Here is a 72,089-nt window from a genome sequence, read left to right as displayed (position 1 = left end):
GTCCTGGAGTCTGGGGAAGGCCCAGACGAGGGCTCTGCATCGGAGGCAGAGATGGGGCCAGGGCCATCTGGGAGTGATGCGTGGACTCCAGAGCCCCCAGAGTCGGACAGCAGAGAGGCAGAGGAACAGGAGGATCCTGTTCCTAGTGCACGCATGCACAGAGCTGCTATAAGGCAAGAGCAGCTAAAGCAAAAGGGACAACTCGGGAGTAAGGCCAGGAGATGGTTGGCCTCTCCCATAAGGCTTAAAAGAGAAACAAAGGCACTTGGGCCTTTTTGCAGGAAAGCAGCGTTGCTAACTCTGTTTCCAGTCAGCGTCTCTTGTTTTTTTCTGAACTTTGTGGGGCTTTGCCAAGTAAGGCCTTTGGCAGGGTGTCAAAGAAGATAAAGGTTGGTGATTATCCCAAAGGACTTCTTCCGAAGGACTTGTTTTGCAACTAATTGGGACTCAGTTGGGAACGAGCGTAATTCTCAACTGTTACAATAAAATAGGTTTATTTGGGACTAATTGTGTCTTGTAATGACTCAGTAAGCCTAGGTTACAACAATAATAAGGCTTTATGGGTGTCCTGTTAGGTTTGGAATTGAAGATTTGGGGGAGATTGTTATTTGAGATTCTTTACTACTCAGAATTCCATTCATGGATTACTGCCTTGTTGTGGCAAAGGGTCTTGCATAGCTCAATGAAGCTATGAGCTATGCCGTGCAGGGCCACCCAAGACGGACAGGTCATAGCAGAGAGCTCTGACAAAACATGATCCACTGGAGAAGAAAATGGCAACCCACTCCAGTATCTTTGCCATGAAAACCCCATGGACAGTACCAAAAGGCAAAAAGATATGATGCCGGAAGATGAGCCCCTCAGGTCAGAAGGTGTCCAATATGCTACTGGGGAAGAGCAGAGGGCTAGTACTAGTAGTGCCAGAAAGAGTGAAGCGACTGGGCCAAAGCTGAAAGGACACTCAGCTGTGGATGTATCTGGTGGTGAAAGGAAAGTCCGATGCTGTAAAGATCCATAGGAACCTGGAATGTAAGATCCATGAATCAAGGCAAGCTGGGCGTGGTCAAAGAAGAGATGACAAGACTGAACATCGTCATCTTAGGAATCAGCGAACTAAAATGGACAGGAATGGGTGAATTTAATTCAGATGATCATCAGGTATACTACTGCGGGCAAGAATCCCTCAGAAGAAATAGAGTAGCCTTCATAATCAATAAAAGAGTAGGAAAAGCAATACTGGGATACAATCCCCAAAATGACAGAATGATCTCAGTTCGAATCAAATTGACCGGTTCTATGAAGCCCTACAGCAACTTATAGAATTAACACCAAAAAATAATGTCCTTATCATCATGGGGGATTGGAATGCTAAAGTAGGAAGCAAAAAGATAACCGGAATAACAGGCAAGTTTGGCCTTGGAGTACAAAATAAGCAGGGCACAGGCTGATAGAATTCTGTCAAGAGAATATGATGGTCATAGAAAACACTCTGTTCCAACAACCCAAGAGACGACTCTACACATGGACATCAGCAGACAGTCAACACAGAAATCAGATTGACTATGTGCTCTGCAGCCAAAGATGGAGAAGCTCTATACAGTCAGTAAAAACAAGACCAGGAGCTGACTGTGGCTCAGATCATGAGCTTCTCGTTGCAAAATTTAGGCTTAAATTGAAGAAAGTAGGGAAAAGCACTAGACCACTCAGGTATGAACTAAATCATATCCCTGATGAATATCTCTCCCTGGATGGGGAGAAACAGGCTCCGACTCAACCCCTCCAAGACCGAGAGGCTGTGGCTTCCGGCATCCCGATATAGCCAGCTGATGCCATCGCTGGCTATTGGGGGCGAATCACTCGCCCCCACAGAGAGGGCTTGTAACTTGGGCGTCCTCCTGGACGCACGGCTGTCTTTAGAAGATCATTTGACGGCCGTGGCCAGGGGGACTTTTTATCAGGTTCGCCTGATACGCCAGTTATGCCCCTTTCTAGATCGGGACTCCCTACGCACAGTCACTCAGCCACTCGTCACTTCCTGCCTGGACTACTGCAACGCTCTCTACATGGGGCTCCCCCTGGGGTGCACCCGGAGGCTCCAGCTGGTCCAGAACGCGGCCGCACGGGGGATTATGGGGGCGACGGGGCGGTCCCATGTGACACCTCTCCTGCGCGAGCTGCACTGGCTCCCAGTGGTCTTCCGGGTGCGCTTCAAGGTGTTGGTGACCACCTTTAAAGCGCTCCATGGCTTAGGGCCGGGGTATTTACGAGACCGCCTTCTGCCACCAATAGCCTCCCACCGGCCAGTACGCTCGCACAGAGTGGGCCTCCTCAGGGTGCCGTCCACCAGACAATGTCGGCTGGCGAACCCCCAGGGGGAGAGCCTTCTCTGTGGCGGCGCCCACCCTCTGGAACAACCTCCCCCCAGAGATACGTACAATAACAGACCTCCGGATTTTTCGTCGGGCCCTGAAAACTTATTTATTTCAACTAGCTGGGCTGGCTTGAGTTAAATTTTAAACTGATTTTAAATTGGGTTGTTTTTAAATTACGGCCAAAAATATTTAATCATTTTAAACTGTTTTTTAAATTTTGTATGTTCTGTTTTTTTTTTTTCTTTTTTTTTTTTTTTAAATAAACTTTATTGAGGTTTTTTACAGAACAAAAAACAAAAAAAAAATATAAAAAATAGAAAAAAGAAAAGAGGAAAAACAAACATTCAAACAGAAACATAAAACATGAAGTACATAAATATGATAACATTTTCAATTAGTATCGGATGTGCAGTGTTTTAACTATTTACATAAATAGTATTTGGTGACATTTCAACTCACTTTTAACCAATATTTAATACACCTTTAGATCTTTCTTTCATTTTGTCATGCAACCACTTGTACCACCTTTCCCATACCATATAGTAAACTGACTTCTCATCATTTAATTCATAAGTTAATTTAGTCATCTCTGCGCACTCGAGTATTTTCTTAATTGTAAGCTCTTCTGGTGGTTGAGTTTTCTCTTTCCAGTACTGTGCATATGCCAATCTAGCGGCTGTAATTATGTGGATCATTAAATGTATCATTTCCTTTCTATATGGTTTCTTTATTATTCCCAGGAGGAAAATCTCTGGTGTTAGTTCAATATCTTCGTCAATTATTTCTTGTAACCACCTCCTAATTTTATTCCAATATCCTTTCGCTTCCGGGCATGTCCACCACATGTTCTGTTTTTTTTTACTCTGGCTGTTCACCGCCCTGAGTCCTATTGGAGAAGGGCGGTATAGAAATGGAAACAAATAAATAAATAAAATAAATAAATAGAGGTGACAAATAGATTTAAAGAATTAGATCTGATAGACAGAGTGCCTGAAGAACTATGGATGGAGGTTCGCAACATTGTACAAGAGGTAGCAACTAAAACCATCCCAAAGAAAAAGAAATGCAAGAAAGCAAAATGGCTGACAGAGGAAGCTTTGCAAATAGCTGAGGAAAGAAGGGAAGCGAAAGGCAAGGGAGAAAGAAAGACACACCCAATTGAATGCAGAATTCCAGAGAATAGCTAGAAGAGATAAGAATGCCTTAAATGAACAGTGCAAAGAAATAGAAGAAAACAATAGAATAGGGAGAACCAGAGATCTCTTCAAGAAAATTGGAGATATGAAGGGAACGTTTCATGCAAAGATGGGCATGATAAAGGACCAAAATGGCAGGGACCTAACAGAGGCAGAAGAGATTAAGAAGAGGTGGCAAAAATACACAAAAGAACTATACAAGAACGAGCTTAACGTCCCTGATAACCATGATGGGGTGGTCACTGACCTCGAGCCAGACATCCTAGAATGTGAAGTCAAATGGGCCTTAGGAAATCTGAGCAACAACAAAGCTAGTGGAGGTGACAGTATTCCAGCTGAGCTATTCAAAATTTTAAAAGACGATGCAGTAAAAGTGCTACACTCAGTTTGCCAGCAAATTTGGAAAACTCAACAGTGGCCACAGGATTGGAAAAGGTTAGTTTACATTCCAATTCCAAAGAAAGGCAATGCCAAAGAATGTTCAAACTATCACACCATTGCACTCATTTCACATGCTAGTAAAGTTATGCTTAAAATCCTACAAGCTAGGCTCCAGCAGCACGTGGATCGAGAACTGCCAGAAGTACAGGCAGGATTTTGAAGAAGCAGAGGAACTAGAGATCAAATTGTCAACATACGCTGGATCCTGGAGAAAGCTAGGGAGTTCCAGAAAAACATCTACTTCTGCTTCATTGACTATGCTAAAGCCTTTGGTTGTGTGGATCACAACAAATTGTGGCAAGTACTCAAAGAGGTGGGAGTACCAGACCATCTTTCTTGAGAAACCTATATGCGGGTCAAGAAGCAACAGTGAGAACTGGACATGGTACCACTGATTGGTTCAAAATTGGGAAAGGAGTCTGGCAAGGCTGTATACTGTCACCCTGCCTATTTAACTTATATGCAGAGCACATCATGAGAAGGGCGGGGCTATATGAATCACAAGTTGGAGTTAAGATTGCCAGGAGAAATATCAACAACCTCAGATATGCAGATGATACCACTTTAATGGCAGAAAGTGAAGAGGAACTAAAGAGCCTCTTGATGCGGGTGAAGAAGGAGAGTGCAAAAGTTGGCTTGAAACTCAACATTAAGAAAACTAAGATCATGGCATCCGGCCCTCTCAATTCATGGCAAATAGATGGGCAAGAAATGGAGGTAGTGACAGATTTTATTTTCCTGGGCTCCAAGATCACTGCAGATGGGGACTGCAGCCAAGAAATTAAAAGACGCTTGCTCCTAGGGAGGAAAGCTATGGCAAATCTAGACAGCATACTAAAAAGCAGAGACATAACCCTGCCAACAAAAGTGCATATAGTCAAGACTATGGTGTTCCCAGTTGCAATATATGTGTAATGTCCACATGCATGCTTCTAGGTTTTACTCTGTCACCTGTTGCCATTTTAATGCAAGCAGCATTATCTTCAAATACTGTTACAGCTTCATTAACTTCTATGTTTAAATACTTATCAAGTTTCTCCTGATAGTCCCCTGGACCCATTAGAGTCAACGCCTCTTTCGTTGTTCGCACCATTCGCTCTGCCTGCCCGTTACTTGCGGGGTGAAATGGCGTGACAAGGGCGTGACGTATTCCTCGGTTTACTAGGAATACCTTGAATGCCGTTGCCATAAATTGCAGCCCATTGTCCAATACCAACACGTCCGGCAACCCATGTGTCGCAAACAGTTTGTTTAATACTCTAACAACAGCATCCATCGTGGTTGACCTCATTATGGCCACCTCCAGCCATTTGGAATACACATCAACAACAATTAGGAAGGACAACCTCTTTATCGGCCCTGCAAAATCAAGGTGTATTCTAGACCAGGGGACTTTTGGTGTTTCCCAGTCCCGTGGTGGTGCTGCAGGAGGTGCTGGTCTTGATTCCTGGCATGCTTGACACAACGCCACCCACTCCGCAATATCTCTATCTATATTTGGCCACCACAGATAACTACGGCCCAACGCCTTCATCCTTACAATTCTGGGGTGGCCTTTCCTTAGCCTTGAGAGTATCACTACCCGATTCCCCCACAATAGGCAACCCTTCTGCACCGAAAGTTTGTATTGCCTTGCCCGGAATGGCTTAAACTCTACACTCCCTGTCTCTTTAGGCCATCCCCTCCACACCCAATTTAACACTTGCATGATCGTTCGGTCTTTTCTCGACTGGATTGCCACTTCCACGGCCGTGACAAGAACAGACGGCATGGTCTCAATCAGCAGTACTGATGGTGCTGGAGCAGGATCCTCTACTAGATTAGGTAGCGGACATCGGTTTAGGCCGTCAGCATGGCCCAGTTCTATGCGGGGTCGATGTATAAATCGATAACTATATGATGCTACAAACTCTGTCCAACGCATCATTCTTGGGGACAGGACCTGCTGTGTTTGCTGGTCCCCCGCGATTAGTCCCAACAGCAGCTTATGATCTGTCACTAAATCAAATCTCATTCCATAAACATATTCGTGAAATCTCTTAATTCCAGCCAACGCAGCCAACGCCTCTTTATCAAGTTGGCTGTAGTTCCTCTCAGCAGATGATAATGTCCTGGAAAAGAATGCTATTGGAGCCTCACGATTGTCTGGAAGGCGATGACTCAAAACTCCCCTGACTCCAAACAGGGATGCACCACATGTCAGGACTAATGGCAGACGTTCATTAAACTGAACTAAGACGCTATCCGAGGAAATTAATTTTTTCACCCCCACAAATGCGTCCCCATACCCACAGCACCTTTTCCCCCAACAGTTGATGTAGTGGTTCAAATGCCTTTTGTCACAAAAACACACTACAGAAATTGAGGAGCCCTAAAAAGGCCTGGAGTTCCATCTTATTCTTTGGTGTTGGTACAGCCTATATTGCTTGTACTTTCTCCTTGGTGGGATGCAATCCGGACACATTGACCAGGTATCCCAGGAACTCGACTTGATTTACTGCTACTTTACACTTTTCTTTCTTTACCTTTAGTCCAGCCTCTTGAAATCTTTGTAGCACTAGTCGTAGTCGTTCAAATAATTCAGTTTTACTGGTAGCGGAGATGAGCATGTCATCGAAATAGGGCACAACCCCAGGGATGGCATTTAACAAACGTTCCATCAGGCTTTGAAACAACCCTGGGGCCACACTCACCCCAAATTGTAGGTGGCGGCAACGGAACACCCCCCAATGCATTATGATAGTTTGGGCTTCGGCAATGGTGTCATCTACAGGGAGCTGCTGTTACACTTGGGCAAGATCTAACTTTGTGAAGATCTTACACACACACACACACACACACACACACACACACACCCAGCGAATGTAACAAGTGCTGCACCACTGGTAACAGATAAGCATTATGTTGAAGAGCCCTATTCAACGTACATTTATAATCTGCACAAATTCGGACTGACCCATCTGGTTTCACTGTCGTCACAATAGGGGTCTCCCATTTGGCGTGGTCCACCGGTTCCAGTATGCCTTGCTGAATCAATTTATCTAGTTGTTCGTCAACCTTGGGCTTTAGTGCAAACGGCACCCTCCTCGGTTTCATTCTTATTGGTGCCACCGTGGGGTCCAAACTGAAGGATATCGGGGTACCCCTATATGCTCCCAACTTTCCGTCAAACATGTCGGTGAACTCTTTACTCAACTCTCCAATGGTTTCTCCCTGGATTTTATGAACCCCAGTAATCTCTAACCCCAAAGCTGCAAACCAATCCAGTCCCAGGAGGTTAGGCAGTGCACCTTCAACAACAACCAATTTAAGTGGCCTGGAGAAGTCTTTATATTCTACGTGGAACGTTCTGCTACCCTTGATGGGGATGTCATTTCCTTGATAATCTCTCAAACGAATATGACTACACATAAGCTTCCGCTCGGCTCCGTGTGGCACCAATTTCTGTAGAGTCTGCCAGGATACAATTGTTGTTGCTGACCCTGTATCCACTTCCATCTGGCAGAGAGATCCCGCAATAAGGACAGCAATGTAAATTTTACTACTTCCCGGAATCCCAATTTGATTGCTCACCCTCTCTGAACGACAAGCGTCCGTGTTAATAGTAAAACACTCGTCCTCTGGGGTTCTTAGCCTCCAAAAACCATATATTCAAACCTAAAGTCACTTCTCAAAAAGTTCAATATTCATGAAACTTTATATCCCAAAACTGATCAACCTGTTCCTCTGGATAGTCCCAAGAATTTTTCCAGAACCTTCATAAGTCCCTCTATAAATTCAGTTGTCAACTTGCAAAGCTTTCAAGTTGCCATGAGCAGGAGGGAGGGAGAACTGATAGAGCTGATTGATTTCCCTAACTGAAGCTATATTCCATAGATGCTTTCGTACCACAATCAGTAGGAGAGTGTTGGGTTTCACAGCCAGCCAAAGTGGTTAATTGGAGAATGTGATTTATGACATGGCCAGGGAGGAGGGGAGAGACAGGGTCATAGGGGAATGTAAATCTACGTAGGATTAGTTCTAACTGCATCCGAATCTTGCCGAAATGGTGCTCCTAATAAATGACTATTTCTTTTGAAGTTTGGCTCATGGCTCATGAATTAATTAGGGCATCTTTCGGAAACTTCATATCAGTCTTGTGTTGTAGCCTTCAGGGGTCACTTTAATAATAGTGTCTTTCTGATTCGGCCAGAAGCGTTGCGGCGAGACAGATGGGGAATAGCAGGCTCTGATGAACCTTGTGAAATCCCGGCCTGACAAACCACTGTTGAGGGGTTTTTGGACCAGCTCTGTCCTGTAGGGACAGAGAAGAAGGAGAGGCATCTTGGATGACCAAGAGGAACAGGCAAGTTGCTCGGAGGTCGAAGGAAACTCTTTGACTCAGCGGCAGGGGCGGCGGCCATTGTGGCCGCCATAAAGCTGAGGCAACCAGACCAAGTTCTGAGCAGGAACGGTGATTTGAATGGAGTATTGATGCCGGCTGAGTGATTGCCAGCTCATAGGCAAAAAAGAAACATTTTTAAATTGTTAAAAGGTGCCCCAGTGAAATAACAGCAGCTAAGGGGCATGGGGGAATGTAAATGAAGGAAGAAGATTAAAGCGGAAGTTTAAAGTGGTAAAGCCCGAAACGAAACTTGATTTTTGGATTAAAATGAGTGGAGATAATTAAAAAATTAGAAGAAAAAACCCATAATAGGTGTGAAGAGGATTGGAAAGAATTTAAAAAGTTTTTTTCTGACGGTTGAAGAAAGAACAAAGGAAAATTTAAAATTAAAGCCCTGTAATAGAAGATTTGTTTTAAAAAATTGGATTTGGAATTTGGATTTGGATCTAGATCCTAAATTGGACTTGAGGAAATAAAAAACCAAGAAGAAAAAGATAAAATTGGTAAATATTGGCAATGTGGATTTTAAACAAAATGGATACTTTCTTAGGCTGTTGATTGGAATTGTGGATTGGAGAGAGACATCTACAGGCAAAAAAAGAACATTACAACATTGAACTTTTATTTTGGGAAAAAAACCCTTTTAAAGTGATAAGAGCAGTGGGAACTTTTAAGGAGGATCTGTTTGCTTGCAAGCTGTTCAACCTTGACAATTAAAGAAGGTGGATTATAACAAAACTTAAAATTGGAATAATAACAACCCAGAAATGCCCTTATATCTACACCAGAGCATATTTGTTCCAAGTTGGTCCAACCTCAATTTTGTAAAGAATCTTCTCAGGACGGGAAACAAGGGCACAGCTAAATATTTTTCTATTTTGAAAATTTGTTTATTGGCTGATAACCAGGGGCAAGCTTTTACTGCTGTCACCTGTGCAATATCTGCTTGGGCACTTATGTCCTTAAATCTCTGTGCAATCCAATTTCGGATCTGCCTATAGTCGTACTGCTGCCAATTTAAAGGGATACCAGAGCTAGATACCTGCTTCAGAACTCTTGATAACCAGTTATTTTTGTTACTCGAGATAATCTGCTCCATTAGCGCTAATTTTGGTAACCTCCCTTCCTCCATCTCGATTATTCTCAACCAATAATAAACAGTCTTCAACAAGGCCCTAGTGCCAGTCACATGGACTCCTGTTTCTGCCCTTACTACACATGCTGGGGTTCCGGGGGACACTGCCAGAATTCTCCTCAGGAACTTATTTTGAGGGGTTTCCAGCCCAGGCAGCTTAACTGACCCCCATATTTCTGCCCCATAAGTAAGTACTGGTTCGATTTTCACCTGGAAGACCTTTAGCACTGGAATTAATGAAGATGGAGTTTTCTCTAAAATAAGTTTGTTTAATTGAGCCATCCGAGCCATGGCCTTCCGAGCTCCGGCTTTTACCTGCTTATTCCATTTGCCATTTGTCTGAAATTCTAGCCCTAAATAGGTAAATGACTGAACTTGTTCTATTCTTCTATCATTTAAAACCCATCTCCTTATATTTTGCTGCCTGCTAAATATCATTACCTTGCTTGAAAAAATAGAGGGCCATCCTCCAAGCATATCTCATTTCCCTTCCATCCTAGTTCGGCTTTTACCAAGATGCCCAATCCTCCAGAGGCTCTTCCTTTTTTAGCTACTCTCTTTGCTGGCAGCTGCCAAATATTAAACCCAGGGAGCTCAATTGGGGTCTCATCGCTGCTAACCCATGTCTCCTGCAAGGCAATTACATGATACCTATTTAAAAATTTAATACAGTCATCTGTGCACCAACTTCCTCTCCATCCTGCCACATTCCAAGAGAGGAAGTGCACTCTTGAAGGACGTGATTGCTTGCTATTTCCTAGTCAGGCTTCTTGGATAATCTCTCCTACCCCTCCTCCCTTGAAAAGAGTTGAAGAGTAGGTCTTTGACTGTCGTTTGGAAGCAACAGTTGGCTGGTGGAAGGGCCGGGGGACAGTTAGACCGAAGAAGTCTGTTATCTTGCCTTGTTTATCTTGTTTAGTTTTGGAAACATTGTTAGGTCTTAGAAAAATCTGGTGGGAAGCCAGATTTGGACTAAGATTCTCATCCTGGTCTCGGTAATGGCTTAAATGTCGTACAGATGGAACTGTCGGGGGAGACAACTGTATGGAATTGTTGTCATCAAAAGAAATACAGCCGTTATATGATTTGGTGATAATGATAGACGGCGAAAGAGGGGGAGCCCGAGGAGTCTGAGAAGTCAAACCGGCCAGTTGTGGGGACTGAGAGAGTGGCAATTCAGGAGGTGGGGTTCTCAGAACAGAAGGAAAACAAGAAAACAGGGATAAGGGAACGAGTCCTGATAAGCCTTCAGCATCAGAGGTAGATAGGGGTTGATCTGGGAGTGCAACATTTCTAGTCCGGAGGTCGTCCTCCCGTTGTTGCTGGGTCGCCAGCGAGTTTGTGGGACTGGTAATTGAAGCCCTCAGAGGGCTACCAGGTTCTGTGTGAAGGTCCTTGCACTCTGGCCCCGTCCGATGGCAAGTGTCCACGTTGATCGGCTTCCTCCCAAAAGAGGATAGGTGAGTATTTTTAAAGCATCTCTGAGGAAAAACTCCAAAGTGGGTCAGATGGTTGCGAAGACCACATAAAAGCGAGGGGGTCTTAGATGAGCTGAACTTGAGAATCAAACATTTGTGGTGGGATGTGCTAGGAAGCCATTCCACGGAGAGCAGCTCCTTGTTCGGAATGTGAGAATTAGATAGAAGCCTTAATGTGTCTAAAATGGTTTTACGGTTGGTCCAGTCGTACTTGTTAAAGTGGGAATGGGCCAGGTTCAGACATAAGTTGGCTGTGAGCAATTGGAGATTCACTAACTGCTTTGGTCGTGGAGGAAGATGGCTATCCGTTCGAGATGGACCCAGTGCATGTCTGGTGATTCTACAAGAATGTGCTGCTGAGACCGACTTACTGAGGGATTCCACTTTGCCCTCCAGCACTCCAACAGAGGATGTCAAAAGGGTAATAGAGTCAGCCAGACGGAGACAGAACTGTTGCAAAAGTCGGATATCCGAAGGCTGAACTGAGTCGATAGGGAACGGCGAAGCAGTGAGACAGGGCAAGATAGAACTAGCATCTGATGGTGTCGGGCCATCCAACAAGGAAGATGTGTTGCAAAGTGAGGCAGCCAGGGGTTCTGATTCTTCCAAGGGAGAGCTGGGCAGAGTCTCCAGAGATGTTAAGTTTTGGAATAATTCTTCCAAAGAGGTAATTGATAAGTTTGGATCTTGGTTCAATTTCATGGTGTCAGTCTTTTTGATCTTAGGCAAGGGGCCCATTAAGTTTTCGAGGGAAGTCTCCAGACTAAGGTCCTTTGGGGACAAGGAACGACGATGTTTGTGTGGACTCATATCAGGACAGCCGGTTGATCTCTTGATGAAGGATGTTAGGTAATAATAAGGCCCAAAGCTGGTTAACGATCTGCTAGTAAATTAAAGAAGACCCGGCTTATAGAGTCCCCCGGTTAAAAACAAATTGTATGGGTAAAGCTTCAACGGAGGTCAACCCATATACATCAAAGCAGTTCAAAGCAGTCAAAGCAGACAAAGCAGCTCGTAAGGAGCATTTGCCGAGTTGTTATCAAGCAGTATGAGTAATGAAGGCAGGACGCAGGGCCGGGTAATTAGGCCTAACAAACAAAAAATATCAGAGGAATTGCAAAGCCGGGCTCGTTGCCAGAATAAAATGGGAGTTTCCGGGAGATAGTTGGAAAATTAACTGGAGTGCAATTTTGCATTAAAACTCCCCTGCAGGAATCGGGGGGTAAAGGCTAAAAGCACAGTTAAAACCGCAATAAAAGATGAAGTAAAAACTTAAAAGCCAAGCAGGAGAAGCAAATATCCTACCAGTCCTCCATCTTGGCTCCACCCCGAGATCTATAATAAAGCATTATTTGAGGCGAATATACCAGAATCGTGGAGGGAAGCATATATTACACTACTCCCGAAAGAAGGTACAGATAAAAGTCAGATTAAAAACTACAGACCGATATCCCTTTTAAATGCTGATTACAAAATATTTATGAATATAATTGCAGAAAGGCTGAAAAAAAAATTAAACGCTATTATACATTCAGATCAAAACGGTTTCCTCCCGGACAGACAAATAAGAAACAATACAAGTGTTGTGGCTCCATTGCCTGAGCCTGGGCTATCGACAGATGCAGACTCTGAGAGTGAGGGAGAGGAGTTGGCAAGGCCTCCCTCTCCAGGACCCTCCTCTCTGGCAATGCCTCCGGAGGACACCGAAGGCCAAACGATAGGCTCAGAGCCAAGCACGTCCCCGCAGCCACAGGTGGACAGTGACGAAGAAGATAAGTGCTGGCTGGACCCTCGGCAGAGGAGCAGGGAGAAGTGTGCGCAGCAGAGGGGAAGGCGTGCCAGAGATTAGCTGAGTCACTGGACCACACCCCACAGGGTATAAATGTGGGTGTGGTGGCCGGTTCAGTTTGTGACGAGCAAAAACTGGAAATAATCCATGATCTCTGTGTTACTGGACTTTGCCTGCTTTATCGGACTGCATTTGGATTAATCCTTGTATTGTTGGAACTCTGCCTGTTTTATCGGAATGCTTGCAGTCTAATCTTTGTTTTGTGTGAGTAAAGTCTGAATTGGCAGCTAGTCACTGGGTTGCTGCCAACTTTATCTTCAAAGAGTTTTGTCGTGTGGCTTATTAACTCCGGGCTGTCTGTGGGGGTGCGTGTGTGGTACGGGGACAAAACAACAAGAATAATTGTAGACATCCTGGAATACTATGAAGCCCATCCAGAGAAACAAGTGGCTCTTGTTTTTCTGGATGCCCAAAAAGCCTTCGATAATTTGAACTGGCAATTTATGATTAGTCAAATTAAATTAATGAAATTTGGAATTAAATTCAAGAACATGATAGAGGCAATATATAAATCACAAAGGGCAAAGGTAATAGTGAATGGGGATACCACAAACACTTTTCAGATAAAGAAAGGGGTATGACAAGGGTGTCCGTTGTCACCATTGTTATTTATTTTAACATTAGAAACCCTATTAAATAGAATTAGAACAAACTGTGAGATAAAAGGATTAAAGATTAGAAGAGAGGAATAAAAGGCACAGGCCTTTGCAGATGATGTGGCATTTATTATTGAGGAACCTCTGGAATCTGGCCCAATTTTATTGCAAGAAATAGGAAGGTATGGGGAAGTAGCTGGATTTAAAATCAATAAGGGGAAAACTAAACTGTTGGTCAAAAATTTAACAATAATTCAGAAAAAAGAATTAGAAAAGGAATTAGATCTACAAATTGTTTTAAAAATTAAATATTTAGGGATTTGGCTATCAGTGAGATGTTCATTGCTAAAAGAAGATAATCATGTGGCCTTGGTCCAAAAAATAAAAAGGGATCTGGAAAAATGGGGGAAATTACAAATATCACTTTTAGGCAGGATAGCATCTATTAAGATGAACATCCTGCCTAAATTACTATATTTATTTCAAACAATACCTATTCCATTAGATAAATTTTTTTTTACAGAACTTAATAAAATTACCACTAAATTTGTTTGGGCGGGAAAAAAAGCAAGGATAAAATTACGATCGCTACAGGATAGTAGATGTAGGGGTGGTTTTGGCCTTCTGGCATGGGAAATATACCATAAAGCTGCCACTCTAGTATGGATAAGAGACTGGGTCAATTTAAGGGATAAAAGAATCTTAACCTTGGAAGGACATGACCTACAAAGAGGGTGGCATGCTTTTATGTGGGACAAAAAGAATAAGACACAAACATATTTTTTTAGAGATAAGATTAGAGAAGCACTAATACGAGTATGGGAAGAAGTAAGGAGGAAGCAGTATATGAAAATCCTGAGCTGGTTATCAACTATGGAAGCCATGATCCACCCCAATACAGTAGAGATTAGTAAAATGATTAGATATAAAGAAATTTTAGATAATCATGGAAAACTCAAAAGTAATCAGGTTTTAAAAGAGCAGGGAATATCTGTCAATTGGTGGCCATATTTACAAATACAGTCCAGATATAAGAAAGACATGGAAGAATTTGGTATTGAGGTAGAATTAAATCAATTAGATATACTGTTGGTGGGCCCGGAAAGAAAATTAATATTTAGACTATATAATTACTTATTAGAATTTGATACAGCGGAGGAGGTGGTAAAAGAACCGATGATCGCATGGGCCAAAAATATAGGACACAATATAAATTTAGATGAATGGGAATTTATTTGGAATAAAAACTATAAATTAACAAAATCGGCAGCATACAAGGAAAATCAATATAAAATGCTATATCAGTGGCATCTAGCGCCTGCAAGATTGGCGAAAATATATCCAAATTTAAGCCCTAAGTGTTGGAAGTGTAATCGCCACCAAGGTACCTTCTTTCATATGTGGTGGTTATGCCCTGAAGCGAAGAGGTATTGGAGCAAAATACAACATTGGATACAAGAATTAATTAACAGTAAAATCAAATTAGTTCCGGAAACATTTCTCCTGGGCATACTAAAAACCAAATACGACAAAAAAATAAGATTTTTACATATACTTACAGCAGCGAGAATTGCTTATGCACAATATTGGAAAGGAAACAATGTACCACCAGAGGGATTAATTATTCAAAAAATATTCGAATGTGCCGAAATGAACAAATTAACTTTAGAATTAAAAGAAAAAGAGGATTCAGAATATTATGTGGTGTGGGATAAATGGTATAGGTGGATTGATAACCGAAATAAAAATAGATAATGTTTAGAAGAAAGTTAAAGATATATATATATATAATGTAGAGTTTATATGAATAATTAATCCAACCTGTCTTTTGGAAAAAAAGAAAAAATGACACTGTCTGTTCGATTATGTATTGGAATTTTGAAAAAGAAAATTATAATAAAAATATATTTTTTTTTAAAAAAAGGGAATCTGACAACAGCCAATAGAATACATGTTCTTGCACAGGAACAGGAAGCTCAAGTGCAAAGCCCCAAAGAAGGTATAAACCGCTTCCCACTCTCAACTCCATTTTGTCAGCTGCCCAAAATCACATGTGCTTGGTGGTTCTGCTTCATCAATAAATGGACCCTCTTTCCAATCAGCCTCCAGCCTCCATTTTATTTCCAGTGCCTTCCTCCCAGCTTGGAATTGAACCAGATGGATATTTCTTCCAACAGCAGTTTAAAATTCTTTGGGCCTGTTTCATAAGGGGTAGGAAACTAATATTGTAATATATTAATTAGCATTCAACTAAGGGGAACCATATGTATATATGTGTTAGTATTTTTTAATACACTTTTTTCTTTTTAATGTCTTGTTTGTTTTGTTTTTTCTTTCTTGTTTGTTTCTTTAAAGATGTGATGTTTTGTATTTTAACTTTTTTTGAATAAAATAAAAATAGAATTTTAAAAAAACTGTTGGAAAACCAACTCGGTCCTGTATTTCTTGGAGGAGAGAGAACAGGCAGGGAATGATTGACCATGATTCAATCCCTGCTGTTTTATCAAATGATAAAAAAAGTAAATTCTAATTTGATATATAAATAAATAAGTTCCTGCAGGTCCTGCAAGAACATTCTCATTTGTCCTGAGCCTCAAAGAAGTAAAATAATTAGCTAACCCCACCCTGCCTGTTTCCATGATTTCATGACAGATTGTGTGCATTTACCTAGTCATTTGTAAAAAAATCTGAATATTTGCAATAGGATAAAATTGCCAGACTACCAAACTGTCATTCCCCTATATTAAAATTCTCACTGAAAGCCATGAATGGAGCAATACAGTTTATCTTGGCCTTAAAGCTGTACCCAGCTATCGTATTTCCTTCCAAACATGTAATACAACTTCATCACTGCAAACTGAACCGTTTTTGGTTCTTCATTTTTAGTTTCTGGATACAACAAATGAGCCAGCAGAAAAGTCAGTTCAGCTGCTGTACACAGATGATGGCCTGATAACACCAAGGAGCAACCTTGAGTTTGGAGTGGACAAAGACCCTGTAACAAAATTAGCCTTTACTCTCACTTCCTCAAAACTAGAGTGGTAGAAGGTAGGAGATACAAAAACAAAAAGGGAACCTGGTTGGAAATAACCATCGTCCTCCTAGATAAAAATAAATACAGAGTAAAAATGCCCTGAAACAGAACAACAGGGTTCAAACTCAAAGCTAGGGAAAGTAGCAAGCATGAATAAACTGTCATATTTCCAGCCAACTAGTGCTTGTAGGCTGTGAGTATGTGAATGGGACAAATCCAGTTCCAATGAAATCTCACTCAATCAATATAGTTAATTGTGAATAGACATCTGGACAAATTAGTAACAGCAGCTCTAGGAATTACAGGTAGTCCTCGATTTACAGCTACAATTGAGCCCCAAATTTCTGCTGCCTTTCTTGCCACAGTTGTTAAGTGAATCACTGCAGTTGTTAAGTGAATCATTCAGTCATGAAGCAAATCTGGCTTCCCCCATTGACTTTGCTTGTTGGAAGCTGGCTGGGAAGGTCACAAATGGAGATCACGTGACCCAGGACACAGCAACCATCAGGAATACATGCCAGTTGCCAAGCGCCCTGTGAGGGATCTCACGAAGATCGATGGTTCGTTGAGGGCACTTCCAAGAAAACTCAGCATGCAAGGATGCAATCAAATTAAGTCTTTATTTAGAAGTAAATTGGAGTAAAATGAGTTCCCTGGCATGGAGGCATCCATGCCTGGATTGAGCCCATGGATCAGTCCCATAGGAAGGTAGAACAAGAGCAGAAAGAGCAGCCCCTGTGCAGGGGTTCTTATAGGGGCCCATGGCTCCTCTCTTACCAATGTGTGAGGGGGCCAGAGGACTATTAACTCTCCCTCAATGGGGCTTCAGGGGCCGGAGCCCCTTGACCCACCAGTGGGATCAAAAGTCCCTCTTTGCTCCCATCTGGTGGCCTTTTAAGAAACTGCCATGGCTGGCACAAAACACCTAACAATTCCCCTTCTTGCTAGCCAATGACAGGTGACGGTGAATATGAGTGAGAGGGCGAGCAGGTGTCATAGACATGCAGATACGTCGTTTACAGGACCAAACACAAACGCTTACACAGAAGGTTGTGTCGGTCAATGGGCACAGGTTTTGTGAACAGGTCAGCTAACTGGTTGGTTGTATTACAGTGTTTGATCAGTGGTGGGTTCCTCCCAGTTCGGTCCGGTTCGGCCGAGCCGGTAGCGGTGATGATATGACATCACCGAACTGGTTCTTCCCCCCGCCCTCCCACCCCCCCCCCCACCCACGTTATTCTTACCTTTTATTTGGTCCCACCCCCAATCTATTGCTGCCTCCTGAGTCCCAGCTGATGACTAGAGGGAAAAAAACTGTTTAAACTCTTGCCGCGGGGCTTCAAAGGGCCATCCTACAGCTGATCAGTGTTAAAAGCAAACAAATGAGTCGGGTCATAAGTGCGAGGACTGGTCGTAAGTGCGAGGACCTTCCAGAAATGACTCTGACCAGCTAGCCACACCCACCTAGTCACATGACCTCCAAGCCACACCCACAAAATAAGCCACGCCCACAGAACCGGTAGTAAAAAAATTTAGAACCCACCCCTGTGTTTGATATATACAAACCCCATTCTGACAAGCTGTTTGACATTCTTGTAGTGGATGTCTATGTGGCGGGACCTAGAGCCCACCGCGTATGCCCCAGAGATTCCAATTGCAGCTGTGTTATCTTCCTGAATTTGGATGGGCAGAGTAGGAGGTGCCCAGATGCTCGTTATCAGAGCATTGAACCAAATCAAGTCATTTGCAGTGTCTGATAGGCTGGCATATTCTGCCTCGGCCGTGGAGCAAGAAACAAATTTTTTCTGCCTAACATGCCAATGGATAGGACAGCCATTTAGCAGTATGAGGAAACCAGAGGTGCTCCGTCTACTCTTGGTGTCACCAGCCCAATCTGCATCCGAGTAAGCGGAGAGCTGGGCTGGCTTCCCCTTCTCTGGCTCCAGCATAAGGAGGGCATCGGCCGTGCCCCTGAGGTACCTGAGTACTCTCTTGACAGCATTCCAGTGGAATTCCTTTGGGTTTTCCACGTGCCTGGACAATAGATTTACAGCTAAAGCTATGTCAGGCCTGCTCCAATTGTTAATGTATAGCAAGGAGCCAATCACAGATCTATATAATTTGTTGTCTGTGAAGTCAGGGCTGTCTTTGTGATTGTATGGGGCTACATGTTGGATTAGATTCCGCCATTTTGCATTTGGCCAACAACTCCTCAATTTTTTCTTTCTGGGATAATGCAAATCCCTTTTTAGTGGCCAAGATATGCACACCCAGATACCTGTCAACCCGCCCCAAGGACTTCAGGGTAAACATTTCCCCCAGGGCCTTGGCAAATTCATCACACCTATCCTTGCCAGGCCCTACGTATAGGAGGTCGTCCACATAAACTAAAACCCATTCTGTATCACCTTTGGTGTCACGTGTAAAAACGCACTCATCTGCATGAGATGCCCTGAAGCCAATTCATTCTAAACCCTTTTTGAGGCAGTCGTACCAGAGTTTCCCCGACTGCTTGAGGCCATATAATCCTTTTTGGAGTAACCATGTGTTTCCCCCCTCCTGCTGGTAACCAGGAGGGGCCCTCACGTAGATCTGCCAGTCCAAGTTGGCGTGGAGGTAGGCCGTCTGGATGTCGAATTGGTAGACTTCCTTTCCCAGAGCGGCTGCAGTTATGAGGGCGGCCTTGACGCTTTCTGCCCGGACAGTTGGAGAGTAGGTCTCTATGTAGTCCTCCATGTAGCGTTGGGCGAACCCCTGTGCTACCAAGCGGGCCTTGTACAGGTAGCAGCCATTGGCAAGTGGTTTGGCCTTGAAAACCCACCTTGTGCCAATGACCTTCTTCTCCTTTGGTGGTTGTCTGGGGGTGAAGACCTTGAGCTTTCTCAGGCTCTCCATTTCCTGTTCCATCGCGAGCTGCCACTTTTCCTGTTCTTCGATGGGCAGCTCCTGGATGTCAGAGAAAGTCTTTGGGGTGACCACGACGCTGTTGACGGATGCGACGTGCCCAATGTCAATTCTCTTTGGTGGGACCCCCTTGTTGGACCGCTTTGACCTTCTGACCTCCTGCCACTCACCGCCCTTTTCTTCTGCAGGTTCCTTGCCGACTGGCTGTTCACGACCGGATTGTGGAGGCCCTCGGTCCCAGGTGTTGGGCATCATGGGCCTCTGAAGAGTCGCTGGAAGCGAAGAGTCAGGTGAAGATGGCGTGTCTTCCCCCTCAGGACTGGACGGCTCATCCTCCCCATCCGGACCAGGTAGGCTGACCTCTTCGTTCTGTTCCTCGCTCTCGTCGGTGGCAGGGTCTGTGGTTGTCTCAGGCGGTGTCATGGTTGGTGCAGCTTTGCTGGGCTGGTTAATGTATGGGCCCAGATCATTTGAGTGGATCTGGGTCCAATTGGAGTCCTCTTCGAAGGAGGCAGATTGGGAAGTCACAGTCCTGTCCCCTTCTCCCAGGAACCGGTAGGCCTTGGAGCCAGGGGCATAGCCCAAGAACCTCAGTCTCTGGGAGACGGATCTCCCCTTCTTCCGCAGCTGCTTGGGGATGTGCACCCAAGCGTAGGAGCCAAATACACGCAAGTGTCCCAAACTTGGCTTCCTACCGTGGACCAGAAAATATGGAGTCTGATCCACAACACTGCTCCAGGTGCGGTTCAAGGTGTAATTGGCGTAATGTACCGCCTCCGCCCAGTATGATTCCGCAACCCCAGCATCTGCAATCAGACTACGCACCACAGTCTGCAGGATACCGTTCCACACTGTTCTGCACAGGAGTAAAAGGCGCTGTACGAAAATGGTGTATGCCCTTATGCTTTACCCAGTCCTGGAACTTTCGGGACATGAACTCGGCCCCACGGTCACTCTGCAGCTGTGCGATCTTGGTCTTGTACTGAGTTTCCACGTAGTTGTACAGTGATTTTATGGCATCAAAGGCTTCAGACTTTTCTGTGAGGGTATACACATGGCCGTACCTCGAGAAGTCGTCGACGGCAGTGAGGAAATTCTGCCTTTTCCCTAGGGACGGTGTAAATGGGCCAACCAAATCAACATGTATTAATTGATATGGGTAGTGATGTAGTAGATTTGACGTAGTGACACCTTAGGTATTGGGGTGGCCTTCCTCTTTGCCCTCTTACAGATGGTGCAGTCCAGAAACACCTCACAATTCTGGAGGTGAATCCTCTCATCAAATTCCCCCATCTTTTAAACCACTGGGAAGCTCGCATGGCCTAACCTCCGATGTAAGAGGTGGGCACATTTAGTATGGAGCGGCTTTCCCGCTGACACCCCCTTGGCTCTGGTTGCCTTGGGCGGTGCTGGCACCTTAGGCCCTTTTTTGGGCTTATCTGCCTTAGGTGCCTGCTTAGGCTCGGGTTTCTTGCCCGCATTGGCCTTAGAAGGCCGTGGGGCTGGCTGTGGAGCCTTTCTCTCTCTCTGCGTGCAGGCCCCTTCTGAGGTGGCACCCTGTGAGCTGTCTCCTGTGGCTGGGTACTCGGGGGAGAAATATGGCAAACCATTTATAATGGTAACACTCCCAATGACCCTTTTGTCTCGAGTGACATGACCTCCCCCTTTGCGAAACAATACCTCCACCCTGCCATCATCACATAACTTGGTTATACTCAACAGGTTATTGGCGATAGAGGGAGCATGTAACACACCTTCAACATTGCCCAGCCCTGGTACAGAGACAGTGCCCTCCCCAACAACCAAAGCATTGTTACCATTGGCAACCTTGACAGAGGAGTTAATTCTCCTTAACCTCTTAAAGCCTTGCTTCGTGTTAGCAATGTGAGATGAAGCCCCAGAGTCCAGTAAACAGAGGCCAGTAGGGCCATCAGCCCGTGTGGCGGGGGTGAGGTAAGTAGTACACACAAAATTGCCCTTAGCACCACCTTTTCCCCCGCCAGGCCCCCTTCTCTGCCCCCTGCCCCTTCCTTGATTGGAACCACGCTTAGGTCCTTGCTGGTAATGGGGGCAGTCCTTCTTCAGATGCTCCTCAGAGCCACAGATGAAACACTTGGGTAGAGCATTAACCTGCTCTGAACTCTGGTGCCTTCTGTTGATGCGATGAGTTGTGGCCCTGGTGTACTCTCCCGCATCTCTACGCCTCCTGTCTTCCTCATTGAGCCTCCCTATGAGGTAGGACAGAGTCATGGCTTCCTTTCTGGTTCCCTCTAGTGAGACAATAAAATTGCCCCAACTTTTGTCCAGGGATGCCAGAATGACAGCGATCATGTTGGCCTCAGTCACGGGGTAGTCCCTGAGCACCAGTTCTGCCCTGAGTGCCTTCAACTTTCCCATGCTAGCCCCAAATTTCATCTTGGTGTTATAGAACTCTGTTGTGAGTCTTGTGGTGGAGCCCAAGCTATCACTATTGAATAGGCTATATAACAACCCCCAAATCTCACCAGCTGTGAGCCCATCTGGAATGCTGGGGTACAATTTAGCATCCAGTGAGCTCAGTAGAGTGGTATAGGCTTTCCTGTGGTACCACTCTTCTTGAGGCCCCCAAGGGAAAAGTGGGGAGTCTAAAACCATTTCTAGGGTCCATTCTTTTAAGAGACATACCTGTATTTCTTTGTTCCATATGTTGAAATTCTCACCCCCCAGATGCAGTTTTTCAAAGCTATTTGGGAGTACTGAGGAAGAAGAGTAAATAGGAGTAGAAAATACAGTTGTGTTCTGCTGTCCTTGGTACCTTTGGGAGGATTCCATTGAAGTAAATGGGAGAGGGATCCCTCTGCTGGCGAGTGTAGGTATTTTTCTCTGATTATTTTTCTCCTTTTCAGATGGGGCCAACTGAACATGCTCAGAATTCATTTTCAGAAGCCTGAAAATGCCAAGGATCGCCTGGAGCGGCCCACCGCTGGTCTTGAAGACTCTGTAGGCAGCCATCTTGGGAAGTGGGAGGCTCGGCTGGAGGCCCCCTGAAGTCATCGAGGTGAGTCCTCCGTTGCCTTGGTGGGGGTGTTGGGAAGGCTGGAGACCCCAGGGGTTCTTCTGAGACTCTCTGGAGGCATGGGTCTTGGCTCCGGACTGGACGCCCCCCCTCATTGGTCTCCTGGGGGTAGTGAGGGAGGCTGGCTGCCCCCGAGGTTGAGGTCGCGGTCATTGTGGCCTCCAGGGCCACGACCAGGACTTGGATTGCGGCCCTGATGCCCGCTGCAGCAGGTGCGGTTGGGCAGACTTTGAGGCTTGCCTGTGGGGAGGGGGGCGAGCAGTTTGCACGCTGCTTTAGCTGGCTGCCATCAGTTGCTGGGCCTCGTGGCCTAGCTGAGGCCCACCAAGCCTCACTGGAGTAGGTAGCCTGGGGGCCGCCATGTTGCTTCCGGTTGGCCCTGGAAGCTGCAGGTTGCGATTTGGCGGGAATTTTCCCACCAAAAGCTTCAGGGCCCCGGGGTCACCCAGGGTGGCTGGCACCATGTTGAGAAGCCTCCTGGGTGCTGGGGACTTACCCGGTGTCCAGAGGCCCCCTGCGCTGGTGTCCCATGTGGCTGGGCTCCTGGTGTCCCTCGGGTTGCTAGGAGCATTCGTAGCAGCTCTCTGCATTCTTCGCCAGTGAGCTGGTCTACGCTGGGGGTGGCCTTGTCCCTGGCCTCCTCTCCGGTGTCCTGGCAGTCCTGGGTGGACTGCTGGCCTTCCATGCTTTCCTCTGTGGCTTGCAGCTGCAGGGAAGCGTGCAAAGGGGTCCCTTGCGTTCCGCTAAGTCCTCTGGGGGCATAGAGATCATCTGTACCCTCCTCTGCATCAAAGCTCACATCAGGGACTGGATGCAGGGCTGCCATCCTTGATTGAAGACTTCTGGTCACAATCAGGAATCTCCTGCCATCCATCTCTTGGGAGTTCTTGCTGGAACATCCAGGCATCTTGCTTCTGCTGGCTTGGAAGCGTTGCCTTAAACCATCCTCGGCTACCACTTTGTGAGGGATCTCATGAAGATCGATGGTTCCATGTCAGGGAACTCATTTTACTCCACTTTTACTTCTAAATAAAGACTTAATTTGATTGCATCCTTGCGTGCTGACTTTTCTTGGAAGTGCCCTCAATGAAACATCGATCTTCGTGAGATCCCTCACAAGTGATGTAGAGTTGGCCACGCCCACTCAGTCACATGACCACCAGCAAACACCCCCCCCCCCCCCGCCACACCACCCAGTCATTAGGAAGGACTGGTTGTTAAATTATTTGAATCCCACCACTGGTAGTAAATCCTCATTATTCAGGTTAAATTGCCATGTTGGCACTTTGCAATAAATAAGTGGGTTTTGGGTTGCAGTTTGGGCACTCGGTCCCTAAAAGATTTGCCATCACTGACATAGGCTTTCTGTAGGTTCATAATCATAAACCCACAGTGAATACTAAAGAAAGACAACTATTAATTTCAGAATCGATTCAAGCATATGAAGATGCTTTGTCTGAAAGGTTAACTCAATGTGGGCAGTACTTATTTAAAATAGATACCAGAATTCTCATAAGAACATCGAAAGGGGATTTCCCTTAGTGTTATTTTTCAGGGAGAGTGGAAAATCACTGACCACATTGGCCCAATTGTGGCGAAAGAAATGCTGATCTAAGTGCAATTATATGCTCCCTCATTATTGTTGGAAGAAATTTCCCCAGTTCGTTCCCAGCTGGGACACACCACAGACACTAAGAAGAAATGGATGGTGAAGCCAGCTGCCAGAAAATGGAATTCTTTTAATGTAGGAAGGCAAGAAGCAAAAAGTGACACAGCTTCAGCGTTCCTGGCTTGCAAGCAGCTTGGAAGTGTGAATCTGAGCCTTTTATGCTTAATTCCCCTTTGAAGCTCCTGCAGCTTGATGGATTTTGATGTGTTTCTGATTGCCCTGGGTTTTGTTTTCCTGTTTTACTGGATTAATCTTGGTCCCTGGTCTTTTGTTTTTCCTGTCCTAAGGGTTAATTCTGTCAGGGGGCAGGAAGAGGGGTTTTCAGTTTACCTTTGAGAGTTTATTTTTAGCCTGATTCCCCTTATCTTAATGGCTCTACTTTAATCTAATTTAATTTAATTTAATTTCCAATTTATATACCGCCCTTCTCCCTGAGGACTCAGGGCGGTGTACAGCCAAGATAAGAACATAGAATACAAATATTAAAAACAGTTAAAAATATATATAAATTTGGCCCGAAAGTTAAGAAGTCACAAACTGATTAAAAGAATTTAAAAATTTCTTCTTCTTTTTTTTTATTTCTTTTTTTTATTATTATTTATTTTTTTTCTTTCTTTTTTTTTATTGAAAAAGTTTTACAATTACATTTTCTCCCCAGTTTTCCCCCCCACAACCCTCCCTAACCTCCCTAACCCTCCCTAACCTCCCTAACCCTCCCTAACCCCCCCCAACCCACCCCTCCCCCCCGGACTTCCACAGAATATAATCCAAATCAAAATCCCCTTTTTATAAAACTTGAACCCCTCCACCCCCTGTATATTTTTCACATCTTCACAAAATTCAAATATTTCTATCTTTATATAATACTTTCAGTTAAAAGCTATCTGATATTTCCTAGTTTGATATTTATTCTGCACATAATCTATCCACTTTTTCCACTCCCATTCATAAGTCTCTTGTGAGCGATCTTTTAGATATGCTGAAATCTTCGCCATCTCTGCAAAGCTGGCCATCTTCAAAGTCCATTCCTCAATAGTGGGCATAGCTTCATTTTTCCAATATTGACCTATCAGTAATCTCACTGCTGTTATCATATACAATATCAGCTTTGTTTCACCCAATGTAAAACCCTTAACTATACCCAATAAAAACAATTGTGGAGAAAACTGAATTTTTTTCTTCAAAACATTCTGCATAACCCACCAAATTTTTATCCAAAAAGCCTTCACTTTCTTACAAGTCCACCACACATGATAATATGTGGCATCTAAGCAATCACATCTCCAGCATTTTGGTTGAACATTAGGGTACATGCACGACAATTTCTTAGGATCTAAATGCCATCTATAAAACATTTTATAAAAATTTTCCCTCAAATTCTGCGACTGTGTAAATTTAAAAATTTCTTCTTAAGCCAGCCCGGCTTGCTGGAAAAGATGGGTTTTAAGGGCACGACGGAAGGCATTGAGGTCATGGATTCTCCTTATCTCAGGGGGCAACTGATTCCAGAGGGTAGGAGCCCCCACAGAGAAGGCCCTCCCCCTGGGGGTCACCAGCCTACATTGTTTGGCTGATGGCACCCTGAGGAGGCCCTCTCTGTGGGAGCGCACGGGTCGATGGGAGGTCGTCGGTAGCAGCAGGCGGTCTCGCAGATAGCTAGGCCCTATGCCATGGAGCGCTTTAAAGGTGATAACCAACACCTTGAAGCGCACCCGGAAGACCACCGGGAGCCAGTGCAGCTCGCGCAGGAGCGGTGTTATGCGGGAGCGCCATGTTGATCCCATCACTACCCACGCTGCTGCGTTCTGGATCAGTTGGAGCCTCCGGGTGCTCTTCAAGGGGAGCCCCATGTAGAGAGCATTGCAGTAGTCAAGGCGAGAGGTGACGAGGGCATGAGTGACTGTGCACAAGGAATCCCGATCGAGAAAGGGCTGCAACTGGCGAATCAGGCGAACCTGACAGAAGGTCCCCCTGGTAACAGCCGTCAGATGTTCCTCCAAAGACAGCTGCCTATCCAGGAGGACTCCCAGATTGCGAGCCCTTTCAGTGGGGGCCAAAGACTCGCCCCCAATAGTCAGTGATGGAGTCAACTGACTATATCGGGATGCCGGGAGCCACAGCCACTCAGTCTTGGAAGGGTTGAGCTTGAGCCTGTTCCTCCCCATCCAGATCTGCACAGCCTCCAGGCACTGGGACATCACTTCAAGGGCATCGTTGGGGTGGCCTGGGGTGGAGATGTACAGCTGGGTGTCATCAGCTTAAGTGTTAAGTGTTTCTGTTACTTTTCTGTTACTCAGTGCTGTTACTTTTGTAACAGCCATTAGCAGGGCTGCTCTGAGTTTTCCTTTCAGCTGGTGCTTCTTGGTTTTCTTAAAGGGGGAAGGGCTGGCTTGAGTCTCTTGACACTGTTTTCTGAGGTTTCTGGTGCTGTGAGGATTTTGGCACTGTCCTTTTGGGGTGTACTTCCCACACTATGAAAAGCAACTTTAAAATATGCTATCTTGTCTGTCAATGCAGAACACCCCCCACCCCCCCCACCCTAATGATTCAGATCTTCCTACACTACCATTTTTGTTCTCTAAACACTCAGAATATTTTTAGATCAAGCCACCAGTGTCCTCACTAGGTCCAAAATTGAAATCAAGGATGGCACATGAGATCACTCACACAGTTCCCTGGTAATCAAAAGCTGAGTATGAAGATCAGCATGCAACCATCACTCCACTCTCCGGCCCATTCATGGTTTGTTTTATTTGGCTATCACAATCAAAGATAAGCTGCAAAGCTGGCAAGGTTCCATTCCTAATTTATCAAAACTTCAGAGAAAGGTAAGGATGAAAATATTGAAGGTCTACATGGAAGGAAGAGAGCCCAGAAGCCAAGGAGGCAGCAGGAAGTAGGAACATCCACCATGGAGAAGATGGTCTACTACCATGTCTGCTGGAAAACTCAAGGTGTTTCCATTGAATCCCAAATGAAATGGACTGCTTATCCAGGCTTTGGGAAATTATGGGTTATGAAGGATCTTTTACTTCACTGAGTTCTTCCCTGCCTACTGATCAGCAAGGTTGAGGATGTACGGGATATTCCTCAATTTACGACCACAATTGAGCCCAAAATTTCTGTTGCTAAGCTGTTATGTGAGTTTTGACCCATTTAATATTCTTTCTTGCCACAGTTGTTAAGTGAATCACTGCAGTTGTTAAGTTAGTAACACTGTTGTTAAATGAATCTGGCTTCCCCATTGACTTTGCTTGTCTGAAGGTTGCAAAAGGTGATCCCGGGACAATGCATCCATCATACATATGAGTCAGTTGCCAAGAGTCTGAATTTTGATCACATGTCTAAGGGGATGCCGCATGGTCGTAAGTGTGAAAAATGGTCATAAGTCACTTTTTCCAGTGCTGTTTTAACTTTGAACGGTCACTAAATGAATGGTTGTAAGTTGAGGACTACCTATAGAGCAGGTTTGTCAAACTCACGTCGTCGCAGCGGCATCACGTGACGTATCGGGACTTTTCCCCCTTTTCTAACCTGGGCTTGGGCATGGCCAGCGCGTGACGCATCTGGCCCATGGGCCAGGAGTTTGACAGCCCTGATATAGAGGATTGCCTACAGAAGTAGATTTTGTACTGTATGGACAAATATAATGCGATATGGGACTGATTTACACAAAATACAGTAGGTTAAAAACCTGATACTTACATAAATGTATTAGTAATACAGGTAATCCTCGACTTACATCCATTTGTTTAGTCACCGTTCCAAATTACAACAGCACTGAAAAAAGAGACTTATGAAAACAATCACACTTGTGACCACTGCAGTATCCCCATGGTCATGTGACCCTGTTGTTCCGCCAGGCAGGGCTGTCAATATAATAATTTTAAATTGGGGTATTTTAATTTTTGGGGTTTTAAATCGGCCAAATCTATTTAATTATTTTAATTTTTAATTATTGTTGTGTCTTGTGTTTTTAAATTGGCTGTACACCGCCCTGAGTCCTTCGGGAGAAGGGCGGTATAGAAATAAAATTATTATTATTATTATTATTATTATTATTATTATTATTATTATTATTATTATTATTATCAAAATTCAGATGTTGACAACTGGCTCATTTTTATGACCGTTGCGGTGGCCTGTGACCTTCTGACAAGCAGTCAGTAGGGAAGCTAGATTCACTTAACAACCGGGTTACTAACTAAACAATTGCAGTGATTCACTTAACTGCTTGTAAGAAGCTTGCAAAAGGTGATCACATGATCCCAGGACACTGGAACCATTGTAAATATGAGTCAGTTGCCAAGCGTCTGAGTTTTGATCACATGACCAACTGTTGTGAGTGAAGGACTACTTCTAGTTTGTTTGCCAATAAGCAGATGTGTGTACTGCACTTTAACTGAGCCTTGGGGATAATAGGCCTTAAAAAGAGCTTGGTTTGAAGGCTTGGGAAGTTGCTAGTATTGGGCTAGATAATGGATTCAGCCATTTCATAGCCATCAGAGTCCGTCACACCACCGTCTGTTTCAAGAGCCCATTCATAGTTTTGGAAGTTCTGGAGCTCCAGTTCTGCATGAAAACTTTACAAGCAGATGCTTGAGTTGTCACACAGGAAGAGGCCTTCTTTGATCGTATCTCTCCATTTTGCACCCGCAAAGGGAAAGCAACACCTAATTCACTGCCAAAAGTGCAGTTATTACTGTGGAGTGTGGTTCTGGGGAGGTTTCAGACATCCTTCCCCTCTGGGAATTGAAATTTTAAAAAAACATAGTTCAGATTCAACTCTTCCACCATAAGCAGTTTCTTAATTTTATCATTGATAGTAAATAAATACACAAATAAACACGTCCAGAAAGCATCGCCTGGTGTGAACACACCTTGAAAGCCAAAAGCTAATCCCTGTTTGTCTACTATATTCAGTGCTACACAGATCTGTTGCAACTGTACATATTCTTCTAATACAGGAGTCCTCAACTTACAACCACAACTGAGCCCAAAATTTCTGTTGTTAAATGAGATATTTGTTAAGTGACTTTTGCCCCATTTTACGACCTTTCTTGCCACAGTTGTTAAGTGAATCACTTTTTACTATACTTTCTGGGATTGATATTATATCTTAGCTTAATGTGGGAGTAAGGTGGAATGTAACAAATAAAGTAATAAATAAAGTAAAAGCGGGTCCAACTGGATGATCACTGAAGGGCCCTCTTTGTTCGTAATATTGTAAAAGAGAAAATGCTTGTAATTATATCCAGCACGTAAGCAGGCACATTCCTTTCAAGTAGGATTTCTACTTGAAGGCCTCTCAGTTGTCACAGATAAGGACAGTCTAGGTGATTTACACTTTGAAGGTCAGAGTAACGGATATGTCCATATTGTTGTTTCAACAAGAGATAATTTGAAATTATGCTTCAGTAACTTTTTAGAAGAATTATTATAACTGTTTTGCAAACTCAGTAATTAGGAAATGTCAATTAAAAATGACAAATGTATATGACCATATGAATTGCTGACTTCACAGAATCCTTTGTTTGACCATGTATAAAACTGAGATGTTCGTTTCATGCTTTCGTTCAGACCTCCATTTTTTATGGTAACGATACCAAGGTTTGATCCTTTATTGCAATAAATAAATAAACTGATTCTGTCTGCCCTAAAAGGGATGTTTCTTTAATTCCCTATTTCCACAACAATCTTGTTTCTCCTAGCTGGGGAGTTGTGCTATTGGAACCTGGGGTATTAGGGACTATATCTATTTATGACTTTCCTTTTATCCAGCTGTTGTATTACGTGTGTCTGCTGCTTAGCATTATGACTACAGCGATCTAGAAACCCAGTAAGTAAATACACTAAATAAATTAAAATATGCACCAAATTAGATACAAAATTTAATGGGAACTTTAACAGAAAATACCCAGGTTGGGCTGACTGAGGTTGATGTACTCACATCAACAAGAAACAGAGAAACCCAAACTGATATCACACACACACACACACACACACACACACACACACACACAGAGAGAGAGAGAGAGAGAGAGAGAGAGAGAGAGAGAGAGAGAGAGAGAGAGAGAGAGAGAGAGAGAGAGAAATAGGAAATGGAGAAAATTTTCAATTGTACTTTTCATGCATTTTGGTTTTGGCCACTTTCTGATCCAGGCCTTCCAGCAGAAGTGCGGAACCATTATCCAAAATTCAAAAGATCACAATGCTGAACCCTGAATCTCTTAGTTCTCGAGTTCTTAGCTGTACAACCTATTTGGAAATTACTTCCAACACTTCCCAAAAGACAGAAAAGACCAACAGAGCAGACATTCCTCTGGAACTGGCTGCTTACAATATTGAGTTTTGATACAGGTAAATATACCATTTAAATAACATTTTATTGATTTGGGGCTGGTCTGCAGACACCATCTATAGCAGTATTTCTCAACCTTGGCAACTTAAAGAAGAACAGACTTCAGCTCCCAGAATTCCCCAGGCAGCACAATTGATCTATAGGGCATGACTGCTTGCTAATCCCAGCCCTTAACCATTCTAATTTTATTGAATGAAGTACATTTAAATCATAAACTGTGTTTAGCACACCATAATGCATTCATTCACACTACCTGCTCAGATCAGATCAGTGGTGGGTTGCTACCGGTTCGCACTGGTTCGGGAGGACCGATAGCGATAAATTGGCAAGGGTCGCAGAACCGGTATTAATTGCTGGCTGGCCACGCCCCCGAACTGGTCCCCACCCCACCCAGTCACTTCCTTTTCCTCCTTACCACCCGGGTGGCTTGCCTGCCTAAGCTGCCTTCCCATGTGGTGCCTGCCCTGCGCCCCAACTGAGCTGCCACCTCCTGCCTATAGGTAAGTTGCACTACCCCCCCCAGAGCATGCTCATGACCTTACCTTCCCCGCCCCTTACAGGAGTCCCCCCCGCATCCCGTTTTGTCTCCCAGGGGCTACAGGGAGGCTTCTTAAAGCCAAAATGGGGCATGAGGGGGGTGCCTAGCAAGACGCCCTGCAGCCCCCTGGAAGCAAAAATGGGCTGCGGGGGGGGGGGGGGGGGCTTCAAGGGAGAAAGAAACAAAGAAATGCTCACTGTTTAGGGAGATCCCCAGGTGCACTGAGCTTGAGTTGAGAGCTTATTGTAAGTCCTGCACTAGCTATCTTTGCTCAGGCTAAGCTACAAAACGTTTTTCCTCACTGTTTGGGGATCCCCACGTGCACTGAGCTTGAATTGAGAGCTTATTGTTAAGTGGCTGTTAGCTATCCTTGCTCAGGCTAAGCTAATCAATAGTGAAGCTCTAAGAATGCCAGATGATCAATGAGCATGTTCTGAGTTTCAAAACGTCTGGCTTTTCTTCCTCCTACCAAAGACCTTCTGGGGTTCTTCACAGGAAGGGAGAAAGAAGAAAGGGAGGGAGAAAGAAAGAAAGAGAGAGAGAGAGAGTGAGAAGAAAGAAAGACAAAGAAAGAGAAAGAAAGAAAAAGAAAAAGAAAAAGGAAGGGAGAGAGAGAGAGAGAATGCAGGTATCTCTTAACAGAGGCTTGAACTTGCCTGAAATTAGATAAAGCCCTACATCACTTAACCCAATGTATCAGATTAAATTGTTATTGAATTATTTTTGGTATATATACTACATTCTCTTGTGTAATTTGGTTATAGTGTAAAACTAGTCTATTATGTCTCAAAATAAAAGGGAGATCAAAAATCCAATTAGTGCCATGTAAATTCTGGAATCCCCAAAGACCTTTCCCATTGTACTTATTAAACAAATTTATATAGCTACCCAACTCATATACAGTGACTTTATCACTTTCGTGTTCCTTTCATGTAGTTCTCAATGTGTCAATCTCCTTGCTATTCTATTTCCTCCACCAAAATTCTATTATAAATAATATTACCACACATTACAGCTCTAATTTTGTGTATTTGCGCCAGTAATTTTCAGAAAAAGATTTATTCCTCTCTTACATAGTTATTTAGAAGTAGCTTCATATGTCAGTTTACTTTTACCATTAAAAAATGTTTTGTTGCATTATATGACTGCAAAAGCCTTTTAGCAGTTTCATGTAACAGGAAATATCCAGTAACAATTTTGAAAGTAGTTGTCATAGCCACAAACACTCTCCCCCCAAAAAGACAGAGAAAGAGAGAGAAAGAGAGAAAGAAAGAGGAAGGAAGGGAGAGAGAGAAAAAAAACCTGTGTGCTATTATTTTTAATTGTTCCATTATTTATCATGTATTAATATTTTACACTGTCCCTACACCTAGAGTGATTTTACTGCCTTTCTTTTGCCCAGGGCTACCACATATTTTTCAGGGATTTACGTGCGTTCAATGTCTATAGTCCAGGGCATAAATGTGTGTGTGTTTATTTTGTACATCAGGTTGCATAAGTCCATCTTAATATGCTATTCCTGGTATGTGATGTTTTGTATACATACAGAGAAAGAAGCACTCTTGTGATCTTTGACTTTTACGCTTGCTGTCAAACATCAGCCATAATACTAATTACTGTTTTGAACAATATGCACGAATGGCTATTTTATATGTGAAATTATGACTGAAATATTTCTGCACCTATATTGGTTCTCACTGTCAGGAAGTTTCTCCTTAGTTTTAGGAGAAAAATTAACTTCTCTCTTTGTTCAGTTTCCATCCATTGCTTCAGTTTTGCCTTCTGGTGCTTTGGAAAATACATTGCCTATACATTCTTTCTGGCAGCCTCTTAAAAACCTGTTGCCTATCACACTCTTGGGCAAAGCATGTGAGCCATTTCCTCCTTTCAGTGGTCCATGAAAGTACATCTGGACTTCCGGTTGGCGCCACGGGGATACAGACGGGGAATTAGCGGGCTCTTTGGAGCCCCGCAAAAACCCCATCTGCCAAGCCCCCGCCGGTAGGTCCTTGGACCTACCCTGTCCTGTAGGGACAGGGGGATAGAGAGGGACCCCTCGGACAGCCGAAAGGAACGGGCAGGTTCCTCGGGGCCGGAGGTTTACCCTCTGCGCCGGTGGCGTTGGAGCGGCGGCCATGGCGGCTGCCCTGAGACTGCGGCAACCGGGATATAAGAATGTGCAGGAGGAGAGGTGGAGAAGCGGAGAGCGGAGCTGGGAGTTTGGATGCCGGGTGAGTGGACATTGGCCCAGGCAGAACTGCCCACAAACGCTAATTTACAATTACTTTGCCCCAGCCTTGATAGTGGCTGAGAACTATTGGGGCACAAAGACAAAAGACCCATTGGTGGATAGTGTGAATTGCTGACTTCTTGGAGATGTTTGATTAGAGATCTGGATATATTTTTTCTTTTCTTTTTGGTGGATAAATGAGATTGGACTGTGTCTGGGAGAGAGGAAGGAGAAGAGGAAATAACTATGCCTTTAAAAGCAAAGAAAAAGACAAACAGAGATGGACAAAATGGTTGCCAGCTAAAGTGAAAGTGTAAATTCCACTTGTTACTTGAAAAGAGAAACTTTGTTGCTTGTTATTTAAACTTGACTATTTTGAGGAAAAGACTTAGAGAACTTGACTTAGGATATATAATCTGTACACTGGAGGATTTATTGAAGAATAGAAAGAAGAAATTAAATGGAACAATGATAATTGAACTAATAAATGTGTTAACAAAAGAAGGGTGTGACAATAGAAGAAGGACATGATGATACCATATATGGAATTGCTTTAGAACTAATTTTGTAGAATTCATAACTTTGATGACATTGAAATGGAAAAGATACATATCTGGATAGACTGGAGAAAGGAATTATGGAATATATCATGTAACAAGACAACAAAATATCATACTTTGATTTAAATGAATGTAATGGTTTCTGGGTGACTGTATAATGTTAGGAGATACCTTTTTTCCCCTTCTCTATGCTCTCTCTCTATTTCTTTCTTTTTGTATCTTTCTCTTTGTTTTTTTCCCCTCTCTATTTTCTTTTTTAACCCATTTGACTTCTTTGCTTATATTTCTACTCTCTTCCCTTTTCTTTTTCTTTTTTTAGTATTGTTTTCTTTTTCTTTTTTCTTTTTTTATTGTAACTATTATTATATTATTGCTATTGCTCTCTCTTTTTTATTACTATTATTTTTATATAAATATATAAACAATTTGATTAAGAAATAAGAGCATAAATGATTGAAGAAAAACATGATTTTGGATATTCTAATGCCTTTTTAAATGTTGTATTCTCAACAAGCATTATTTACAGATTTAATAACATGGAAGAAAATGTTTTCTTTTCAAGGCATTGGATGCTAAAAAGAATTATTTATAGAGTTAATAATCATAAAAAAATGATCTTAAAGTGGTTTAAAATGTTTTTTATTGAAAATAAGAAACAAGCATGGAATGGGAGAAAACTTAGGAGAGAATAGGAGATAAAATATTTATTGAAATATATTTCTATCTTAAATTGGTAAGAGACATGGAGGAGAATAGATTGGAAAATAATATTGGTAACACACTTTGAAGTAATTTGGAGCTAAACAACTGAATAAGAGATAAATGCTACGAATTAGTTTAAATAAATGAATTTAGGAGTGGAGGAAAGCATGACTTTGGAGATCAGTGAAAGTAAAGCTGTGACCCAGTTTTACAAATAAGGTAGGAGTGGAGGAAAGCATCATACTGGAGAACAGTTAAAGTAAACTGGGAACCAGTTAAAAATAAAAATAAGAGTTAGGAGTGGAGGAAAGCATATGCTGGAAAAAGTTAAAGCAAAGCTGTGAACCAGCCAAAATATTGAGTTAGGAGTGGAGGAAAGCATACGCTGGGTAACAGTTAAAGCAAAACTGTGAACTAGCCAAAAATAAAAAGTTAGGAGTGGAGGAGATTATACCTGGGGATCAATTGAAATAAAGTTGTGAACCAGTTAAAAATAGGGGTAGGAGTGGAGGAAAGCATTGCTGGAAGGCAACTACTTGAGTTGTGAACCAGTTCTCTAATAGATTTAGGAGGAGTTAAGGAGAAGGTTGGTGTGCAGTTAAAATAATACTGTGAACCAGCCAAAATAATTAAGGTAAGGAGTGGAGGAAAGCATTGCTGGAAAGCAGCAGATTAAGATGCGAACCAGCTAAAAAATAAATTTAGGAGGAAGTGGAAGAGATTTTATTGGAGAATAGGAGCTAAACTGTAAACCAGTCTAAATAAATAGAGATAGGCGTATTGGAAAATACAGCTGGGAAATAGACATTTAAACTATGAATTAGCTAAAAATTAGACTCAATAGAATATGAGAATAAATTTGAAATAAACAAAATAAAGTATTGTGGAAGTAACAACGTATAGAAGGAAATGTTGATTGCTTATGAAATGACTTTAAGAGAGGAGGAAAATACTTTTTGTCAAGATTATGGATATTAGATGTCATTTAAGTGAAGTAAAATATAGATTTGTGGTAATGGGTCTTAGGACTGAGGAATATATATGAAATATTGATCGTTAAAATGATAAAGATTTAGAATGGTGTTTATTGTTTAGAATTTTGGGCGTAATAGTAGAATGATAAATGTTTAGAATAAGATTTTTTTTCTTTTCTTTTTTCTTTTTTTTTTAAGATGTAAATGGACAAAATTTGGAACAAAATTGATTGAGGGAATTTGAATAATTGTACTTACTTTATGACAGACCAAACCCTTGATCTAAAAAGATGTATTTTATGTTTTATGTTTAAAAAGTAATAAAAAATTTTGGGGAAAAAAAAGAAAGTACATCTGTATTATGTACTGTAGATAATAAAGTTGAAAAAAGGTGAACAACATTTTTACAGAACTATAGATACGTTGAGGCTGGGTGTGACAAGGAATGGCTGGGAGGGGAGGGGCCAGGCGAGGGACCCCTTGATGTGAGTGACATTGAGTTGGCCACGCCCACCCAGGCCCATGACCATGAAGCCACTCCCACTGTCACATGACCAAGCCACACCCACAAAATAAGCCACACCCACAGAACCAGTAGTAAAAAAAAATTGAACCCATCCCTGGGTCAGAGCATATATCACACCATGATTTAGCATCTTGTGTGTCTCCACTGATATTAACCTAACTGAAAGAGTACCATTAGCTTACTCAGCACCATTGCACTTATAAACTATTTTATTTTGATTTAGTTGTTTTTTTTTAAGTTAGTCTTGATGAGCTCAGTTATGTCTCGGCCTAAGAAAAGTACACAGAAAAGACAGCCTGGAAATATTTTAATCAAATGACAGGCCTAATTTTCTGTCTTGATGCTGAAAGAGGTACTGTAGCTGCTACCTCTTGGGTTTCTCCATACTAAAATCAGGCAGTGTAGAGTAAAAGAGGAAGGATATGTTCCTATGTTGATGTGTGATCGAAAGTGCCGTGTCCTGGGAGTAAATGAAAGTGAAATAGTTTAATAAAATGGAAGACACACCTGGAGCAAGAGTTTGTGGCAAGAAGAAGATTTTGGATTAGGGTTTCTCAACCTTGGCAATTTTAAGATGTGTGGACTTCAACTCCCAGAATTCCCCAGCAAGCATAGTGGAAATGAATGAAATTTCCTGATTGGGGGCTTTTTCATCTGGTTTTAGAACCAGCCACCATGGTTTTTTCCCCCCACAAACAGTTCAAAGAACAGGCAGGAATTCATGTACAGTAGCAGTAAATGCAATAAAGAATAGGAAAAGCAGTACTGGGATACAATCCCCAAAATGACAGAATGATGTCAGTTCAAATCCAAGGCAAACCATTCAACATCACAGTAGTCCAAGTCTATGCCCCAACCACTAGTGCTTAAGAGGCTGAAGCTGACCAGTTCTATGAAGACCTACAACACCTTCTAGAAATAACACCAAAAAATGATGTCCTTATCATCATGGGGGATTGGAATGCTAAAGTAGGAAGTCAAAAGATAACCGGAATAACAGGCATGTTTGGTCTTAGAGTACAAAATTAGGCAGGACACAGGCTGGTAGAATTTTGTCAAGAGAATACTGTAAGGTCCCAAAAGTTTCCCCAAGCCACTGAGATGCCAAAGAGAGTGAGACTCGAGATGAGGCTTGCAAAAAGAAGCAGATTTTATTTTTGGCCAAAACAAAATACTGGGTGAAATTATATCCAGAACATACAGATACAATGCATGTAAGGAATAGCCACACCTTGGGGAAGGTATGGCATCCTTTTATACCTTCCTTAGTACCCAATTCTGGCCTCCTGGCCCATGCCTTCCTTTGGCAGTGCAGCAAGGAACAGGGGGGTTGAGTGCTTAGCAACAGAGGGGCTGGGTGCTTAGCAACCCTGCTTCTTGAGATATCCACCAGGCACAGAGGTGGACAGAAAAACAAGATAACAAGAAAGAAAAACAAGATAACAGATAACAGAAGTTAGATCACTGGTAGAAGCAAATGGCAGAGGCAATTCCAATTCTTAGCAAAGCAATTCTTATAGAAGCAAAACAGCAAGTTATTATTATGTCCCAGTAATTCTACCTATTCTACTATTATTATGTCCCTACAATACAATGGTCATAGCAAACACTTTTTTCCAACAACCCAAGAGACGTCTCTACACATGGACATCACCAGACAGTCAACACAGAAATCAGATTGACTATGTGCTCTGCAGCCAAAGATGGAGAAGATGATCTATACAGTCAGTAAAAGCAAGACCAGGAGCTGACTGTGGCTCAGATCATGAGCTTCTTGCGGCAAAATTTAGGCTTAAACTGAAGAAAGTAGGGAAAAGCACTAGGCCATTCTGGTATGAACTAAATCATATCCCTGATGAATATACAGTAGAGGTGACAAATAGATTTAAGGAATTAGATCTGACAGACAGAGTGTCTGAAGAACTATGGACGGAGGTTCGTAACATTGTACAAGAGGTAGCAACTAAAACTATCCCAAAGAAAAAGAAATGCAAGAAAACAAAATGGCTGTCTGAGGAAGCCTTACAAATAGCTGAGGAAAGAAGGGAAGTGTGTTCTGACCTAGGTTTCCTTAAAAAGCATGAAGCAGAGTCTTGGTTCTGGCAAAACCCCTTTTATTTACATGACTGTGAATTCCTTTCATTCACAATCAGCAAGGCTTGGCAAACAGTCTTTCAGAGGAATATTTATCAACACATACCTTATCTCACATGGAAAGCTGCCAGATAACTAGTTTCCAAACGCAGTGTAAGGCAAAACTTGGCATAGAGTCTCTTAGAGTCACAAACAGAACTTTCCACTCTTGAACCGACCAAATGAATGAATTGTTTCCTGCAAAATCCCACTCCCCATTTGCTCCTCTTTTGTTTCCTATCGGAGGGGCCAATCACCTCCAAGGTGTGGCTTTACTCCCAAGTCGACCCTGCTTTCTTAGTTGTTCTTGTCTTCTGGAAGCTCTGCGCATGCGCACACTGGGAACAGGCTCCAGTTGTTCCTCTGCCTAACTGCTGTCTAGCTCCCTCTCTGCCTCAGACGCAGAGCCCTCATCCGAGCTTTCCCCAGCCCCCAGGACTGGCCCATGTCCCCCCCCCCCCAACCTCCTCACTGTCCAACTCTGCTGCCAGCTCTGCTGGCCACCGGCAGACCACAACAAAGCGAAAGGCAAGGGAGAAAGAGAAAGATACACCCAATTAAATGCAGAATTCCAGAGAATAGCTAGAAGAGATAAGAATGCCTTCATAAATGAATAGTGCAAAGAAATAGAAGAAAACAATAGAATAGGGAAGACCAGAGATCTCTTCAAGAAAATTGTAGATATGAAGGGAACGTTTCATGCAAAGATGGGCATGATAAAGGACCAAAATGGCAGGGACCTAACAGAGGCAGAAGAGATTAAGAAGAGGTGGCAAAAATACACAGAGCTATACAAGAAGGAGCTTAACGTCCCTGACAACCACGATGGGGTGGCCACTGACCTCGAGCCAAACATCTTGTAATGCGAAGTCAAATGGGCCTTAGGAAGTCTGAGCAACAACAAAGCTACTGGAGGTGACAGTATTCCAGCTGAGCTATTCAAAATCTTAAAAGACGATGCAGTAAAAGTGCTACACTCAATTTGCCAGCAAATTTGGAAAACTCAACAGTGGCCACAGGATTGGAAAAGGTCAGTTTACATTCCAATTCCAAAAAGGGCAATGCCAAAGAATGTTCAAACTATTGCACTCATTTCACATGATAGTAAAGTTATACTCAAAATCCTACAAGCTAGGCTCCAGCAGTATGTAGATCGAGAACTACCAGAAGTGCAGGCAGGATTTCGAACAGGCAGAGGAACTAGAGATCAAATTGCCAACATACGCTGGATCCTGGAGAAAGCTAGGGAGTTCCAGAAAAACATCTACTTCTGCTTCATTGACTATGCTAAAGCCTTTGATTGTGTGGATCACAACAAATTGTGGCAAGTTCTCAAAGAGATGGGAGTACCAGACTATCTTATTTGTCTCTTGAGAAACCTATATGCGTGTCAAGAAGCAACAGTGAGAACTGGACACAGTACCTGTGAGGGATCTCACGAAGAACGATGGTTCATTGAGGGTGCTTCCAAGAAAAGGTCAGCACGCAAGGATGCAATCAAATTAAGTCTTTATTTAGAAGTAAAAGTAGAGTAAAATAAGTTCCCAGGCATGGAGGCATCCATGCCTGGATTGAGCCCATGGATCAGTCCCATAGGAGAGTAGAACAAGAGCAGGGAAAAAGGGAAAAGGGTAAAAGGGTAAAAGCAGGGAGCAGCCCCTGTGCAGGGGTTCTTATAGGGGCCCCTGGCCCCTCCCTTACCAATGTGTGAGGGGGCCGGAGGACCATTAACTCTCCCCAATGGGGCTGCAGGGGCTGGAGCCCCTTGACCCACCAGTGGGATCAAAGGTGCTTCTTTGCCCCCATCTGGTGGCCTTTGAAGAGACTGCCATGGCTGGCACAAAACACCTAACAGTACCACTGATTGGTTCAAAATTGAGAAAGGAGTTCGGCAAGGCTGTATACTGTCGCCCTGCTTATTTAACTTATATGCAGAGCACATCATGAGAAAGGCGGGGCTAGATGAATCACAAGTTGGAATTAAGATTGCCAGGAAAAATATCAACAACCTCAGATATGCAGATGATACCACTCTAATGGCAGAAAGTGAAGAGGAACTAAAGAGCCTTCTGATGCGGGTGAAGAAGGAGAGTGCTGGCTTGAAACTCAATATTAAGAAAACTAAGATCATGGCTCCTGGCCCTCTCAATTCCTGGCAAATAGATGGGGAAGAAATGGAGGTAGTGACATGAAATGTTGTGCGTGGGAACACAGATGAGGAGCCAGACTTCCAGCAGCAACATTTATTTAAGATAAGGATTCATTATAAACCAACATGCAGTTCCCTGCTGACCATCCCTTTTTATAGGAATCTGTCAGCCTTTAACCAATAACTTTAAAATACGTCCCACCCTTGTGCTGCAGAAGGAAAAGCCTCTGCTCGCGCCTGTGTGGACATAACACCCCTTCCCCCTGCCTCGGGGAAACTTCATACCCACAAACATAATCATCCAGATACATTGGTCTACAGCGGCTTCGCGTCAACTGGCGGCTCTCCTGTATTTCTGTCGGGCCCTCACACGTTGACCGCATTCTCAACAATTCTTCAGCTACATCAGATGGCTTACAAGTACTCTCTGGGGCCTCCCCCTGGGCGTATCCCTTAGTCGGAGATAGAGAAGAGCAAGACGGAGAAGAGCGAGATGGACTCCACGGCAATGGACCCTCAATAACAGGTGTTTCATTCTGCACTGGTCTCAACCCTTCAGATACCATTTCACTGCGTTGTTGTCCCTCTCGCTCTTCTGGATTCCCACCCTGGTTCGCTACTTCCAGCTCCCTAACGGCTGTCCCCCTTGCTCAGCTCCAAATCTGGTTGATATGTCAGCACCACAGTTGCCCATCCTCGAGCTCCACCCGATATGAACGGGGACCCGTAACTTCTGTAATCTGTGCTGGCACCCATATGGGTTGACCAGTATAATTCCGGGCATATACTCGATCACCTTGCTCAACGGTTCTGACCGTACTTTCCCAGTCTGTGAGAGTTTCTGTCAAATAATCGGGGTGTATTCTGTCTAAATTTGTTCTCAACAAGCAACCCATAAGTAATTCGGCTGGGCTCCTTCCGGTGGCTACACAGGGAGTGACATGTTGGTTGAACAGATACTTATCAAGTTTCTCCTGATGGACCCATTCAAGCCAATGCCTCTTTTGTCATTCGCACCATTCTTTTCGCCTGCCCATTACTTGCGGGGTGAAATGGCATGACAAGGGCATGACGTATTCCTCAGTTTACTAGGAATACCTCGAATGCCGTTGCCGTAAATTGCGGCCCATTATCCGATGCCAACATGTCTGGCAACCCATGTGTTGCAAACAGTTTGTTTAATACCCTAACAATGGTGTCCGTCGTAGTTGACCTCATTATGGCCACCTCCAGCTATTTGGAATATGCATCAACAACAATTAGGAAGGACATCCCCTTTATAGGCCCCGCAAAATCGAGATGCATTCTAGATCAGGGGCCTTTCAGTGTTTCCCAGTCCCGTGGTGGCGCTGCAGGAGGTGCCAGTCTTGATTCCTGGCATGTTTGACACAACGCCACCCACTCCGCGATATCTCTTTCTATATTTGGCCACCACAGATAACTACGAGCCAACGCCTTCATCCTTACAATTCTGGGGTGGCCTTCATGTAGAGTCTCTAATAAGGGTATCACTACCCAATTCCCCCACAATAGGCAACCCTTCTGCACTGAAAGTTCGTATTGCCTTTCCCAGAATGGCTTAAACTCTACACTCCCTGTCTCTTTAGGCCATCCCCTCCACACCCAGTTTATTTTTATTTTTTAAATGTTTTTTATTAATCATTTTTTTAAAAAAAACAAAAAGAAAACTTTAACAATTTTTCCTTTTCAACAGTTTCGCATCAGTAAAAAAATTCTTACTCATACATTTTTTCCTCCCTTATTCTAATGTATTTTTTGTACATATACTTCTTTTTTTTAATAAAAATTTGTAATTTTATTAGAACACATATTAGACATTTACACAACATACAACATATAAATAACTTATCATATTTAAGCATTGTTTCATAGTGGTCTTCCAGTTATTACTTTATTCTTCTTCCCCTTTATCTTAATCTTTTACTCCGTCTTCTTCCCCTCCTTTTCCTTTCCCCCCCTCTTCCCCCCCCTTTTTCCCCTATAGAGAGCTATACATTTTAGTTATCTCTTTACTATTATACATTTCTACCTTCATATTATATACATTTTTATTCCACTCTGCATATTTGATACATCTCTATTTTGTGCTTCTATTTTTCTCTTCTGATAGTTATTGTTCTTTATTGTTAGTCTTAAACCAATTATACCATTTATTCCATACTCTATAATATTCTGTCTCTTCTTTTTCCTTAATTTCTTTTGTTAATCTGTCCATCTCAGCGCATTCTAAGATCTTATCTATTAGTTCTTCCTCCGTTGGGGTTCTTTCCTGTTTCCAGTTTTTTGCATACGTTATTCATGCTGCTGTTAAGATGTGTAGCATCAAATATTTTATTTCTTTGGAATATGGTTTTGTAAAAATTCCTAACAAGAATGTTTCTGGCTTCTTTTCTATTTTTTTTTTTATTGAAAAAGTTTTTCAAATACAGATTTTTTTCCCCCTTTTTTCCCCCCTCCTCCCTAACCCCCCCTCACCCTCCCCTCCCCCCTTGGCTTCTCCAAAATAAAATCCAAATTGATATCACATTGTATAATACTTTACCATCCTTTTACACTACCCCCCATATGCTAACCATTTCTTTCTAACATTATTATTTTATCCCCCCCTATACTATACATTTCAAAGCAACATTCAGCTTTAAAATTATATAATAAATCCTAATTTGGCATTTATTCAACTCATAATCTACCCATTTCCTCCACCCCCATAACATCCCTTTTCCTAAACTAAACAATCAGTAGCCTAACCTATCTCCACCCACTTTCCTACAGGTCTACCATACATAATATTTTTAATATCTTTGTTCTTCTGCCCACACCACTAAAAGATATTTCCATATATAAATAAAATCCTCAAATGACTTTAAATTTGTAATCCATATAGTATCTTCTGTAATGTCTTTCAACTGGATTGTTAATTCCATTGCCCATGTTAGGGTAACATCAAGTTCTGCTTCCAACAGTATATTCAGTATCTTCAATTACCATCTGCCCCCATCAATAAAAAGTGTTTTCATATATAAAAAACCACCCGAGTGACTTTATATTTATATTCCATATAGTATCTTCTGTAGTATCTTTTGTCTAGATTATTAATTCCAACCACCACGTTAGGGTAACAACCAGATCTTCTGCATGCCCCAATTCCATAGTTCTCTTGCCTTATAACTCAACATATACATAATCCAGTTCTAGTCCGCTCAATTAAAGGCCATCTTCCACATCCCAAGAACACCAGCACTGCAGAAATCTGTTATTCTTCTCAAAATAGTATAAGTCTGTAATTTGCCTCAATTATATTTCATGTATCAGCCTTCTATAAATCCCGCTTATTATATTTAATCGTCTCTTATGTAACTGGCATTAGTCTGTTGGCTAAAAAAAAAAAGAAAAAAAAAGTTTAAAATTTTTTAGTTTTGTAGAACCTGCTTCTTCTTTTCTTAACTTGTTGTGGTTTAGATCTCCATCCTGGTTGCCTTTCTAAGACTTGTATATCAGCTGATTGAATTACATGCTGGTCTGTAACTTGATAAGACATCAAATCGAAATCCAAAGCCGCCTCTCTTATATTTATAGGTAATCCAGCTATAGCCTCTGAAGGAGAATCCAAAAGCGGCTCATCCAAAAAGGCCTCTGTAACTTGTTGTTTTTCCATTACCTCCATCTCCATCTGCTTAGCCTGGGTTTCAATCTCTTGTTCATTTTGCTTTTCTTTATCCCCCTCCTGTGTTCCTAACACTGATGACATACGTGGAGATGTTGGATCCATTTTAAAAACCTTATAATAAAATTCTTCCGCTTTTTCAACAGTATTTAGTTGATATCTTTTTCCTTGATATCTCAATATTATACCAACTGGAGCATCCCACCTAAATGGGATGTTTTGTTTCTTTAACTCAGTCACCAAAAATCCAAAGTCCTTTCTATCTTTTAACATCTTGGACGGCAGCTCTTTATATATCCAAATCTTCCTTCCATTCATTTCTAGAGTGGAGTTAAAAGACTTTTGCACAATATCATTTCTTATTCCTTTATCAGTAAAGTAAATCACCACATCTCTAGGCAACTGCCTTTGCTTTGCCACCCAAGAATTTACTCTGTAGGCCTTATGGCATAGGGCCTAGTTATCTGCGAGACCGCCTGCTGCTACCGACGACCTCCCATCAACCCGTGCACTCCCACAGAGAGGGCCTCCTCAGGGTGCCATCAGCCAAACAATGTAGGCTGGTGGCCCCCAGGGGGAGGGCCTTCTCTGTGGGGGCTCCCACCCTCTGGAATCAGTTGCCCCCGGAGATAAGGAGAATCCATGACCTCAATGCCTTCCATCGTTCCCTGAAAACCCATCTTTTCCAGCAAGCCGGGTTGGCTTAAGAAGAAATTTTTAAATTATTTTAATTAGTTTGTGATTTTTTAACTTTCGGGCCAAAATTTATATATATTTTTAAATGTTTTAATATTTGTATTCTATGTTTTTTATCTTGGCTGTACACCGCCCTGAGTCCTCAGGGAGAAGGGCGGTATATAAATTGGAAATTAAATTAAATTAAATTAAATTAAATTAAATTAAATTAAATTAAATTAAATTAAATTAAATTAAATTAAATTAAATTAAATTAAATTAAATTAAATTAAATTAAATTAAATTAAATTAAATTAAATTAAATTAAATTAAATTAAATTAAATTAAATTAAATTATCAATCTTACAGGATACCTCTTCAGGACTAACCTTTAAAATCACAGCCAGAGCTTCAGCAGACATCTTTCTCAAATCATCTCTGTTATTTTCCTGTAATCCCCTTATTCTGACCGCAAATTGCATGGATCTAAATTGCATCATTGTGACTTCATTTTCCTTGTTGTTCTATTAAATCTTTATATCTTATTACCTTTTTAAGTTCTGTTAAATTTGGATGTCTCACTGCTTCTAATGGTGAAAGCCAAATCGGTATTTTCGTGTAGTGTTGTTTTTTAATTTTTAACCAGGTTTGTAATAGTGCATTCCTTATTGTATGTCTTTTGAAATATGTATGCGTTTTGTATTTTCCGTCCCAGAGGAATGAGTGCCAACCCACTTGTATTTCATGTCCTTCAATTGTTAGTATTCTATTATTTTTTAATTCCATCCATTCTTTTACCCAGGATAACCACGCCGCTTGATAAAAAAATTCCCATTCTGGGAGTGCTGTTCCTCCTCTGTCTTTTGTGTCCTGTAGTAATTTAAGTCGTGGGCGCTTCCCCTGCCATATAAATTTGGATGTTATTTTATTCAATGTTTCAAAAAAGTTTTTTTTTCCAGTTTTATAGGTATGACCTGAAATAAAAATAAATCTTTTGGTAAAATATTCATTTTAATGGTGGAGATCCTTCCCATTAGTGATATCTGTAAATTTCTCCAGTTGTCTAAATCTTTCTTTATCTGTATTATTAATTTATTGTAATTGTTTTCTTTTATTGCCGAACTTCTTGCCGATAGCCAAATCCCTAGGTATTTTATTTTCTTAGTTATTTGAATTTGTATAATATTCTCCAATTCTTTTTCTTGTTCTTTTGTGAGATTTTTTGCCATTAATTTTGATTAATTTTGATTTATTTTTAATCCTGCCACTTCTCCAAATTCTTCTAATTTTTTAAACAGTTTTGGTGCTGACTCTAGTGGTTCTTCTACTATAAAAACAAGGTCATCAGCGAAGGTCTGAACCTTGTATTCTTCTCTCCTTATCCTTAACCCTTTAATTTCTTGGTCTTCCCTGACCTTTTTTAGAAGGATCTCCAATGTTAAAATATACAATAGTGGAGAAAGTGGTCATCCCTGTCTAACCCCTTTTGTTATGCTGAATTGATCTGTGGTGTCATCATTCATAATTATTCTTGCCATTTGTTTTGTATAAATTTCCCCTATAATTTTTTCGAATTTTGTCCCGAATTGCATAATTTTTAGTTGTCCCATTAGAAATTTCCAATTTAAATTATCAAATGCTTTTTGGGCATCAAGGAAAACCAGTGAAGCTTGTTTTTCCGTATGTGATTTGTAATACTCTAATGTGTTTATTATTATCCTCATATTATTCTTGATTTGACGGCCTGGTAGAAATCCATTTTGGTCCGAGTGTATATGATTATTTAATACTTTTTTTATTCTTTCCGCTAAGATTGCTGCAAATATCTTGTAATCTGTATTTAGCAGGGAGATTGGTCTGTAATTTTGAATTAACTGGTGGTCCGTATCTTCTTTGGGTATGATAGTAATTATTGCTTCTGTCCAGGTTGTCGGAATTTTTGCCTTTTCCAAAGCCTCGTTATATAGTTCTAACATGGTTTCTTCCAATATTTCCTGTACGTTTTTGTATAGTTCCACTGGTAGCCCGTCTGGCCCCGGTGTTTTATTGTTTTTTTGTTTTTTCAGTGCCAATTCCAATTCAAGTTTAGTTATCGGTCTGTTTAATATTTCTCTTTGTTCTTCTGTAATTGTTGCCATTTCTGCTCCTTCTATATATTGTTTTACTTTTTCCTCCTCTATTTCTTCTTGTTTGTATAAATTTGAAAAGAATGTCTGGATAATTTCCTTTTTGGCTTCTCTTTTATATTGAATTTCCTCTTTTTCATCTTTGAGTTGGTATATCATTCTTTTATCTTTATCTTTTTTCAATTTATATGCCAACCATCTGCCTGTTTTATTCGCAAACTCAAAATAGTTTTGTTTTGCCATTTTTATTTTCTGGGCTATTTATTTTTGATTTATCAAATTTAGTTTATGTTTAATTATATTCCATTCCTCTTTTATTTTTTTATTTTGGGGACATATTTGTAATTTATGTTCTGTGTTTTTTAATTCTTCGTATAGTTTGTCTAACTGTTGTCTCCTCTCTTTATTTTTCTTCCCTGTATATGCAATCGTCAGCCCTCTTATGTACACTTTTGTTGTGTCCCAGATATTCTGTAAGGAAGTATCCTCTTTTTTGTTTATCTTAAAAAGTAATTCTAATTCCTTTTCTAACATTTGCTTAAATCCTTTTCCTTTACATATTTTTTGATTCATTGTCCACCTCCTAAATCTTTTTTTCCCCCTCCATTTTATAAATATTGGGTTGTGATCGGCCCATTCATTTACTCCTATCTCTATTTTCTCTACCCCAGTCCTAATATCAACAGTCATCCAAGCCATATCGATTCTAGACCAGGATTGGTGTGGGTGGGAGTAATATGTGTATTGATTCTCTAATTCATGTGTTTCCCTCCAAACATCTCTCAAATTTAATTCCGCGGCCAAATTAAAAAATTCTTTTGGAAGTGTTTCTTTCTTCTTATTATTTTTTTTACCGCTTTTGTAATCTTTTTTGGCATCTACTATAGCGTTATAATCTCCGATTAGGCAGATATCTTCATATTCTAATTCTAATATTTTTTTGTGTATTCCTTTGAAAAATTCCTGTTGATTTTTGTTAGGGGCATATATTACTACTAATAATGATTTTTTCTTTTCTACTTCTAACTCGACCATCACCGTTCTTCCTTCCTCAACTGCATATATTAATTTCTTTTTTTTTATTGCAAAAGTTTTACAATTACATTTTCACCCCTTTCCCCCCCCCCCTCAACCCACCCCAACCTTCCCAACCTCCCTAACCCTCCCTAACCCTCCCCTCCCCCCGGACTTCCACACAGTATACTCATATCAAATGAAAAAAAAAACCCTTTATATAAAACTTATATAAAACTTGAACCCCTCCCTCCCCCTTAATTTTCTTTTTTATCTTCATTACATTAACATATTTCTATCTTAATATATCATTTTCAAATAAAAGCTATTTGATACTTCCTAGTTTGGTATTTGTTCTGAACATAATCTATCCACTTTCTCCATTCCCATTCATAAGTCTCTTGTGAACAGTCTTTTAGATATGCTGAAATCTTCGCCATCTCTGCAAAACTGGCCATCTTCATAGTCCATTCCTCGATAGTGGGCAAAGCTTCATTTTTCCAGTATTTACCTATCAATAGTCTTGCTGCTGTTATCATATACAATATCAACTTTGTTTCACCCAATGTAAAACCCTTAACTATACCCAGTAAAAACAGTTGTGGAGAAAAATGAATTTTTTTCTTTAACACATTCTGCATAACCCACCAAATTTTTATCCAAAAAGCCTTAACTTTCCTACAAGTCCACCAAACATGATAATATGTAGCATCTAAACAGTCACATCTCCAACATTTTGGCTGAACATTAGGGTACATACACGACAATTTTTGGGGGTCTAAATGCCATCTATAAAACATTTTATAAAAATTTTCCCTCAAATTTTGCGACTGTGTAAATTTTACATTCTGAACACGCAACTCCTCTGCATATATTAATTTCGATTCTATCCTTTCTTTTACATAGACCACTACTCCTCTCTTTTTTTTTTTTTTTTGTATCAGCGATGTATATAATTTTCCTAATTTGGGGTTTTCCAATATTTTTTGGTATCCTTTTTTGATATGTACTTCCTGGAGGCATATCACATCTGCTTCTGATTTTCGTAATTTTGTAAATGTTTGTGTTCTTTTCTTCGGTGTGTTTAATCCATTTATGTTTACCGAGAGAAGTTTGATTGCCTCTTCCATTGCCTAATGTTGCTGTTTCTTGGTGTATCTTGTCTCCATCCATCTTTTTGCTTTCGCACCTTCTTTTTCCTCTTGTTCTTTTTCTTGACTCTTTCTTACTTCTTTCTCTCTTTTTTTTTTTTAATTTGATTTATATGCCGCCCTTCTCTGGAGACTTAGGGCGGCTTACAATGTGCTCAGCAATAGCCTTCATCCTTTTGTATATTTATACAAAGTCAGCTAATTGCCCCCACAACTGGGTCCTCAATTTACCTACCTTAGAAAGGATGGAAGGCTGAGTCAACCTTGCTCCACGTCTTCTGTTTGCTCTTCCTCTTGACTTCTACTTTCTGTTTCTTCTTTACTTTCCTGTTCCTCTTCCTGTGTAAAGTGTAAGTTTAAAGAATTCTCTTGCTTTCTCTAATGTGTCTACTTTATATTTTTTGTCTTGCCATGTGATTAAGATCCCGTCCGGTGTTAGCCACCTAAACATTATTTTATATCTGATCAATTGAGTTGTTAGGAACTGGTATTGTTGGCGTTGGTTTCTGATTCTTCAAGGTATTTGTTTTAGAATTATGATTTCCTCACCCTTGTATGTCAAAGTTTCTTCTCTTGATTTTCTGTATATTTCATCTCTAATTGTTCGTTTTGAGAATCTAACATGCACTTCCCTCGCCAGTCGATGTCTTCTTATGTAATTAGTATGTACCCGATATATTTCGTGTCAGCGTTCCAGAAAACCCCTGACTCCCAGTAAAGACGCAGAAGCAGGCATTTTCCAAAGTTCTCTTTACTAGAAATAGGTAAACTGGCACATCTGGGAAATCCTGAATCTGAAAAACCCGGGCTTTCCTTCAGTAATTCAAAGCTCCCAAAACCTCCCCCTTTCTCCTCAATCGATCACATGCTCCAATCATTGTCCGTTCCACCTCAAGCCAGCCCCTGACCACTCCTCCTCCAGATGCTGGCTCACCCTGACCTTGACCGATAGGAAGAACGCTATTATGTCTCCTAACTCCCCTCTCCTAAAACCCCCCTCCTACATTCCCACACATGAGGAGGTGGCAGCATTGAAGCTTCCAGCCTAATATGGCTTCCAAGGCTGACAGGCGTCCCCTCCTGCAGAAAGAATCACATCCTAAAAAATAAAACAGACAAAACACAACAGAAGGGGTTAATGCTTAGCATCAATCCCTTTAACACACACACACCCCAGGAGGACCTTTCGGTTTGTCAGGAAATTTGTCATGAAACTGTTTCACGAGCGCATCAGCTTTCACATCCCAACTCTTAACCCAAGTAGCTTCAGTCAAAGGGTAACCTTTCCAGTGCACCAAATATTGTAATCGACCCCTGTAGAGTCTAGAGTCCAGGATTTTCTTCACCTCATAATGAGTCTCCCCTTGTATTACTAAAGGAGGGGGCGGAGCAGCTGGCAAAGGTCTGAGGGTAGATTCTCTGACCGGTTTCAATAAACTGCTGTGGAAAACGGGGTGTATTTTCCCTAATATGTGAGGGAGCCTAAGTTGGACAGTCACCGGGTTAATCACTTTCACTATAGGAAAGGGACCTATGAATTTGGGTCCAAACTTCTTGCTGGGCACTCTCAATCTTAGGTACTTGGTTGACAAATACACCTTATAACCTATTCGGAAAGGTGGTTGGAGACCCTGATGTTTGTCGGCCTGAGCCTTATATTTTTCCACGGACTCTGCTAAAGCTTTTTTTGTATTCTCCCAACCCTTTTTCAATGACGTCATCCAGTCCATTAAGGACATGGAAGTGGGCGGCTCTCTAGGCAACTCAGGCATCAGCACAAAATCCATGCCCGTAGTTATTTGAAAAGGGGTCAACCCAGTACTGCTGTGTACTGCATTATTATAAGCAACTTCTGCGAATGGTAGCAAGTCCGCCCAGTTCTCCTGTTGATAATTCACATAACACCTAATGTACTGTTCCACCATTGAGTTCAATTTTTCAGCTGATCCGTTAGTCGATGGGTGAAAAGCTGAGCTAAGTCCCTGGGATGACCCAATGGATCGTAGAAATTCCCTCCAGAATTTAGCGGTAAACTGGACCCCGCAGTCCAATATTATTCTTCTTGGGACTCCGTGTAGCCTGTTGATGTGTTTCACAAACAGCTTTGCCAGTTTTTTTAGCCGAGGGTAGTCCACTGCAGGCAATGAAGTGGGCTTGCTTGGAGAATAAATCAATGACAGTCCAAATGACTCGGTTGCCCCCACTGTCAGGGAGCTCAACTATGAAGTCCATTGCAATCTCCTCCCAGGGCTTGGTGGGTTTGGCCACAGTCTGGAGAAGGCCAGGGGGCTTCCCTGGTGGGTATTTAATGGTGGTGCAGGTGGTGCAGCTCCTCGTATAGTCTCCCACTTCAGTTTTCATCTTTGGCCACCAGAATTGCCTCCTAGTCAAATGGAGGGTTTTTAAAAACCCAAAGTGGCCCCCTAGGTGAGAATCATGACTTCTCTTCAGTACCAGGAGCCGCAGGCTGCAGGGCACATAAAGTTTATTCCCCTTCCATGCCAACCCGACCCTTAGGCTGAGGTCCGCCTGGTGTTCTTTGAACCAGGAATCATTAGAGAGCGCCGCTTTTAGCTCTGCTGTCAACTTGTCTTTGGGGAGGTTGGAACCCTGGCGCGTTTGCGTTCTGGTGCGGGCTTGGGCGGCTGGCTGCGTCTCTGAAACCATGGCGTGGACTATCTCTTCCTGTCGGCTGTCAAATTGGTGTTTGCGGGAGAGAGCATCAGCCAGAATGTTCTTACCCCCCGGGATATATCTCAGGTTAAAGTTAAAGCGTTTGAAATATTGAGCCCAATGAACCTGCTTTGGAGACATTATGATCAATGTCAGGTACATATAAAACATCATCAACTTCCCCAAGCCCAGGAATAAAAACCTTACCAATGCCAGTAACTCTTACCCTTTTACCATTTGCAACCTTAAACATAGATTTTTATTATTATTATTATTATTATTATTATTATTATTATTATTATTATTATTTATTTGTTTATTTATTTATTTATTTAATTTTTATACCACCCTTCTCCCGAAGGACTCAGGGCGGTGAACAGCCAGAATTAAAATACATACAATATGAAAATTAAAATAATTTAAAAATAATTAAATCAATTTGGCTTCCCCAATTTAAAACCCCTTACCCATAAAATTAACCGATTAAAATTTTAAGCCAGCCCGGCTTGCTGAAATAAGAAAGTCTTCAGCGCCCGGCGGAAAGTACGGAGGTCCGGGATCAGTCGTATCCCTGGGGGTAGCTCGTTATATCCCCTTAATTCAGTAATCAGCCTTTGATTATTCACAATATGTTTGCTGGCCCCACTATCCAACAACCACAGTTTAGCATGTTGTTTCCTTGAGAGATCTGATTCAGATGTCTCAATCACAGTAACAAAGTTGTCAGCAAAATCAAATTTGTCCTTCTTATCACCTTTCTTCGACCATCTACCCCTTCTCTGACTAGAAGTATTACCTTGTGGCTTCCCATGTGGGGTAGATGATCTTTTTCTATACTGACCACCAGAGGGCGCCCTTTGGCGTGCTCTAGCATTATGTGGGCAATCCCTTTTGTAATGACCCTTAGACCTACAATTAAAACATTCTCCAACAATATAAACCTTTTCGGGGCTTTTTGACCTTCTCATTTGCCTATCCTTCCCATGGAAAGTTGCCCTATCTTTCCTCAAATTGTCTTCAGCAATTAATTTACCAGACAGAACTTCCAGGGACATGTTTTCAGGACTAATGTTATCTAGTCGGGACACAAAATTATCCCAACTAGGATCCAAGGAGTTAATTATAATACTAATCAAACTCTGTTCATCTACATGCTGTCCCCTTAAAGTTAACTGCTCCCTCATTCTATTAAGTTCACAAAGGTGTTCGTTCATATCAATACCTGGTTTCAATTTCGCAGAGTGAAATTCCCTGGAAATTCTGCTTGTTGCATTTGAATTCTTGCAACAAAACAATTTAAACAATTTTTGCCAAACCTCACATATAGTTAAACCATGTGGAATACTGGGATACAAAGCAGGGTCAATGGCTGATAGCAAAACACAAAACGCTTTGTGATGCAAAAGATCAGTTTCCATAGTCCAGGGTTTTGAGCGAGGCTCCAACAATAGTGATAACACATTTTCCCACATTAAAATTACCTGTACATTTTTAGACCATTCCTCTAAATTCTTTCCACTAATGTGTAAGGTTTTAAAACCAGATGGCAAAATATTTGCATTTATAGGCGTAAAATTTATTTTATTTTTACTTTATTTTACTTCAAATTTATATACCGCCCTTCTCCCTAGGGACTCAGGGCAGTGTACAGCCAAGTAAAAACACATAAACACATAATACATAATACATAGATTAAGAACAGATTAAAAGGAAATATCTCAATTTGGCCCAAAATTTAAAAAGACAAACGAATTTAAAATCATTTAAAAGGATTTGTTAGGCCAGCCCGGCTTGTTGAAAAAGGAAAGTTTTAAGGGAACGGCAGAAGGCACGAAGGTCTTGGATTCTCCTTATCTCTGGGGGCAGTTGATTCCAGAGGGTGGGAGCCCCCACAGAGAAGGCCCTCCCCCTGGGGGTCACCAGCCTGCATTGCTTGGCTGATGGCACCCCGAGGAGGTCCTCTCTGTGGGAGCGCACAGGTCGATGGGAGGTCGTTGGTGGCAGAAGGCGGTCTCGAAGATAACTAGGTCCTATGCCATGGAGTGCTTTAAAGGTGGTAACCAACACCTTGAAGCGCACCCGGAAGACCACTGGGAGCCAGTGCAGCTCGTGCAGGAGCGGTGTTATGCGTGAGCGCCATGCAGCTCCCGTAATTACCCGCGCGGCCGCATTCTGGACCAGTTGGAGCCTCCGGGTGCTCCTCAAGGGGAGCCCCATGTAGAGAGCGTTGCAGTAGTCCAGGCGAGAGGTGACGAGGGCATGAGTGACTGTGCACACAGAATCCTGATCAAGAAAGGGGCGCAACTGGCCAATCAGGCGAACCTGACAAAAGGTCCCCCTGGCAACAGCCGTCAGATGTTCCTCCAAGGACAGCTGTGTATCCAGGAGGACACCCAGATTGCGCGCCCTCTCCACGGGGGCCAAAGACTCGCCCCCGATAGAGATGGAGTCAGCTGACTATATCGGGATGCAATTGGGAAATTGCTGCCCCCCATGATGCTGCAAATTTTTAAACTGACAATAGGGCATAGGTATCACAGCAGTCAGCTTAAAATCTGCTGATTGGTCATTCAATAACAACCCTCCTTCGAGAGGGGGGTTGGATTTTCAGGCTGCATGGGCTCAGAGTTCATCCGTGCCTGTGATGCAGGATGCAAAGATCTCCTCGGCTGTCCCTCCATAGAAAACCTTGAGCATGCTCCTGGAACCTCAACCTCAGTTGGTATAGTCCCAGAGATAGCTCCAGAAACTGGGGGCGCCGTGGGAAAGCCCGTCCCATTTACAACAGATGAGGGGCGGGTTGGAGGCATCAAGGATGTACTAATACTGGCTGCTGCTGCACGTTGAGCCAGGAACAACTGAAAATCACTTCCAAACAATGCAGTTAATTTTTCAATTGCACTAGCAACCTCAGTTTCGGGAGGTGAGTTTCTTACATTCAAAGTTGTAGCCGTCATAACCGTATTGGTCACCTGTGTAGTTGCCCACCCAGGCAGCATCGGTGGCATTTCAGATGCAACCGGAACTAACGATGCTGCAGTCGAAAGGGGAATAAAAAAACAAACCTACAAGAAGGCATCAACAGCCTAAAAGATTCTCCTCTTAGCAAAGTCCATTTGCTCTAGTCTTCTTCCCAAACGTGGGAGGTTCTCTGTGTTGTTTGTCAGTCTTCTCCTGCAAGTCTTCTCAGTAGCAAGGCAGTGACTCAGCTCTTCGTAATGACTTCAGCTCTGGAGGCTCTCGGCTGTTCTCAGCTGTCTCAGTTCACAGCTGTTCTCTCAGTTCAGAGTTCCATTCTCTGGCGTTGTGGAAGCTCTGCTGCTGTGAGCATATTGGCTGCAATCCTGCTGCTACTTATATACTGATCAACTGACCATTGGAAAGCACAGGAAACTCAGAGCCAGGAAGCTGTGCTCTGATTGGTTCATTCAAACCATTCAAACTAATCAATCAATTAGTTGCAGCAAAATGCTAAGAGGTTTTTCCTCTGACAGAAGGTCTCAGACCTAGGGAGGTCACTGTCCCTCAGACAGGCAGGTGTGAATCACTTCTGTTGAAGTGGGATCCTGGAGTGCAGTCGGCTCTGTTGATTACGTACCTGTCTCCCAGCTGCGTGTCTTCAGTCCTGCCCGCACTGCTCGAAGTCTTAGCCGAACTGACGGTTGAGCTCCCCAACCTGATGGTTGTGGGAGATTTCAATCTCCCGTCAGCCGGTGAGACATCTGAGTTGGTCCGGGAGTTCATGGCCTCCATGACAGCCATGGACCTGACTCAAGTTGTACAGGGCCCAACTCACAGTGGTGGGCACACACTCGACCTGATTTTTATCTCTGGGCAGTGGATAAATGCTCAGGGTAGGGGTGATCTTTCTACTCAGCCCCTGTCATGGACCGACCATTCCCTCCTTAAGCTGGACTTTCCTTCCGTCAACCCCCACCGCTGGGAGGCGGAACCGACCCGTTGGTTCTGCCCCAGGCGCCTGATGGACCCAGATAGGTTCCTGACGGAGCTTGGTGTTGTGGCTCCATTACCTGAGCCTGTGTCATCAGCAGGAGAGGACTCCGAGAGTGAAGGAGAGGAGTTGGCAAGGCCTCCCTCTCCAGGACCCTCCTCTCTGGCAATGCCTTCGGTGTCTGCCAAAGGTCAAGAGATAGGCCCGGGGCCAAGCACGTCCACGCAGCCACAGGTGGACAGTAATGAGGGAGATGAGTCTTGGCTGGATCCTCGGCAGTGTCGCAGAGATAAGCGCACGCAACAGAAGAAGAGGCATGCCAGAGATTAAGCTGAGTCACTGGACCACACCCCACAGGGTATAAAAGGGGGTGAGGTGGCCATTCAGACTCTGTGACAGACAAAACTAACTACTATCGAGTCACATTGCATCTTTGGAAACAACATTATCTGCCTTGGATTTAATTACGGACTGGACTTGACAATTCTTTTTTTTTTTTTTTTGTAAATATTTTTTATTTATTTTTTCAAATTTAAACATAAAAACATAACTTTCAAGAGCAAAAATCTCAATCCGGTCATAGATGGTTACCACGCTTACATTCCTTTCACAAGCTCAATTCACAATTTCCATTACATCTTTTATAAATAAACAAAAAAAGAAAAAAAGAAGATAAAAAAGAAATTCAAAACTTAAGAAAAAACCAATTTTACCTCAAATTTCACATTTTCATCTATATAAATCCATTATATCTATCCAAAATTAGTTTCAAATTCACTTTCACTCATTTTCACATCTGCATAACAATTCTAAACATATCTTTATTCTTCTTTACCTTATATCTTATACAAGTCATATCAAAATAATTTTTACAATATTCTAACCTCTTGTTAAGTGTTTACCTTACAATTTTATCACCATTTATTCTTAGTTTCAATTCAATACCACTCCATTTTTATTATATTTTATAAAACAACATTTTGTCTAATTTTAATCCTTTGACCCTTATCCTCAAATCAGTTTACCTTAGGTTTTTTTTTCTCACAGTTTACATATTACACAGATTTCTCTCAAAGGCATATTTTATTTACTCCAATTTCTAATATATTTTCCACTATATCTCCCTCTAATATTTAACTATCTTCCAGCTTGTTCTATTTGATTAATTCTCAGCTTGATCCCCTCCAAAACACCAACTATTTAGTTGATTTTAGAATAGTTCCTCAATCTCCTCCAACTCTTCTCCTATTTGTTTGACTGTTTCCAGCATTTTGTGGGCTGATTTCCAGCATAGTCTCCTCCTTAACTCCCTCCATTGTTTGGCTGATTTCCAGCATAGTCTCCTCCAACTCTCCTCCTATTTGTTTGGCTGTTTCCAGCATTTTATGGGCTGATTTCCAGCATAGTCTCCTCCTTGACTCCCTCCATTGTTTGGCTGATTACCAGCATAGTCTCCTCCAACTCTCCTCCTATTTGTTTGGCTGTTTCCAGCATTTTGAATTAATTTCCAACGTATTTCCACCAAGTCTCAAACTCTTATCTAGTTGGTATCCATCCCACACATTTTAACTGTAATATAATTATCTGTTTTATATCATTTTTCCATCCTGCTCTTTCAATTTAAATCTCAGTATATGTCAATTTGACTTGACAATTCTTGAACTGTGTGTATTTTGTTTATGAGTAAAGTCTTGGCAAGCACCTACTGGGTTACTGCCAATCCTTTTATCGAAAGAATTAGTTGTCTGCCAGTTTATTTAACCCCCGGCTGTCTGTTTGTGTGTGTGTGTGTGAGACGGGGACAGAACACTTGGGACATTTCCCACTGACCTATCCCGCGATTCTCCAGAGGCACTGGTGGATGCCTGGGAACAGGCAGCCACCGGGGCACTGGATCGAATTGCCCCTTTGCGGCCTCTCCTCCAACGTGGTTCTCCGTGGATGTCAGGGCATTTATTAATCCCATGTTTGGCTCTGGGACTAATTACCCTGGTTTAGATTAGAGGAGATGAATCGAGGCTTATTCCTTGTTGCAATAATCTGAAAAGAAACGCGAGAAAGGTTTCTAATAAAACTCATTTATTTGTTATAAAGAAAATAAAACACCTCACTAACTAAGAAAAGTTAATTGTTACATTTTGGCAAGCAAGGTCTCCTGCCGGTCCAAGCCGGACCTTGCTGGCAGGAGAACAAAGGAAAGAGTGTGAGAGCAAGTGAAGGAATGTGGGTGGATGGACATGCGTAGTAGCTTTTGATAACAATTCTTGGCAAGGTACGGAAAGTCAGATAGTCCAGAAATAATGAGCTCAGCTGGTAAATAAAATAACGCAGTGACAGTGGAGCTGCGGGAGATGAAGTGTCGGAAGAGACGCTTAGAGGGCTGTTGGAGATCTTCCCATTCTGAATCCGATCGAATACAGTTAAGAACCCATATTAGGTCTTATCTTGTAGCGATGGAAGTGGCGAAACGTGACTATTTCGCTGCCCTCATCGTGTCTGCAGAAAATCGCCCAGCGACCTTGTTCCGAGTGACCCGCTCTCTTCTTAATCAGAGAGCGAGGGATGACCCCTTGCAAGGAAGCGCTGAGGACTTTGCACAATTTCTGCAAGACAAAGTGGCTCAGATCCGGATGGGCTTAGACTCTGACTGGGCAGGATCTGATGAGGAAGTGGGAGCAAGTCTTGAAGGTAACATCTGGGTTGACTTTGACCCTGTTTCTATAGATGAAGTGGACAGGATTGTGGGTAGACTGGGGGCCTCCACATGTTTGCTGGACCCATGTCCCTCCTGGCTTGTTGCGGCAACCAGAGAGGTGACTGGAGACTGGATCCAGGCAATTATCAACGCTTCATTGAGGGATGGGGTCTTCCTCGCCATACTTAAGGAGGCGGTGGTTCGTCCCCTTCTCAAGAAGCCTGCCCTGGATCCGGCCTCCCTGAACAACTCTCGTCCCGTCTCCAACCTTTGCTTTATAGCGAAGGTTGTTGAGACTGTGGTGGCATACCAACTCCCACAATTCCTGGAGGAAACGGATTATCTAGACCCGTACCAATCAGGTTTCAGGCGCGGACACAGCACGGAAACGGCATTGGTCGCCCTGGTGAATGATCTCTGGCGGGCCCAGGATGGGGGTTATTCCTCCATCCTGGTCCTACTTGACCTCTCAGTGGCTCTCGATACCATCGACCATGGTATCCTACTGTGACGGCTCCGGGGATTGGGGGTGGGGGGGCACTGTTTTACAGTGGTTCTCCTTCTACCTCTCGGGCCGTACGCAGTTTGTTTGGGCGGGGGTCAGAGTTCCTCCCCGAGGCCCCTCACTTATGGGGTGCCGCAGGGGTCGGTTCTCTCCCTTCTGTTCTTTAACATCTATATGAAGCTGCTGGGTGAGATTATTTGCAGCTTCGGGGTGAGGTATCATCAATATGCTGATGATACCCAACTGTACATCTCCACCCCGGATCAACCCAGGGATGCCCTTTCCATGATGTCTAAGTGCCTGGAGGTGGTGCGGGTCTGGATGGGTAGGAACAGGCTCAGACTCAACCCCTCCAAGACTGAGTGGCTGTGGTTACCGGCATCTCGTGATCTAGTATCCCCATCACTTTCGATGGGGGGGAAGTTGCTTACTCCCTCTGAAAGGGTTCGTAATCTTGGCATCCTCCTTGACTCACGGCTGTCCTTGGTGGATCATCTGACGGCCATGACAAGGGGGGCTTTTGCACAGGTCCGCCTGGTGCGCCAGTTACGCCCTTTCCTAGACAGGGATGCCCTCCGTACAGTCACTCATGCTCTCATTATTTCTCGGTTGGATTACTGCAATGCCCTCTACATGGGGCTGCCCTTGGGGTGCACCCGGAGGCTCCAGCTAGTCCAGAATGCGGCCGCGCAGGTAGTTACAGGAGCTTCCCATTACTCCCATGTAACACCTCTCCTGCGTGAGCTGCACTGGCTGCCGGTGGCTCTTCGGATCCGCTTCAAGGTGCTGATACTCACCTATAAAGCCCTTCATGGCATGGGCCCGGGGTACTTGCAGGACCACCTCCTACCGGCCTCCCACCGACCAGTGCGCTCACATAGGGCTGCCCTCCTCCGGGTGCCGTCGGCCAGTGTCGGCTGGTGACCCCCAAGATGAGGGCGTTCTCTGTGGCTGCACCGACCCTCTGGAATGGGTTACCCACCGGGCTCCGGACGGCCCCTGACCTCCGCACTTTCCGCGCCGAGCTGAAGACATGGCTTTTTCAGCAAATTCCCTGATCTGTTGTGAGACTTTTTAATCGTTTGGGGATTTTTAAATTGATTAATTTTAGTATTGCATTGTTGTATTGTTTTTATCTTGTGAGCCGCCCCGAGTCCTACGGGAGAAGGGCGGCATATAAATTTTGAAAAATAAATAAATAAAATTAATTAATTAATATCCTCCTTAACCTCTCCTATTTCGTTTTTGATTTCTGCGTGGAACATTTTCATTTCTTTGTGATTATCCGCAATTTTTTCTTGTATTTTTAATAATGTTTCTTGAATCATTTGAAACATATTCTGCATAGCATTTAGTGTTATTTCCGGCTTTTCTTTTTCTTTTTCTTTTTCTTTTTCTTTTTCTTTTTCTTTTTCTTTTCCTATCATGGTATCTATTGTTCTTTGCTGTAGTGGTGATGCCATTGTTGTTGTAGAGCTTACAGTTGGTTTTTTCCTGTTTTCGCTATAGTGGTTATAGTTGACATTTTTAATGCTCGTGTGAAGTTTTCCCACACTAACATATAAATATTTATCGTTGATCTTTCTCTTCCTATAAACACACCTTTATCTTTATCTTTTATATATTTTCAGTTATTCTATTTATGTAAATATACACTATAACATAGCACTATGACACACTAACAGTATCACAATATCACAGTATTATTAATTATTATCTTGCAAATCAATGTAATTATAGTTAATTTACTTATTTTTCCTTTTATATTCCATAATTATAAAATTAATGAATATTTTTTTCAATGCAATAAACAATTATAGCTGTAATACAATTCCTCTTCCCGCCCCCTTACTTTACTGTATATATATATATATATATATATATATATATATATATATATATATATGTATGTATGTATGTATGTATGTATGTATGTATGTATGTATGTATATAGGAATAAGAGTATTTATTTATTCTTTCCTTGTTATTATTAAATGCTCCTTCTCTTCTTCAATCTTGCTTGTAGTTATAATTATAATTATTTTCTATCGTACAATAACGTCAGTCCTCTTTCCAATCTCAGTCTCTCACCTCAAGTCCATTACAGTCACCGATCACAATTTTGGTTTTGGTCTTGGTTCTGGACTTTGTCCCCTGTTGTGAGGGGACAGTGGACTTGGTCCTGTAAATATGTTTCTGAGATCCCCCATTTCTTTGTCTTCTCCCCTGGTCCTTTTATAGACCCTTAGGATATGGTCGTGCTACCCGTTTGGTTAAGATGTATTCAGCGGCGGAGCTTCTTGGTCTGTGAGACTCCCCCCTCTCTCAGGCTTGGCCCTCCACTCTATCGAGGGCCTACCTCGATGACGGGCTTTGGAACCCCGAGAGGTGGCATGCCACAAAGAGGGGGCTGCGGGGTTTTTTAAAACTGTCTTTGTCTAAACTTTTAAGGGGTCTGGGGAGGGGGGAGGGGGGAGGGGGGTTGGACAGGAACTAAGGTTGTGGGTTTGGGGGATAACCCACTTAGGGGAGGGTCGGGCCGGGCCGGGATGTGGGGTGGGGGGTGGGGGGGATCCGGGGGTAATGGGGGGGGAGTCAAGCTTGTCCAGACTGTGTTTCCATCATTGGTACTGGGAGTGAGAGGGGTAGATATGGCGGGAGCAGGGGGCCATATCATGTTAAGGGAGCACGCATCCGCTGTCTTCAAGCGGTAGGGCGCTCCGGCCCCCAAAACTCTACTCGTTTTCCAGGTTGCACAGACCCTCAGGGCCTGGGCCTTCGACTGATGTTGTGCAATGCCAGGTCTGTAGTAAATAAAGCCCCCCTCATTTGTGATCTTATTCAGGAGGGGGGAGCGGACCTGGAGGGTATTACGGAGACCTGGTTGGGCCAGGAGGGAGGGGTCCCTCTGGTAGAAATGTGCCCACCAGGCTTCCACGCATTCCATCAGCCGAGGCCTCAGGGGAGGGGCAGGGGAGTAGCGGTTATTATTAGAGAAGGCCTTAGGCCGAGGGAGACCACTGTTTCTCAGACGGCCGGTTGTGAGTCCCTCCTTGTGAAGTGGGGTCATGGGGTTCAGATGGGCTTGTTGATCACATACCTGACTCCCTGCCACGTGGCTGCAGCCCTGCCCGAGCTACTCAATGTTATCGCTGTGGTGGCGGTTGATACCCCCAGACTTATGGTCATGGGGGATTTTAACCTGCCGTCTGCGGGTGAGGCATCTGAGGCGGCTCGGGAGTTCATGGCTTCCATGATGGCCATGGACCTGACCCAGCTAATTCATGGCCCTACGCACAGGGGGGGAAACACACTGGACCTGGTTTTTGTCTCTGGACAGTGGTTGAGTGATCTTGAGATAGGGGACATAGTCATCGAGCCCTTGTCATGGTCGGATCACTCTCTCCTTTGCCTTGACCTTCGAACCGCAGTACCCCGCCGCAGGGAGGTGGAACCGGTAAGATGGTACCGCCCCAGGTGCCTGATGGAACCTGATAGGTTCCAGATGGAGCTTGGGCCAATCCCCGAGGATCTTGCACACACCTCGACTGGAGACCTAGTGGCCACCTGGGATAGAGCGGCCACTGGAGCTCTGGATCGAGTCGTGCCTTTGCGGCCTCTGACCCGGCGCCGTTCTCACCTGGCTCCTTGGTTTACCGTGGAGCTGAGGGAGATGAAGCGCCGGAAAAGATGCCTAGAGAGTAGTTGGAGGGCTAGTCTTTCTGAATCAGACCGGACACTGGTAAGATCTCATATTAAGAATTACCTAGTGGCGATAAAAGCAGCAAAATGTACCCATTTTGCTGCTCTTATTGTATCATCAGATAATCGCCTGGCCGCCCTGTTTAGGGTGACCCGCTCCCTGCTCCACCAGGAAGCGCGGGAGGAACCCTTGGAGGGAAGAGCTGAGGATTTTGTTCAATATCTGCATGACAAAATCACTCAGATTCCGGAAGGTCTGGACTCCGACTGGGTAGGTCCAGCGAGGGTGACGGAGGCAGGTCTTGAGAATGTTATCTGGGACAAGTTTGATCTTGTGACCCCAGATGACGTGGACAGGATTCTGGGTAGATTGAACGCGACCACATGTTTGTTGGACCCGTGTCCCTCCTGGTTAGTACTGGCTTCCCGGGAGGTGACGTGAGGCTGGCTCCAGGGGATTATAAATGCTTCGTTGGGTGAGGGTGCCTTCCCCGCTGCCTTGAAGGAGGCGGTGGTGAGGCCTCTCCTCAAGAAGCCTTCCCTGGACCCGGCAGTATTGGCTAATTATCGTCCAGTCTCCAACCTTCGTTTTGTTGTGAAGGTTGTTGAGAGTGTGGTTGCGCGACAGCTTCCCCAGTACCTGGATGAAACATTGTATCTAGATCCGTTCCAGTCAGGTTTCAGGCCTGGGTACAGCACAGAAACAGCATTGGTCGCGTTGGTTGATGATCTCTGGAGGGCTCGGGACAGGGGTTACTCCTCTGTCTTGGTCCTGTTAGATCTCTCAGCGGCTTTTGATACCATCGACCATGGTATCATGCTGCACCGGTTGGAAGAGTTGGGGGTGGGAGGCACTGTACTACGGTGGTTCTCCTCCTTTCTCTCCGACCAGTCGCAGTCTGTGTTGACAGGGGGGCAGAGGTCGACCCCGAGGCCCCTCATATGTGGGGTGCCGCAGGGATCGGTCCTCTCGCCCCTTTTGTTCAACATTTATGTAAAGCCGCTGGGCGAGATCATCTGTGGTTTCGGGGTGAAGTACCATCAGTACGCTGATGACACCCAGCTGTACATCTCCACCCCGGACCACCCCAACGATGCCCTTGAAGTGATGTCCTGGGGCCTGGAGGCCGTACGGATCTGGATGGGGAGGAACAGGCTCAGGCTCAACCCATCCAAGACTGAGTGGCTGTGGTTTCCGACGTCCCGATATAGTCAGCTGGTGCCATCACTGACTATTGGGGGCGAATCATTGGCCCCCACGGAAAGGACTCGCAACTTTGGCGTCCTCCTGGATTCACGGCTGTCTTTAGAAGAGCACTTAATGGCCGTGACCGGGAGGATTTTTCATCAGGTCCGCCTGATCCGCCAGTTGCGTCCCTTTCTAGATCGGGACTCCCTACACACAGTCACTCATGCCCTCGTCACCTCTCGTCTGGACTATTGTAACGCTCTCTACATGGGGCTCCCCTTGAGGTGCACTCGGAGGCTCCAACTGGCGCAGAGTGCGGCCACGCGGGTGGTTATGGGAGCAACGTGGAGCTCCCATGTAACACCTCTCCTGCGCGAGCTGCACTGGCTCCCGGTGGTCTTCCGAGTGCGCTTCAAGGTTCTGGTTATCACCTTTAAAGCGCTCCATGGGTTAGGACCTGGTTATCTACGGGACTGCCTGCTACCACCAATAGCCTCCCACCGGCCAGTACGCTCCCATAGAGAGGGGCTCCTCCGGGTGCCGTCGGCCAAACAATGTCGACTGGCGGCCCCTAGGGGGAGAGCCTTCTCTGTGGGGGCACCTACGATCTGGAACGAGCTCCCCCCAGAGATACGGAGGATCCCGGATCTGCACACCTTCCGTCGCGCACTTAAAATGTTTTTATTTCATCAAGCTGGCCTGGCCTAAATCTTCTCCCCTTTTAAATATAAATTTTAAATACAAATTTTAATCTGTTTAAATTATGGGGTATTTTAAATTCAGCCAAATTATTTAATTCGTTTTTAATCTATTTTAAATTTTTGTATCTCTGTGTTTTATCTTCTGGCTGTTCACCGCCCTGAGTCCTTCGGGAGAAGGGCGGTATAGAAATTTTAAAAAATAAATAAATTAAATAAATTAAATCCCACAAATTTTCCAAAGGTTTCTTATTTTCTTCTTTACCTTTTAGAGTATTTAGATTATTTAAAGTTATTTGATTTCTCCGCTTTTCCACTCTCTCCAGTTCTCTCCGTCTCCGTCTCCATCTCAGAATCTCAGGATCTTAACTCTGTCACTCCTCCGATTCTGCTTACTCACTCCCTGGGTTCCTCCTTCTCTCACGCTGTTATCTTCCTCTCCTGCTGCGCTTCCCCTTTAATTGCCGCCACTTGTTAGTCCATCCTTTTCGCGCCAACCTCACTCTGCGCTTCTCCGTGTTTTACGATTTCTCCTTCTGGGTCTGTTTCTGCCACTCAAAACTGCTGTCTTCACTCTTTGCTTCCCTCTAGGCGGCCGCCATCACTCCTATCTGCCTTAAAGGCTGACTTCCTCTCCACCAGCTTTAAAGGGGTTTTTACTTTATCCTCCCTGGCGATAGCACGTCGCCCAGGGGCTTCGGAACTTCCCCTTTTATTTCCCGATCCCTACAGGCTCGAGAATGCCCTGTAAGAGCTTCTAACAAAGAGTTTTTTGGGTTCCAGAAACGGCACCCCGTTTCTTCACCCTCTCCACGATGATGTCACTACCGGAAGATTTGTACATATACTTCTAATATTAATTTAGTTATTTAGATATATACATATAAATAGCCATGTACACAATTTCATTTCTACAGTTTTTGTTTCCTCATCTTTGTTATTATACTTCTACTCCTATTTCAACCATTATTTAATTTTTCCTTGCCTTTTATCTCTCTCCTCCAGCCATTCATACCATTTCTCCCACACTAAGTAATATTCTGTTTCCGCTTTTTCTTGCATCTCCTTTGTAAATTTATCCATTTCCGCACATTCCAAAACTTTTCTAATCAAATTATCTTCGGTTGGTATATTATTGTTTTTCCAATTCTGAGCATAGATTATTCTTGCTGCTGTGATAATATGAATAATTAAATATTGTATTTCTTTTTCATATGACCCTGGGAGTATTCCTAGTAATAATATTTCTGGCCTCAGACTTCCAGCAGTGACATCATTGCAAAGTGGGAGAGGGAACAAAGTGTCGTCCCCAAAATCCCAAATATTCTCTGCTAGGAGCTCTTTATGAGCAATTCCGATCCCAGAGAGATCGGAAAACAAAAGGGGAAGGTCTGAAGCTCCCAGGGTGAACAGCAATCAACCGGGAGGACAAAGACAAACCTCTTAATCCAGTGGAGAAAGAGTCGGCCTCCAGGGCAGACCAAGAGCGATGGCGGCTGCATAGCGGGGAAGCGAAAAGTGAAAACAGCTTCGGATGGTGGCCGAGGAGAATCCAGAAGAAAGGAGAGATGACAGTTTGCTGATCCGAGGCATGAGAGGAGAAAGACATAGAGGAGAAGGAAAGGCGGCAACTAAAAGGAAACAGAGCGCAGAACGGAGAGACAAATTGGAGAAGAGGTTAGTGTGAAAGAAGGAAGATCCCATAAGGTGGATTTAAATAGACTGAGAGGATAACTGGAACCGAGATAAGAATTTAAAAATAAAAAGAAGCGGAGAGGGTGCCAGAAGAAAAGAAGAGAACTACAGAGATACGTGTATAAACTTAATTAGAGAGTATTGGTTATATGGTTATATGATATTGTGGAAAAAATTTACCCAAGGCTTAAAAATGTCAAACACGGCATTCTCTCCTTTCCCATTCTCTTTTTCCTTGATTTGGGATTCTCCCCTATCTGGTGACTGTCCTCCTAGTTCTCCTTCTTCCCTTCTTTCTCTTTCCTCCAATTCAACCTCACTACCAAAATTTTGTCTTTAAAACTCTTCTACTTTGTCCACCGTGTCCAATCTCAACCTTCTTTCTCCCCAAAATACCATAATCCCTTCTGGAGTCAGCCACCGAAAAATTACGTTTTTCCTTGTTAGTTTTGCTGTAAGCATTTGGTAGGGTCGTCTTAAGTCTCTTACCCTTCTCGGGACTTGTTTGAGCACCACAAGCTGTCTTCCTCATAACTCTAGTGAATCTTCTCTGGTCCTATGGAGAATCTCATCGCGGATTGATTTTTTAATAAATCTAATATGCACTTCTCTAGGTAGATTATGTCTATGTGCATAATTCATGTGGATTCTATAAATTTCATCCATTTCATTAATCATTTCTTCCTTCCCAATTCTTAATGCTTCTGCCAATAGCTCCGCCATCATCTCCAGAAGGTCCTCATTCTTTTCTTCCCAAGCATTCTGAAATCGTAGAAAATGGGCAGCCTTATCTATTTCCAATTGGAAATTGGAATCTGTTCGAGATCTCTATTGGCTTGAATTAATCTTTCTTCCATCTCCTCCACTTTTTTTTCTTCCCTTCCCATTCTATCTTCCATCTCCTGTAATTTTTGTTCATTTTTTAGAATTTGTTGCTGGAAGCATTCAAATTTATCATCCATCAATCTCATCTTTTCTTTCATTTCTCCCGTGTCATTCCTTACTTCTCCTATCTCTCGTTTCAAATCCTCATGGTTCTTTAACATAACCTCCTGCATTGTTTGTAGCATCTGTTGTAGATCCTTAAATGAGTTTGAACTCTCTCTCTGTAGCATTCCTTCAATAGATCTTTGCCCTGCTGGACTTAGTTCCATTGTTGTAGTTTGAGCTCCTTGCCTCCTTCCTGCACCAATTCTTGTCAAATTGGGGATACTTGTCATTTTTAATACCGCTTTAAATTGACTTCCCCACTTCCTTATATTTCTCTTAGTTTCCTCCAGCACCCTTCAACTATCACTCTCTCAACTAGTTAGTTCTCAATGCTTAACTTTGCAGCTTTCACTCTCTATTTTATGTTTTTAAATGTCTCTTATGTATTCTTTAACTTCCTTTCTTGATCTTTCCTACCCCAACTACAGTCTGCAAACCTTCCCCTTAGTCAACAATTAATTAATAACAAAATATATAATTAAATCACTTAATAATATATAATAATATATAATAATTAATGCAGTAGGTGGTGGAGCTAATAAAATAGTAGTCCAAAGATTGCATAGAAAGAACAATAATAATTAGAGAGATGATTTCCTTTTGAAAATGTTCCACTATGACTATTTCATTAAATTTTTCACATCCAAATTTACTCCTTAAGTTTCCTCGATTTATAAGTCAGTTATTGGCAGGCCATCCAAAATAGGTCTTGTTTCTTTAAATTTCCTCTCCTTACTTAAATTGTTTCCAGTTTTTTCCTCAGCCAGTAGGTGTCTCTTGCTCCTATTATCCTAGTTAACAGTCAGTCTTCATGAGGGAATCTGCTCATGAATGAATCTGATGATTCATTCTGATGAATGAATCTGATGAATCCTCATGAATGAATCTGCTTGTTTCTAGGGGGAGGGGAGAGTGGCTGTTTGACTGAGTGTAAGTGGGAAGTCTTGTTAGCTGTGTGCGTGGGAAAAACTGGATAAATGGTGTCTGCTAGCCTTGGAAGGCAACTTATGTAGGAGAAGGAAAACTCTGATCTCAAACCTCCACTGCCTTGTGGCTATACCCATCTATGGGAAAGTCTTCAGGAGTCAACCTCGAGGCAAAACCTGGAGCAGGAGTCCTGGAGTGAGGAGGAGTGCTAGAGGAGTAATACCTCTCTTAAAAAAAATCTTGGTCCAGCTGGCCCGGCTGGTAGCACCTCATAAGGGCCCCTATCCAGGGTTACAGGAGAAGATGGTCAACTGTTTTGAAGGCAGAAGAGGGCTTTATGCCCCAACGGCAGATAAAATGGCTGTTAAATTTCAGGACATTAAAGAAAACAGTTCAGTTATCTGAAGGGATAAAACTACAAGCATGTAGTAAATATCTGAATTGCAATGCCTGTAGTCAGCAAAAAAGTAGGGTAACACCAGCAAACCGTGTTAATGGTTTTAAAACCAAAAAGCCATTAGAGGTAGTGTTTGTAGTCCTAATTGGACCCAAAAAACCCAGCATAGGAGGTGCCTGCTATATTCTAAGCATAGTAGACCAGTATTCAAGATATGGATTCTGTTATCTTATGAAAACAAAAAGTGAAACATTCCAGCATATTAACAACTGGCTGTATTTTGTGGAAAGGAAACAGAAATTTAAGGTTAAATGCTTAGTGACTGATAATGGTACAGAATTCACCAACCAAAGGTTGGAAAAGTTTTTGCAGGATGCAGGGATCCAGCATAAATGGTCTGCTCCGTACAGACCACAACACAATTCGTATATCGAGAGAAGAGGTCAAACATTACAAGCCATGACTAGAACTATGTTGGCAGATTCTGGTTTGCCTGAAAATTTATGGGGTGAGGCTGTTATGTGTGCTAACCATGTGTTAAACAACGTGGTTCATTCCTCTACAGGTGAAATACCATTCACCTTATGGTATGGGAGGAAACCAAATCTTAGTTACTTACACACATTTGGAGCCCCAGCTTGGGTACATATTCCATCTAGTTTAAGGAGAAAGGATCAACAGAGAGCCAGAAAAATGTTTTTCGTTGGCTATGAATCAAATCATAGGTCTTTTAGATTTTGGGCACAGGGAACTACTAGTGTTTACTGTAGTGCAAGTGCTAAATTTCTAGAGCACGAAGGATGGGATAAACTAGAGCGTGCAGATTATAGACATGATAATAATACTGTTAGTATAGAGCATCATATTCCTGATGATATTCCTGAGGATTTAGATGATATAAAATCCTCTATCAAGGATGAAGAACAGGAAGTAGGTTTAGAGGAGGTAGTTTTAGGGGAGGAGTCAGATGAACCATCTGCGGTAAGTCCTGTATTACCTAGGAGATCTACTAGGGAAAGGCATCCACCTGATCGATATAAAGCAACCGTAGTTTGCCAGGTTAACATTGAACCTTCAAGTTATGAGGATATCAAGCTTCATCCTGAAAAGGAGCAGAATGCTTGGAAGGAGACAATGAGTAAGAAAATTAATTCTTTAACTAAGTTAGGTGTTTACAAAACTGTGAAATTGCCACCTGGTAAAAAATTAATAGGTTGTAGATGGGTTTACAAAATTAAGAAAAGCATAGATGGGACAGTAACCCATAAAGCTCGCCTTGTATCTCAAGGTTTTTCTCAGACCGAACAGGATTTCGATGAGGATTTTGCTCCTAGTTTACGTGCTAGTACTTTAAGAACAATGCTAGTGTGGGCGGCTAAGTATAAATATAGTATTAACCATATAGATGTAGAGACAGCATACTTGCATGCTCCATTGAGACACACCATCTATATGAGGAAGCCTTTAGGAGTTGAAACACAAAACCACACTGATTGTTGGAAGTTAAATAAAAGCCTTTATGGTTTGAGACAATCAGGGTTTGAGTGGAACCAATGTATAGTTAAAGAGCTAAATAAGATCGGTTTTCATGAAGGTGTAGCAGATAAGTGTCTCTTTAAAAGAGAAAATAATAATGGGTTAGTATCATTTTTGTTATTGTTTACAGATGATATAGCCATAATAACTAAAACTGACAAGGAAGCCATAGATATTGTTAAACAGTTACAAACCAAATTTAAGATCAGAAATTTAGGAAATATTAGGCATTATTTGGGTCTAGATATCAATCAAACAGCTAGAGGTTATAAAATATCTCAATCTAGCAAAATAAGCCAAATGTTGAAACGTTATGGCATGGAGCTATGTAAGCCAGCTAAAATGCCTATGGCACAGGATTTTCAACAAGGAGAAATCCAAAGTCCTAAATTTAGTAATGAGATCTACCAGTCTCTTATAGGTAGTCTATCTTATATAAGCAATTGGTCGAGAGCTGATATTTCATTTGGAGTAAACCAATAAGCGAGATATAATGCAGAGCCAACTGATAGGCATTGGCAGGCCGCAAAGTGTATATTAAGATATCTGAAAATGATGATGCATTATGCATTGTATCTAGAACCTAACAATGATTTAGTATTGAGCGTATATGCTGATGCCAGTTTTGCTACTGATTTGGTCACCAGAAAGTCCACATCGGGTATAGCTATCATGTTAGACAATTGTTTGATTGGCTGGAAATCAATTCCTCAAAAACATATTAGTCTATCTACTATGGAGGCAGAATTCTCATGTTTGTCACTAGTTTGTACTGATCTGATTTATTACAAACAACTAATGATGGATATTGGTTTAAAGATGGATTATCCAATTGTAATACATGAGGACAACCAAGCTGCTATAAAAATGGCAACAAATTTAGCAGTTAAAACTAGATCTAAGTATACTGACATTCGGTATCTGAATGTTCATCAGTGTATCCAAAGCAACATGGTTAAGTTGGAATATTGTATGTCGGAAGACAATATTGCTGATAATTTTACCAAAATGCAAGGTGCTATTAAACATAAAACGTGTTGTGAAAGCTATGGATTAAGAATCTAAACTGTATATATTGACCTGTCCAAAGGGGAGAATGTTAGGATATGGTTTGAGCCTAACAAGTTGTCCAGGCAATATATGTGTTCTGTGACTTTAATATGTATTGTGTGACTTTAAAGTTTTCCTGCTGATTCATTGTAATGCTGAGTCATGCTGTAATTAGATAATCACTGGTTGTGAACATATTTAAGGAAGGTACTGTACCATATTCAGTTGATGATAAGCTACCATAGTGTGTGGAGTTGCAACCATTGTGCTATCATCGGTTGGATGGATCTGCTACCATCGTGGTTTGATACCAGAGTGAGTTTGTTATTCTAACCAACTACTGTTTGTGTGGTAAGAAGATTTTGTATCACTGGACTGATTTAACTGGCAAAGACTTGGATTGATTTAAAGACTATGAGATTGTTTTTTCACTATAAAGTAAACTTTTGATAAATCAGTTTGCACATCTCTTATTCATTGCTCTCAGCAACGTTTCTCTGTGCTCTACACTCTGCTGGTTGGTAACACAACAACAATATCCTTAACAACCATCTTCTAGGAGAAGGGAAACTCTGATTACAAACCTCCACTGCCATGTGGCTATATCTACTACTGGAAAAGGCTTCAGGAGTCAACCTCGAGGCAAAATCCGGAGCCAGAGTCCTGGAAGCAGTTCGTGACTGTGTACAATCATGTTCTGGTAACTCCTGCAACGCAGCTGGAACTAATCGTATCGGCTTTGCCATTCCATTGGACTATTTCAGCGACGTGGAGAAGGGGGATCTGCTGCTTGGGTAACAGTCTATCCTCCATATTAATCTACCCAGGCCTTGTGCTCTGGAGAGGACACTCCATCTTTGCATACAGCATTGAAACAACACGGGAAGTGGCAGTTACCAGTTATAAGTCTTTGCTTGATTGGAGTAGAGCGTGATGCCAGGGGCCACTTTCAGGGGAGAAGTCATTGTACCTCATTGGGCAGCTACCGCCCGCCTTAAGCTGGGCAGCCCCCAGCCAGTAAGGTGCTGCCCCGCCATGGTTTGTTAACCTCACAGGGGTTTAGGGTCAAAGCCAACAAGCAGATCAATAACTTTGCACCATGCAACAAACATAAGAAAACTTTAGCCCTAAAGGTGGGCACCT

Source organism: Pituophis catenifer, unplaced genomic scaffold, assembly GCF_029215685.1.
Source record: "Pituophis catenifer annectens isolate HBS135680 unplaced genomic scaffold, rPitCat1.0.hap2 SCAF_5, whole genome shotgun sequence".
NCBI lineage: Eukaryota > Metazoa > Chordata > Lepidosauria > Squamata > Colubridae > Pituophis > Pituophis catenifer.
Note: the sequence above shows the minus strand (reverse complement) of the source record.